Source organism: Sminthopsis crassicaudata, chromosome 1 (assembly GCF_048593235.1).
Source record: "Sminthopsis crassicaudata isolate SCR6 chromosome 1, ASM4859323v1, whole genome shotgun sequence".
In the NCBI taxonomy this organism is placed as follows: Eukaryota; Metazoa; Chordata; class Mammalia; order Dasyuromorphia; family Dasyuridae; genus Sminthopsis; species Sminthopsis crassicaudata.
Window position 1 is genome coordinate 582,700,551 of NC_133617.1, and position 72,089 is coordinate 582,772,639.

General features: G+C 35.7%; 1 protein-coding gene across 1 annotated transcript; it reads left to right on the forward strand.

The window, feature by feature from the left end:
- Window positions 1–23,755: 23,755 nt before the first annotated feature.
- On the forward strand, window positions 23,756–45,590 carry F2RL1 (F2R like trypsin receptor 1). The gene is made up of 4 exons (XM_074282315.1): window positions 23,756–23,784; window positions 26,713–27,008; window positions 27,104–27,321; window positions 42,493–45,590. Exons 3-4 carry the CDS (start codon window positions 27,228–27,230, stop codon window positions 43,605–43,607), a joined length of 1,209 nt encoding a protein of 402 aa, XP_074138416.1. The 5' UTR covers window positions 23,756–23,784; window positions 26,713–27,008; window positions 27,104–27,227; the 3' UTR covers window positions 43,608–45,590.
- Window positions 45,591–72,089: the final 26,499 nt, after the last annotated feature.

Here is a 72,089-nt window from a genome sequence, read left to right on the forward strand (position 1 = left end):
AAGCTTCAAGACAATTGATATGGCTGGATGCTAGTGACATGTCAGCAAGATGTGAGTTGAAAGGTTAAATAGAAAGGAGTATGAGTATTTATCTTCATTCACACTCTGAAATACTGAGCTAGAAGTACTTTCTCTGAGGTGAGACAAAAATGAAAGGAATTCTCTTGCCTTCTTTCCACTAAGACTAAGGGTTCTTTAGAGAAAAAAAAGGGCACTTGATACATTATAAAGTTTAATTTACATTATTAACATTTTCTCCATTGCTTTCTTAAATATAGACAATTGACAAAATAAAATTCATGGTACTTGCTCACATTGAAAACTTAACTGTCAGCCCTGAAGAGCCAGTCACAGCCTTGACTGAGGGCTATGAAACTTTCCCTGGAGCAAAGTTTCCTTAACCTTATCTAGGGTCACAGACCTTGGTGATCTGACCTAGCCTATAGACCCCTCTCACAAAATAATGTTTTAAAGTGATTGACAGTATGCTGAATTTCAATTGTTCAGTTGTTTTTCAGTTGTGTCTGACTCTTGGTGACCCCATTTGGGGTTTTCTTGACAAAGATACTGGAAGGGTTTGCTTGTCATTTCTTTCACCAGCTCAATTTGCAGATAAGGAAACAGAGGCAAGCAGGATTAAGTGACTTGACCAGGGTCACATAGCCAGTAAGCAAGGCCAAGATTTGAACTCAGAAAAATGAGTCTTCCTGATTCACTGTACTACCTAGCTGCCCCAAAATTTCAGTTAGAAGTTAATTTAAAAAAAAAAAAATCAGGAAGTAATTTTTTTCCAACCAGAATTCACAAACTCTCTGCAATCTATCCATGCGATCCAAGTTAAGAATCCATGCTTTAAAGATATTAATGGGGGGAAAAGAGACCTTGGTGACCCCAGTGGTCCAGTATCCACAAATCGGGATAGAATTATAAGGCCAGCTTACAAGATAACTGATGTTCACTGATATTGCGTAGAAATTGTTGACCAAATTCATTCCCTCTTTCCTGCCAAACCTGCCTCTCATCCTGACTTTTCTATAAGAATGGAATTAGAAATGTTGAAGCTAGGAATAAAATAAGATTGTAAATGAATACAAAGGACAAGAAACTTTTTTTAAAAAGTAGCTCTTTAGGGATCTTAAAGATCCTCCCAAAATAAGACAGAAAAATGGATGGATAACGATAATATATGGATGATGATAATGAATAATGGAGGTAATATGAGCTTTGTATACTTCTTCCACTTATAACCCTTTTTCATTTGAAAAAAAATTTATGCTACCCTGGTATATAAATAAAAAATTTATTGATAATAAATCACAATTTTGTGACCCCCACATTCAGTTACAAGATCCCATATGGGATCATGATCCGCAGTTTAAGAAGCTGGGGTTTAAAACACTTCATTCCCCACCCAGTTGCTTACAATTTTCCTAAAGCAAAGATCTGAGCATGTTATTCCATTACTTACTTAACTCAAATGCCTTTTTTAGGAACGAAAAATTAAAAATCATCTCCCTCATAGGCTGGCTCAAGCCTCTCTTTCTATTTTTATATATTCACTGATCTTCTGTCCAACCTTTATAAAGTAGCCAAGGGGTCTTGTTGCTGCTCCTCCTTTCTAACCTCTGACTCTTAGAATTCTTTTTTTAAAAATAGCTTTTTTTATTTTTCTAAATCCCATACAAAGATGATTTCTATCAATCATCTTCACAAAATCTTGTGTTCCAAATTTTCTCCCTCCTTCCCCCAACCACCCTCCTCTAGACAATGAATCCACTATAGGTTAAATATGTGCAATTCTCAATAGTATTTTCATATTTGTCATGCTGTACAAGAAAAAATCAGATCAAGAGGGAAAAACATGAGAAAAAAACAAGCAAAAAACAACACCCACAAAAGGGTGAAAATACTATGTTTTGATCCATATCCAGTCTCCATCTCTCTGGATGTAGATGGCTCTTTCCATCACAAGTCTATTGGAATTGCCTTGAATCATCTCATTGTTTTGAAAAGAGCCAAGTCCATCACAATTGATCATCATATAATCTTGTTGTTCTCCTGGTTCTACTTATTTCACTTAGCATCAGTTTATGTAAGTCTCTCCAGGCCTTTCTGAAATCATCCTGCTGATTGTTTCTTATAGAACAATAATATTCCATAACATTCATATACCAAAATTCATTCAGCCAATCCCCATCTGATTGGTATCCTTTCCAGGTTTTTCTTAAATCAGCCTGCTTTTACAATTCTTTAATGCCTTTAAGACTCAGCTAAAGCACTACTTAAGCCCTTCTTGATCCTCTCAGCTCATAGTGACCTCCTCTTATATTATATGTATTCTGTATATGTATATATATATGTGTGTGTGTGTGTGTGTGTGTGTGTGTGTGTGTGTGTGTATGTATATATATATGAATCAATGTATATGTTTCCCTAGATAGAATGCAAGTTTCTTGAGGTCAGGGGCTGTTTCATTTTTGTCTTTGTATCCCAATTCCTAGCATAGTATCTGGTACATAAATCAACCAATAAGCTTTTATTTAGCACTTTCTATGTGCTAGACATTGTGCTAAGTATTGGAAATGAAAAAAGAAGCAAAAGATGGTTCTTTCTCTCAAAGAGCGTAATGGGGAGACAACAAGCATAAGCATAAGCAAGCTATATATAGGATAAATGAAAAATAATTAATAGAAGGAAAGCACTAAATTTAAGAGGAGTTAGAAAAAGTTTCTTATAAAATGTAGGATTTAAAATAAGACTTAAAGAAGCCAAGAAAGTCATATGCATTGAAATAATCCATAACATTTCACAAAGTTGTTCTGAGAATCAAATGAGTTACCATATGTAAAGCATTTTTCAAGTCTTAAAGCAATTAGAATGCAGTGGATATAGCACCAGACCTGGAATCCGAAGGATCTGAATACAAATCCAGCTTCAAACATTTAAAACTTAACTAGCTGTGTGATCCTGGACAAGTCACTTAACCAACCCCAAGTACCTTGCCAAAAAAAAAAAAAAAATAGGAATGTAAATCCTAGCTATTATTATAATTTTTATTGTTATGGTAAATATAAGTAGACCGAAGTAAATGGGCCTTTTAAAAATATGCTTTGCTGTTTTATTTTAGCACAGTAATTTTAATATATATGTATGTGTGCATATGTATATATATATATATGTAAGATAAGTCTTTCTGACTTCAGGCCTGACACTCTATCCATTGTACCACATGGTTGCCTGATATGTATACATGTATATATGGGTGTGTGTATGTGTGTGTGCATATGTATATATACATATACCCATAATACAAATATATATGTTGAGGTATTCTTTCTAAATATACTAGCCACCTAATTTGATGTCATAATTGAAATAAAAGGCATGTTTTTCATTTAGTCAATCAATAATCATTTATTATATACCTATTATGTGCCTGGCACTGTGATAAGCACTTGAGATAAAAAGGAAGTCAAAAGACTATCTCTTCCTTTAAGCAGTTCTTAATGTAATCAGAGAGACAATAAGTACACAAGTATGTACAATCTATGCTTAGGATAAGTGAGAAATAATTAACAAAGAAAAGACACTAGGATTAAGAAGGGCTGGGAAAGGCTTCCTGTAGAATCTAGGAGGCAGAGAGAAAGAGGGAAAGCATTCCAGGTGTAAGAAACAGCCAGAGAAAATACCTGGACTGAGAGATGGAGTCTTGTTTGTGAAGAAGCAGAGTCCAGATATTACTGGATCAAGGAGAGTGTGATGATGGTGGAGTGGATGATGGGTATAAAATGTAAGAAGGCTAGAAAGATGGGGAGGAGTGCTAGGTCCTGAAGGTCTTTAAATACCAAAAAAAAAAAAAAAAAAAAAAAAAAGGATTTTGTACTGGATTCTGGAGGTGAGATGAAGTCATTGGAGTACTGAGTATGGGTGTGGATCTGAATTTAAGAAATTATTTAGATGAAGAGGCTGATTTTAGAAAAGCCTGGAAAGACTTATATGAACTGATGTTAAGTGAAATGAATAGAACCAAGAGGACATTTTACACAGCAACAACAATATTATGTGATGATAAATTGTGTTGGACTTGGCTCTTTTCAACAATGAGGTGATTCAGGCCAATTCCAATAGACTTGTGATGAAAGAGCCATCCACATCCAGAGAGAAGACTATGGAAACTGAATGTGGATCATATTTTCACCTTTATTGATACTGTTGTTGGTTGGTTGGTTGTTTTTTAGTTCTCTCTTTTTTTCCTTTTTTGATTTGATTTTTTTTCTTATATACCATGATAAATGTGGAAATACCTTTAGAAGAAATTATACTTGCTTAATCTATATTGGATTACTTACTGTTTAGGGGGAGATGGGAAGGGAGGGAAAATTAGGAATATAAGGTTTTGCAAGGATGAATGTTAACAACTACCTTTGCATGTATTTTAAAAGGCTATTATTATTTTAAAAAATTATTTAGCACCTTCTATGTACCAAGCACTGTGCTAAGTATTGGAGATGGAAAAAGAGACTGAAGATAGTTTCTGCTCTCAAAGAGTTTACAAGCAAACAAAGATGTACGAACAAGTTATAGAGAGGATAAATGAGAAATAATAAACAAAAGGAAGACACTAAAATTAAGAGGTGTTGGAAAAGGCTTCCTGTAAAATATGGGGTTTTAATTGGGACTTAAAAGGGAAGGCCGGAAAGGAGGGTGGAACGCAGTGGAAAGGCTTGCAGTGGGTAAATCAACCGGTCTGTTATTATATGAGGATTCCATACATAAGGAAATGAGAGCCTGCAACAAAGTGGTGACAGTGTCCAAGAAGAAAATAGTCAGTGTTCAAGAGATGTTACCAAGATGCAATCAATAAGCCTTGGCAATAGATTGGATATGGAAGGAGTGAGATAAAGAGAAGTCAAAGATGGCATCTATATTTCAAATCTGGGTGACTGGGAGAATGGTGGTACCCTCAACAGTAACAGAGAAGTTTGGAAGGGAAAGAATTTAGTGGTTAAAATAATGACTTCAGTTCTGGACATGTTGAGTTTGAGATGCCTATTGGGCAAGCAGTTTGTGATGTCTCTAAGGCAGTTGGAGAAGTGAGACTAGAGGTTAGCAGAGAGGAAAGGGCAGGATGATAATTAAATTCATGGAAGCTGATGAGCTCACCAAGGGAAGCAATATAGTAGGGGGAAAGAGAAGGGTCCAAGATCTCTGTGGGACATCCATGGTTAATGGATGTGACCTGGATAAATTTCTAGTAAAGAAGCCTGAGAAAGAATGATCAAACAGTTAAGAGGAGAACCAGGAAAAAATTGTGTACTAGAAATGTAGAGAGAAAAGAGTATCAGAGAGAAGGGTGATAAATCTTCCTGACTTCAGGCACAGAAATCCACTTAGCTGCCCATTTGCCAATATGTACCTAAGATTGTGTGATCAACGTGGAGGCAAAGTAAAATTTAAATGGCTTAATCATCAACCCTGCAAAATGCTTTACATTCTAATGAAGTTTGTATTCAGAGCATGTAACATAGATAAAAGTTATTACTGAGTTCTAAGTTGTGTCAACGAGTACATGAGAGAAATCTTTTGTTATCTAGTATTTTTGATTGTGTATGTAGGAAATAAATAATTGCCTCATAACTAATTTACACTGTACACTAAGTACCTTTGGAGAAATGGAGAGCTGGCACTCTATCCACTGTGCCATCCAGCTGCCTGTGTTAGATATGCGCACAAACTCTTTCTTCCTATTAAGGTCTTTGAAGACAAAGACTGTTATTTATTTTGTGTTTATATTCCCATTACCAAGTAAATTGTCTTGTTATTTTTTGGTCAAGGCCTGTGAATTCATTTCTGTTCAGAACTTTTTCCACTTGCAGGAAATTCTCTCATCTAATAGTTATCAGAAATGATTCTGTAGCTTGTGTTCTTGGAGAGTGCCTTGGAATATTGAGAAGCGAAGATGGCATTTGACATGTTCAGATTCATTCAGCCAATAAGTATCAGAGAGTAGCCTTGAATTCAGATCCAATCCTGAAGCTAAAACTTTCTCTATATTTCTCCTGCCTTGAACAAAATAAGGGATTAAAAAATGATTAGGGAGAGGGATTTGCATCCAGAGGCCACTAGTAACTGTTCCATATGTGCCCTTCTTTGTTTTTAACTGCTAGGTCATAAGTCAGATATGGTACAGGATTTAGACCCGAAAGACCATCTTGTATAAAGCCAGTATATAGCAGAGCAGAATTTGAATACAAGTCTTGTCACTTCAAATCTAGTTCTTTTTCCATTCCATCAAAAAATGTTAATGCTAGTTGGTACTGGCTCCTAAGAGTTATTATTGTTTGGTCACTTTTCAGTTGTGTTTGACTCTTCATGATCCCATTTAGAATCTTCTTGGTTGGTCATTTCCTTCTCCAGCTCATTTTACAGATGAGGAAATTTCCAAATTTAAGTGACTTTCCCAGAGTCACACAACTAGTAAGTTCTGAGGCTGGATTTGAACTCAGGAAGATGAGTCTCTGATGGCTTCCAAGAGCCTGGTTGTTAAATTTCTAGTATGAGCATTTGCACTTCAGAAACTGGAAAATGCTTCAGATCAAGGCTTGATTTATTGTTTTATTGATTATCTAGACTTCAGAGAAAATGTTAATTAATAAGAGTAAACTGAAAAGTTTATTGTGTGTTTTTAGAGAGCTGGTTGTTAAACATTTACACATCACACTGTATCATGACAGGAGGATCAACATCTTAGCTAAATTTTGTAAGTCTAAGGTATGACTCGTTGCACTTTAGTACTGTATACCTTGCTAAAGTACTTTTGGCAACTGTACTTGCCAAGAACGACGATGTCTCATTTGGTTTGGCCAAGGAATGGTTCCTCTATTGCCTTTGGTGAACAAGCCTTTCCACATGCTTTCTGCCCAGCTTAGAAGGGAGGAGGGATGCTAGGCTGCACACCATCAGCCTCTGGGCTGAATCTATCTCCTCTGGAAAGGAAGCAGGTCCTTCACATCAGCCCACCCATCCCTTCAGGAAATTACATCCTAATTAGGACAAGCTCAATTACAGAGAAGACAAACATGCAATGATCTAAAAATGCTGCAATCCCTGAGTCATATCCAGTTAGCTGTTATTTTTTACTTGACACAGTGGACAGCATACTGGAGGAGGAGTCAGAAAAACAGGTTTTCTCTGCACAGGAAAGCCTAGCTGTTTGACCTTGGGCAATCCGTGAAACATGGTGGTGAGAGCACTGAACTTGGAGTTCAAGGATGTCAAATCTACCTCAGGTGCTCATTACCTCTGTAGTCTGGCAAAGTGTCTTTGCCTCTCTAGGACTCAGTTTCCTCAGTTGTAAAATGTAAAGGGCTACAAGAATATAGAGGTTGTTCACCTGCTTAATGTCATGACTTCTCTGACAGTCTGTTAAAACCTATGGAACCCTTCTCAGAGTAAGGTTTATAAGTAATTGAAGGAAATGCTAAATTTCAATTAGAAGTTAGCAAAACAAAGATATCATTTTTTTCTATCCAAGTTCACTTATCCCATGAAATATATTCATGAACCCCTTTCCCAAGTTAAAAACCTCTCTATTAAATATTCTCTAAATTCCCTTCCAGCTCAGAATCTATGAAATATAAACTCCCATTTCCTGTTCTGGGAAATCAAAGGTTGAATAAAAATCATCACTGAAGTCCCCTTCAAATTTTAAACTTAGAAGAGAATTTGGGAAATTGAGAAAAGGAAACACTCTGAAGCTGGTTAGATACTATAAATGTGAGAGCCTAGAATCATTTCCTGTGTGGTGCAGAAAAGGAGAAGTTTAGTTCTAAAAAAAAAAAAGGAACCTTGTTCAGTGCTAACATCTGTGGCTATGGTTTTCCCTGTAATTTTATTGGACCCTGTTCTTCCCCACTTCGCCACGCTCACTCACTCCCAGTTCATTCCAGTCAGCTGAGTTTCAGAGTCCACAGGGATGGGTTATAAGGAAAACAGTCTTGTGTATTCTCAGTCTACAGCCTATTCCCAGTGACAGGTGATTCATCAAAGGTAAGAGCATAGTAATGGCTTCCAAAGGTATCAAAAGTCAATAAACTATAAATACCTAAGGCACTATTTTTTACTAACATGATAAATTAAATTAACAAAATTACTAAAAATACTAAATTAAATACTAAAAGGAAGATAGTTCCTGCTTATAAGCAACTTATAATCTAACAAAGGAAGACAATGCATAAAAGGAAATGGAAAAGGAATGGAGAGAAAGAATGTAGTTCAAAGTAGTGTAAGCTGATGGAAAATGGGGAGAACACTGTATGAAGCCCCTTCCTTAATGGAGGCCCTGGAGTTCATGGTTCTGCTGTCCAATCATAGGATCCAATCAGAGCAGTACTATTGATAAAATCATTGTACCACATGATGATGAAATGTAAAATTACTGTACATCACTAAGAGCTGGCTTTCTTCTCTTCAGCCTTTCTCTTCTCTGAATGTTGTCGTCCAGCCATTTTTCAGGCATGATTGACTCTTTGTGGTCCCATTCGAAGTTTTCTTGGCAAAAATACTGGAATGGTTTGCTATTTTCTTTTTCAGCTCATTTTATAATTGAAGCAGTGAGGCAAAAAGGGTTAAATGATTTCTCCACGTTCCCATCACTAATCAGTAGCTGAGGTCAGATTTGAACTCAGGAAGATGAGTCTTCTTGAGTCCAGACTTGGTATTGTATCCACTGCGCTACCTAGCTGGTTTGGGGCAGTTAGAAGTAATCAACTGAGACCAAGAAACTGAGGCAAATCAGGTTAATTGACTTGCCCAAGATCATACAACTAGTAAGTGCTTAAAGCCAGATTTAAACTCAAGTCCTCCTTTCTCAAGGACTGGCACTTTGTGCCACCTACTTATCCCTTATGTCTTTTATGTTTTTACTTTTAATGCAGAAATATTCCTGCATGCAATATGTCAAATAAGTAAGGCTGGACTAATTGTCCACTAAATCCTTCCCAGCTCTCAATCTATGTCCATGTGATTGTTTTGCCTGCAAACAATGAAAAACACTAGATGCTGTAGAAATATAGTGGTATTGTGCACTGGGCAAAAATCATGAATAAAGGAGACAGTATAGAAGGTACAGGTGGAATTTGATACTACCTAGTCCTAGAAATTTGGTGTAGCAGATAATCACAGTCAATCGACTTTGATTCATGACCTGCTTCTGACACAGAATGGATGTGTGATCACCAGCAAGTTATCTAACCAACTTCTCAAAGCTCTAAGCAGTTCCTTAAGAATATAACTCATAGTCCAGTTGTCATCCTGAATTGGTGGAGGGAGTTTCCTTTTGGGGAGTTCTCTCTGCTAACAAATCCATGAGCTAATCCAAAGAAAAACTTCTAGAATACAAATTCTTTGCCTAATAAGTATCCTAATAGGATTCCCAAAAGAAATCATTTCTATTACTTCCACCATTGAATATAATTTTTGATAATTTTGTTAGCTATTTCTGAGGTAGAGTCAACAAAATTCAAATTTACCATGTTATTTGTTAAATGTCTTTATGGATGAGAATTTGTACCAGGCTCTGGGGTTGCCATATTTGTACTGAGTCATGTTTGTCTACAGAAAAGCAAGGAAAGTACATAAGACTAGGAGTTAGGGATCTTGGAATCTGGTCCAAGATCTACACGAATTCAATGCATTTCACTGGGCAAACATTATTATTTCTGACATTTTCCTCCTTTGCCTTTGGAGATTAGAGGAGATGAAGTCAAGGTCCATTGCAGTTCTGATATTCTATTATTCCATGAGTCAGAGATCATTGGTAAAACTTCTGGGAACGTGATTTTCAGTAAGTATTTCTGAAACACATAAATAAATCAAAAGAAAATTCCACCAAAAGTCTAGAGCAAAAGAGGATCTTTTATGAATTGCATATGTAAGTTAAAATCAATTTTATGGGAAAATTTAGAGATAAAGTAGTTATAGCCTATATATATATAGTATATATAGTTATATATAGTTGTAACTAGTTATAACTTTGAAGTCATGATTTAAGCTACATTGTCATGTCTACCCATTTTTCTTAAGTTTGCAGTTGATACATAATAAATATTTAATTGAATGAGTGAGGTGATCAAATCTCTCAGTTCCAATATTAGAAAATTTATGTGGTCAGCTGAGATAGCTTTCTGTTCATTGGACTTAGGTGAAAGTTTGTGAAATATAGATAGATATAGATATCTGTATATATATATATATCATAGAATTATAACTTGAGAATTTAGAAGGGACTTTGTTCCTTGTTTTTGAAGAGGACTACCATGAGAGTGATACCCTGACTTGCATTTAAATTTAAGTGAGGCAATTGTACAAAGTCATCGGCCTTACTTTCTCTTCCAAATCACTGAAGTTGAATGACAAGACAGAAGCCAAAATAACTGACAATGGTCCAGGATGCAGTGGGTGATCATGGGGGCTTTAATGTCCTTCTAACCTCTAAATACTCCATATTACCTACTTCAACCCTCTTCATGGCCCCTGGAACAAATTGCTCTCATTTGCCCATTAGACTCAAGAAAGTCTTCCCATATTTGGAGTAAACATCCCTTTCACTCCCTGATAAGTTTGAGACCTGTCAGCTTCTCTCACTCTTCTTTAGCCCATCTGCTGAGATAGTTTTGCTGGGGTATGGCTGCTGCCCATGCTACAGCTCCTTGGAACCACAGGTAAGAATTGGATGGCAGGTAGACAAGAAAGGTGGATAAGCAGCCCTGAAAAGGGCTTGGAAGTCCTCATACCAGAAGTGCAGCCTTCCTTCTAAGGTCTATAAGGGACTTTAGAGACTGTCTTGTCTTACCCTTTCCATTTCACAGATCAGGAAATGGGATCTCTCTAGAGCTGCAAAAGGTCACAAAGATAGCAAGTGATTGAATTGGGATTAGAACCAAGCTCCTCCTCCTTCTTCAAATCTGATGCTTTTTTTTCAGTGTACCACACCCTTTTCCCATATTTTCATGTCAATAATCTGTCACTTTATCTCTATATGTTTTTTGTGTGATTTCCAAATGCAAACTCAAGGAAGGACACTGAAATTGTTCCCTAATACCTATCCATTCATGTTTAGTCATGGTAAACATCATCTATATTTTTGTAGAAAAGTAATTAAAAGTAACAACATTAAATTAGAAATAATGCTTTCTGACAGGTACCATGAGAATCAAAGACAAAGGAAAAAGTTTCATATTCACCAAAATACTCAAAGCAGCACTTCTAGTAAAGAGAGAAAAGAAAGAAGGAAGGAAGGGAGTGTCTCCTCAGCCAACAAACATTTACTAATTGCTAAGTGTTGGGGATACAAAGAAAAAATAAAAAAGAGTCTTTGATATCAAAGGGCTTATATACTAACGAGAGTATTCATTGATTGTGGAATGCCTAACCAAGTTATGTATATGAATATAATAAAATATAATAGCACTACATAAAATATGAATATAAAACATTTCAGAGAATCTTAGGGGAAATCATATGAACTAATGTAAAGCAGAAGCAGAACCAAGAGAACAATACACACAACAAACACAATAATTTGGTGGGGGGAAACCACTAAGAGACTTAAGAATTTAAATCAATACAATGACCCACTAATTTGAGAGGATTGATGATGACAATCATGGAAAATGAGGCACATGATGTCCAATGTGATTAATATGTCTGTTTTGTTTAATTCTATTTCTTTGTTAAAAAAGAAAGCTCTATGATATAGGAAAGAGTAGGATTATCGATAAATGATATAAATATTTATACAAAACATCAATAAAATAAATAAACAAGCAAAGAAATATATGAAAGAATGAGTGAGTGAGTGAGTGAGTGAATACTAGAGCCTCTCCATTCTTCTAGTCACCTAGACTTATACCTAGGAATCATCATTAATTCTTTACTTCCTTTCACCCTCCATTATCCAATCTATTATACCTTTCCAGCAATTTCTCCCTTCTGACACTGCTCTGATCTGGTGCAAGTCTTCTCACCTCTTGCCTTGACCCATTTCTGTTAAGAATAAGCCCAATCATTTAATAAAATAGTAGGAATAAGTTTCTTAACATTTTGTTTTAAGTCTCCATTTTGTGATTGAGTTATTCTGAATAAATTGGTTTTATTCTATAAGTTGTTTTCCAATAAGATACTCATGTAATATAGTGTTGAAAAACAAATTTGTGTGTCTTAAAAGCTAATTTGTAGATATATGTAGATCCTTTGAAAAGACAGATTGTCAGTGAAAAAAATATTATAATCATCTTTGTGTTATTTTGAAGAAAACTTCTAATTATATTATATGAAAAACAACTTAGGAATATCTATAGCTAAAAACAAAAACCCATGTGAGATCCCCAACCATCAGCCTGCTTCTAAAGTGGAATTAGGATTTCACACTAGCAACTCAAGCAGCCTGCGTTGGGTTGATTTGAGGGAAGTACTAATTGATGGACTTGCTGATGACAATGTAGGAGGGAAAGAGGGAACCCTATCTAATCTGCTAAGAAATAAAACTATTGGAACCTCTAAAATCCCAGGGTGATAGTCTGTTCTTAGAGTTTAGTCAGTATGCTTTGATTGATAAAGTTTGAGTACTGAGAAGTTAAGCTTAATTAGTGATTCTGTCCACTACTTTGCATAACTAATAACAAATAGGCTACATATATGCTTCTACTTTGCATTACACTATTGTAATGCCTTCTGGTTGCTCTCACTGTGTCAAGCTCCACACCCTTATAGTTCGTTCATTCTCCCTAACCTTTCATAGTTCTACATCACTACACACACACACACACACACACACACACACACACACACACAATTTCAGTGGTTCCCTTACATTCATTCCTTCCTTCACTTCATCTCTTTGGATGTCAGCTACCTTATCTGTAAAATTAGGGTTTTGAACTAGATAACCCATAAAGTCCCAAACTAGATATAAATCTGTATTCTTCAACTTAAGTTACAAAAGTCCAATAAATAACAACAGAAAGTTGTTCTAAGTATTTATTCATCTTATTGATGAGACCAAAAATATCTGCAACTTCTTGAGAAGCCTGGAGTTTTTGTAGAAAAATTTAATTATAAAAGGAAATTTTAAGAAATAAAGTTATAAAATATAAATAAAAAGATAAAAGATAAAGTTATACAAGTAGATTATAAACTTGTTACTACAAGGCCCAGGACAATTCATTTAAGCTCTTAATGTCCCATGAAATTCTAAGACTCTACATTTCAGACTGTTGCTGATGTTCATTCATTAAGGGAGTTTCTTATAGCAAGGAAATTACACATGTGGACTAAAAAATGTAAAAATGTCATGTTTCTGAGGTCTACTTATTAGCTGGAGTCTCAATACTCTCATCAAAATGGGATGTCCCAGTTTCAGTGGTAGGGGTATGGTTAAATGAAAGCTATCACTCAGAAAGACAGCTTTGGTATAGTAGAGAGCTGATTTCTGAGCCAGCAAAACCTGGATTCAAGTCCCACCCTTGATACATACTGGCTATTCAATCCTACTCAATCCACTTAATTTCTCAACAAAAAATCCTCTAAGGTTATACAGATAAAAGACTGACCTGCATTGATTAAGGAAGTTCATTCTTTTAGGAATTCCCCAAATCAGTGAAACCACATCTAATGTCCTATCTATCTCTTCTTGTCCTGGAAACTCTCAACATTTAAAGGCTTGCTTCATGTTTACACATTAATAATGGGCAAATCTGAGCCCCATGCTCCTCTCTGAAGACAGAAAAAGTTCAGATAGGTTCTGAAATAGAGATGAGATATCTGTCCCATCCCCTACAGGGATCTTAGAAGGCTCTCTAGTATCTCTTCTGTTTATGACATAGGAGACCTATCTTCCAAAGGTTTTATCAAAAAACATTTTGTTTGTGACAAAGAGCGGTATCTAAGAACATTCACAAATGCCAATCAACAAATAATTCAGAGGACAAACAAAGTGAGTAGGTACTATATTTAGCTTTGTTTTGAATGGTTACTAGACTACTGTTAAAATAAATTAATTCCCTGAACTCCAAAACAATCCAGATAGCAGGAATGTCTCTTTGAGGATGTGACTGAGATTTTTGCCTTAGGTGCTAATGAGCAGCTCATTCATGCTAAGAAAGACAAAGGACCCTGGCTAGCCTGGGTTCCAGGCAGGTGTGAATTATTGACCTAATCTTACCTCAGCTTTCCCCCTCCTTTTTAAAAAGCCCTACTCCAGGTCATAACCCCCAGAAACTTGGACTATTATTTATCCCTAAGGCATTTCTTCCCTTCCATCTCCAGTCTTCTACTAAAAGGCTCTTCTTACTTAAGATTTCAAGACCAGGACCCCCCAACAGAATGCCTCCTCTCCCTCTTATCTACTTTCCAGGCTCTTATCTTTCCAACATCCCAGAGCAATCCTCAAAAGTAATTTGTTTTAGCCAAACTAAGCTTCTTGATTTTTCGTGCATAGCATTCAGGTCAGTGAGCAAGATCTGTAAGATTCACTGGGTCTCAAGCTTCTTGTCCTTTACTGGTGAGAATACATGGTATTTTGTTCTCCAGAGATGAAAGAAATATCAGAAAGGAAAACTGGTAGCCCAAGGGATTTGAAACCAGTTCTTAAGACTCCAAAACCAGTTCTTTTGATTATAGTACATTAGCATATGAAGGGTGGACTTGCCATTCTTCTACCAAGCAGTCCCTCTAGTTTACAAGACTCCTTAAATTTGTGTCATGGACTCCTTGTCAGATTGATTTTAAATGCATAAAACAAAATACATAGGATTACAGAGGAATTCAGTTATTTTGAAATGCTTTTTTTTTCTATAAAGTATTTTATTTTTCCAGATACAGGCAAAGATAGTTTTTCAACATTCGCCTTTGCAAAATCTTGTGCTCCAAAATTTTCTCCCTATTTTCCCCTTCTTCCTCTTCCCTAGACAGCAAGCAATCTAATATAAGTTAAACATGTGCAATTCTTCTAAACATATTTCCATATTCGTCATACTGCCCAAGAAAAAATCTGATCAAAAGGGAAGAAAAAAAAAAAAAAAAAACATGAGAAAGAAAGAAAAAGAAAAAAAAAAAAAAAACAAGCAAGCAAAAAACAACAAAAGGTGAAAATACTATGCTTTGATACATATTCAGTCTCCATAGTTCTCTCTGGATGTAGATGGTTCTCTCCATCACAAATCTATTGGGATTGCCTTGAATCACTTCATTGTTGAAAAGAGCCATCATAGTTGATCACCAAATAATCTTGTTGCTGTGTACAATGTGCTTTTGGTTCTGTTCACTACACTTAGATCAGTTTATATGAGTCTTTCTAAGCTTTTCTGAAATCAGTGTACTCATCATTTCTTATATAACAAAAATATTTCATTACATTCATATACCATAATTTATTCAGCCACTCTCCAACTGATGGGTATCCACTCGATTTCCAGTTCCTTGCCACTACGAAAAGGGCTGCCACGAACATTTTTGCACATGAGCCCTTGCCCTCCTTTAAGATCTCGTTGGGATATAAGCCCATTAGAGACAGTTTGATAACCTTTGGGGCATAATTCCAAAATGCTCTCCAGAATGATTGGATCATTTCATAACTCCACCAATAACAGACCAGTGTCCCAGTTTTCCCACATCCCCTTCAACATTTATCATTATCTTTTCCTGTCATCTTAGCCAATCTGAGAGGTGATAAGTCAGAGTTGTTTTAATTTGCATTTTTCTAATCAATAATGATTTAGAGCATTTAAAAAATATAATTTTCAAATGTTAACAACAACAAAAAAAGTTCTCAGATGCCCCCTGTTAGGAACCCCAGAATCTACTATGTGTTTGGTGTTTCCTGATTGATTTGTGAAAATTTAGATTATTTTTATGAGTCCTTAAAGATATCTTATCAAATTCTCAAAGTCTGTGTGCTTCATCAGATCACCTCCAGGTTTTATTCTATGTCCTCAACCCTTCTTATTATCCATTATATTACAACACATCTACAAATGACTACTCTTGAAGCTACTTTGAATTTGTAATAAGCAAATATAAACACATAGGTGGATCCTTAATTAAATAAGAATTATAAAGACCATGTTAAGGATGTTAAGTCTATAGGGTTGGGTAGGATGTGACCTTTCTGTGAACTTCTATCAAAGATGTATTAAAGTAGATCTCTGGACTACCAAGTGATAGCCTTCTCTGTTAGGGAGCCTGATGACCCACTCTGACAACCCATAATCCCCTCTCTCATCCTCAGAGCCCCAAGCTCCCTTCTTCAATCTGACCAACTCTGAGTGAGTGACCTTTAAAACTGCAGTGCAAAGGAGCTTGGAGAAAATGACCACAAGTCAAAAACCACTATAGGAAGAAGGAAGACATTGTGGCCAGAGAGGGAAAATGAAGAAGTGGGAAGAGTCATTCTACAGATATAAGTGAAAAGAAACCTCCATATTCTCACAAACTTGCAGCAATTTGTTTAAATGAGATTGTAAACTTGAAGAATCTCCTTTTTCTGCTTGGTCAAAAGTAGTTTGTAAAATATATTTGTAGGAAAATTCAGGGGGAAAAAAAGGCAATTTTTTAAAACTAAAGGGTTTTCAAACTATTTTTCAACAGTTTTCAAGGCTGACTTTTGACAAAATTCCCCAGCAGTCTTATATACCCTTTTTTCTTTACTTTTAATATCTTCTCCCTTTTTACTTCACTCTGGACCTAGATCCTCTTTCCCATGCTATGTCTTCTCCTTTGAGACCTTGATCTTGAGCTAGTTGTCCAAGTGTTTATATATGGAACCCCTGGCCAAGACTTTGCTCAGAAATAAAACCCTGGGTTTACACAGACTGAGTTCAGTCTTAAGGATATATCACAAAATTTCCTTTTTTTTTTTTTTTTTTTTTTTCTTATTAATGCCATCTAGGACTGTTCCCAGGTATGTCAGGTTTGGATCATGTCAAGGAAGGAAGAAAGGAAGGAAGGAAGGAAAGAAGAAAGGAAGGAAGGAGGGAAGGAGGGAAGGAGGGAAGGAAGGAAGGAGGGAAGGAAGGAGGGAAGGAAGGAGGGAAGGAAGGAGGGAAGGAAGGAAGAAAGGAGGGAAGGAGGGAAGGAGGGAAGGAAGGAAGGAAGGAAGGAAGGAAGGAAGGAAGGAAGGAAGGAAGGAAGGAAGGAAGGAAGGAAGGAAGGAAGGAAGGAAGGAAGGAAAGAAAAGAGTCTTAAATTCTTGTGTAAGTATTCAGGCTAAGAAATTGAATGTAGGATAGACTTCATTTTATATGATAAAAAACACTAAGAATTAGTACCCAAGTCCACAAATAGATGACAATTCTCCTCCCTTCTCCAGAGCAATTTTAATCAAAGGCCTAATCAGTTCCCCAGACCTGTGGAGATGCCATGGGATGAAGGCCCTTTCCACAAAAGGAAGCTCTTCAGGATCTGTAGTAGTTGAATCCCCTTCCTTGAACCTTCACAGTCCCATTAATTTACTGTGTTGGTGGAGGTCAAGTTCCAAGTGTGTTCCTCCATATTGTTGTCCCCTCCCTTGCTGTTCCTTATCCCTGGCTCCTGTTCCTTCCTGGTTCCTCAGGAACTTGTCTATGTCTCCAACACTGCCAGTCCATTGCAGCTAGCTTATGTCTCCAAATCTCCCAGCCTGGCTCAGGAATTCCTTATTAGCTTATAAGAAACCTACTTACTAGTGCTCCATCTATCAGCTGCCATCCCAAAAACATAGTTCCCTGGAGCAGTCTTCTGGCTGAGTAAGTTTCCATTTAAGGAATTGATTCTCTGTATATCTAACCATCTTCTCTCTATTTGACCTTATTCTCTCTGTGTCTCTACTTCTCCCTTCTAAGGAGCAAGTGAAAGAGTGTAAGGGAGGATGTATGGAATGACCTAGAAGCAATCAAATAAACCCAGTGAGGGGTCACTGGAATAACCCAGAATGAAGATCTCACACCTTATTGAAATGTTAACCTTATTAAGGGAATTTCACACCTTGTTAAGGAGACATCATCCCTAATCAATGATTATTAGAAATGAGAATCCAAAGCAAGATCTGAGTGTATCCACTCCATCTTCCCATTAAAAAGTATTTTGCCTGTAAATTACACCAGGGTAACTGGAGGCAAAATAACTTACTTCCTTTCTTCCTTCCTTCCTCCTCTTCTTCCTTCCTTCCTCCTCTTCTTCCTTCTTTCCTCCCTCCCTTCTTTCCCTCTCTCCTTCCTTCCCTCCTTCCCTCCTTTCTTTCTTCCTCTCTCTTTCCCCCTTCCTTCCTCTCTCTTTCTCTCTTTCCCTCTCTCCCTCTCTGTGTGTTTCTGTCATCTGCCTGTTTTTGTCTGTCTCTACCCCTTCCTCCCTCTTTCCCTCCCTCCCTCTTTCCCTCCTTCTTTCCTTCCTTCCTTCCTTCTTCTTTTCTTCCTTTTGTTGATCCTCATTTTTATTATTTCTGTCATTATCATCACTCTCAATAACCTGTCATGTATACATATCCTTATAGAACTTTTCCTTGTAAAATGAATAAATCAAGTCACACAAAACAGCACATTAGTTATATCTAAACACATATGCCTCATTCCATGCCTATGTTTACCATTTCTTTATTGAAAGCATTCATGTGTCAACATCATTCTCTGATCTCAACATTTTTCAGAATTCTGAGCAGTTTCCTCTTTCCTAAACACCTTGTCTAGTACTTTACATTCCTTCACAATGTCCAAGGCAATGTCTAGCATAGTATAGTGGATGAAAGTAATATTAAAGTACATTTTGTTTTATCCTAACAACCCTACAAAACCTAGAGATTATTATTATCCCTATTTTACACCTAGGGAAACTGAGGTCAGAAGAAGTTAAGTGTCTGCCACAGCTTATAAATGTCTGAGCCAATATTTAGACTCAGGTCTTCCTGATTCCAGGTTTAGCACTGTGCTACCTAGCTGCCTAGGTGGATAGATTGTCACACTTGAAGTAAAGAAGATTTGAGTTCAAATCTTGTCTCTGAATCTTGTTGCATGACCATGGCCAGTCATTTGATCTCTCTGAGCCTCAGTTTCCTAATCTGTACATTGTGAAGAATTGCTGGGATACTTCTTTAGAGAGACATTCCAATACTGGAATATGGGTAGAGAATCAGTTTTGGATCTAGAAAAAAGATTCAATTCTGTCCAGTTTTTTACCCTCATTGATAAAGGGAATGTTCTTCCTAGGAGTTCCCTAAATAATTGAAATCATAGGTCTAGACTTTGTAGGCTCTCCCTTGTTAGGTTAGAACAAAATATATATATAAAGTAAACTTTAAGATTCTATATAAATGTCAGCTTTTATTAATAAAATTCTTCCAAGGATACCCTTATCAAGTTATATATTTGTCCCTACTTCAAATCAACAGTCTTTGGTGGGGATCAATACCTCCCATAGGTGAGCAGTAATAATTCTTATACTTTTTCCAAAAATATAATCCTGTTCTGCTCCTTTAAGTTTGTTTCTGCCTTAGTGCTTGAAGGGATATATTTAAATTAAGTCCCTACAAATATAGAAAGTTGAGATCTAAAACAAAAATTCAAAAACATTTCTGATAGGTTCTCAACAATGTTGATTTTAGGGATAGTGTCTTGAGATATTTATCCTGATTCATTCCTTCTAAAGCTGGCAGCCTTCACCTCGGAGCAATTTTTTAAAAAATATTCCAGACAAATGACCAAAATATAACTTATGACTTAGAACCACAATTTTGGTTTTATCCAGTTCAATGTTGGGGATTTTGCATGTGAAACTTTGTTGGAATCTTTTTGTCCCAATCTGGATTGTTCCCTTGGAGTATCAGAATTTACTTATATCTAGGCCTCCACCAAAGAGATAGGCTCCCGTGCAAGCTAACATAACTTTGAATATATGGTTGATTATTTTTCATTTGTTAGAAAATGCAACGAACACAACTAAATCCCAACAGGACTTTTTTCATTCCTCTAAAGAGATGGCTCCTCCCTGAAGAGCAAAGTCATTACTGAACAAGAAAATTAGGGACCAAAACAATGCATAGATTTAATTATTATATTTAAAATAATAACATCACATCTTAGACCAAGGAAGAGACATCAGAGAATATTTAGAAAAATTTCCACAGGTATGTGAAATGAGACTCTAAGAGGACAAACAAGTTACAAAAAAATCATAACCTAATCAGTAATGACATGAGATAATTTTAGATAAATTTATCAAGATTCCTCCTACCCCACTTGGTGCTCCAACCTTCTTTCCACCAGCAAAAGTAGTTCTTTCTATTTAGAATTGTTGTTAAGAGTCCTTAAATATATTATTCTCCTGGTTTTGCTTACTTAGTTTTGGAACAGTTTGTATTCTTTCTACTTTTCCTTTACAAAAGAAAACAGAACAGAGCAAACAAAATCCCTTTTCTGATTTACTACTTTCTGCCTCCAGAGGGACCTTCTCACCCCAGTTCCTGATGTTCCCTGCATGGGTGGTTGTGTAGAGGGTAAGGAGACACAATAACATATCCACTAACTATTCTTTCCCACTCTGCTGGACCAGGGCCACTCCTCTGGTGGCCAGATCTTTCCTTGGCTGCCATCCCTTGGCACAGTCCTGATTATCCCAATCTCTGTTTTCTTAACTTAGAGTTAGACAAATCATTTAGTGTATCTAATGCATCAGTGTCAGAAAGTTCTGTAAAGTCTACTATAATTTGTAATTTGTCTGTGCTCAACAATTGCTCAACAAACTGTGTAAGTAAAGAGTAACCATAAAAATAGAATAATTTACTTGAAATCTCCAAAGCTACTGTGTATATATATACATATATACATATATACATATATATATGTATATATATATATATATACATATATATATATACATATATATATATATATATGTATATATATATGCCTGCTTACAGAATCAGGAAAGTGGGTGGGTTGGCAGCTTAAAGTTATCCTGATCGAAAATGTTTGGACAGTATGACACATATATTTGGTAAAGTTTCAGTAAATGTTTTCCTTTGAAGAGTAGGAAAGGCTCCCCTGTAATAACAACAAAAAATAAATAAACAACAAAAAGTAGAAAGATTTATAGTACAGTAGTAAAAGGGCTGACCTCGGAATCAGAAGACATGGGTTCTAATTCCAGTTCTGCTTTTTACTAAATTGTCTGATATCTAGGTTCCCTTCCAACTCTAAATTTATAATCTTATAACACTTTTAAGTAATAATTTGTTCCTTCTTGGTACCAAGATATAATGTCAGGAGATTGGAATGCTGGGCTTATAGAAAAATAGACTTTTGTTCTCCTTTCCCAATTTCTATCCTCCTGGTCTGAAATCCTTACCATAATATGTATATATATATATACATATATATGTATATATATACATATATATATACACATATATACATATATATATGTATATATATACATATATATATACACATATATACATATATATGTGTATATATATATATATATATATATATACACAAAATGATTGCAAAAATATAAATAGAAAAATACCACTTGGGAATTGTAGAGATATCCATAGATTGGGGAATGGTTAACAAGATGTGGTATATAAATGTAATGGAACACTATTGTGCTATAAGAAATGAGGAGCAGGTGAATTTTGGGAAAACCTGATGCAGAGCAAAGTGTGCAGAACCAGGAGAACATTGTACAAAGCAATAGCAACATTATGTGATAATTAACTATGATAGACTTCGTTAGCTCTTCTCAGCAATACAGTGATCCAATATAATTCTGAAAGATTCACAATAAAAAATGCAATCCAAATCCAGAGAAAGAACTTCAGTGACCAAATGCAGATAGAAGCAAACTATTTTCACTTTTTAAAATTTGATTTGTTGGGTTTTTTTCTTTTCATGGTTTGTACCTTTTGTTCTGATTCTTCTTTCACAACATGACTAATATGGAAATATGTTTAACATGATTGTACATATATAACATATTGAATTGTTTGCTGTCTTGGAGAGAAAAGAGAGAATAATTTAATTTAAATTTAAATTTAAAAGAAAGAAAGTTTTTATGTGAAAGTGAAGATAATGGCATTAATGGCCTTGTGGCTAATACAAGTCACTTTGCTTTTCTTTTACTTTTCAGACACTGAGTTCACATATAAAAAAAGATTTCTGTTTTCAACATATATGCTTTGTTTATTGATTATATCAAAGATATGAATTTGTGACTCAATAAGGCTTCTTGGGAAAGAAGGAAGCTTGCAATGACTTTAGCCCTGTAGTTTATTAGCCTACTGAGATCTTTCCTCTTCCCCCCTTTCAAAATGAATGGCATTCCCTGGTTGAATACTTTACTGAAGGATGCCAAGAATCTTTCTCCTGACCCCCTAGGGTGATTTGAATACTTCTACCCTATTGCCCCAGAGAAATTCTTTGCTGCTTAAGAGATATAATAAGGGAGGAATGGGGGGGAGGGAAGGGGACTTTAGCTGCTGCTGACCAAACCAGGAATGTTCCTTTCCAAGAGGAAAGCTCATTCTAGGCTTTTTTTTTTTTAATTGATATCTTTTATTTTTATATCATTTTTATTTCCCTCCCAGAGAGCTATCCCTTACATTTGATTATTATAATTATGCAGAGTTCAATTTCAGTTTGGAGTTCATGTTTATTGATTGATTGGTATTGTTACTGAGCTTTGCTCCTTGCTATCTATAAGCTTCTGAGCTTTATCTTCAGTGTCTCTTGCTAATTATCCCATCTCCAGTCTATTGGGGTGGAGTCTCTCAAATAAGAGCAGAATAAGATCTCTTTAGTCATAATGAGACACCATAAGCCAAGAACAGTGTCCCTAAATCAAGATTGTCTTTTTTTCCTTTTTGTCTCTATATCTGACACTACAATAATAGTCTTCTCCCAAACTTGCTGAGAAAATTCCCAAGCTCCCTTTTGGCTTACAATGAAAATGAATTTTGTCTAGAACAAAAGGTAAGGAAAAGAAATTAAGTCATTCATAATTATTTTTTATCCATTTGTCCCACATTATTTCCTTTATTTTATATCAGCAACAACTTTCCTCCTCTATGATCCTTACCTCAAACTATAGCTTTGATTCTCTATTTTAATTAACAGTCTCCCTAGGAACAAATTCTCTGGTGGTAGGCCTGGAAGCTAATTTCAGTCTTCAAGGAATCACAAATTCATTAGGATCCTTCTTTATTCATATTGTTCATAAATAATTCTAAAAGGAAGAAGGAAAAATAGAGCACAAAACCATCATTTGGGATAAATTTGATGATAATTCCTGTATTGGAAATCATTGGATCAACACACAGAATGAGATACATGCCATAGCAATGTCACAAGTCATCAAAACTCTTCCTGGGTTATTAGGTTGGGGATAGGAAGATTGAGAGTAGAGCTAGACTTGTTGCATGTGGGAAGGAACCTCAAAATAGTTATAGGTGAATTAAAGCTGGAGACTTTTCTGGCATCCTTATGGAGAGTATGACCTTAGGAAGGAAGTTGCTGGATGTCCTGAAAATTCTGGGTGCTTTTCCTCTTGCTAGTATTGTTGTTCTTCATTTTTTACTCTCAAAGAGGACCAATGACATCACCCAGTGATGTCTTGACTTGCACATCAATTGGATGTAAGCATTGCTGAGCAGTCTTCAGAGTCACTCCCCCTCAGTCATCAAAGTCCTATAGCAAGATAAAAGTCAAGATGACTTGATCGGAAGATGCAGTAGATGACTTAAGTGGAGGAAAAGAGGAGGTAAGCATTTTCTCTGCTTTTGACTTACTTTTTTTTTTTTTTTGCCACATTTTAATTTTTTTCTATTTATTTTGGGAGGTTAGGACAGATCCTTGAAAACACCTAGGCAGGGGTAAATCTAAAGGAAGTTTGTGGGAGTTGGAGATGAAGTCCAAGATCTATTCAGAAATTGGAGGTCTGGACCTTCACATGAGAGTGGTAATTTATGCATCCTGAAAATAACTGTAGAATCTGGATAAAAAGTTGTAGAAAAAACAGAGGATTAAATATGGGGCAGAGGGAGGGTATAACTACAGCACTGAATATGCTTATAGATATTGTGGAAGCTTTCTGGGTTTCTACAGAGATACCCAGAATTGAGATTATAGATCAATGTCCCCAAAGGCACCCTGGTAGTATTTGCAGGAATTCCAAATTTTCAACTGAGAAGAGAGAGTTTAGGAGATTAAGAAAGGAGTTCTCTGATATTTGATTAGCTTTTATAGTGATAAAGCTTTCATGGATACTTTGATTTTATAAATCTTTGGTAACTATGTAGATCAATTGTAGATTAATTCATTGATGAGCTATGGTGGGTCTTGGGTGCCCTTTGTTTTAGTCCTATAAAAGGGAATCATGTGCAGACAGATACTTTCCCCTTTTCTTTTAGATATGATCTGAGAGAGCAGAGACAAGATATACAAATGCAGCCGATTTCACAGTAGATCTGGGTCCCAATCTTGTGGTAAAAATATTTTAAATATGCAGTTTTCCCGTGAGGCAACCTTAATGTCTGCCTTGGGGCAGAGATTCATTGAAACTGTATGTGTACACACCAATGGGATTTAAAAGGAGGATTCTTAGACCCATTCATAGGGAAGCATTTGCAGGACCACTTTGCTCAGGAAATGGTAGATATGTAGAGAGGATCCATATGTGAGGTCCTAAGACTCAGATTATTTATAGGAAAAATAGGGTATTCCCTGAGTAATGCCATCGTGAGGAGAGTGGTAAGAGGATAAAGTAAAAGTGAGGGACTTATTCAAGGGATGGGAAAGTTAAGACTGACCTTTGTTTTGTTTTGTTTTCTCTGAAAGTCACAAAGGAGAATGCCTTTCTAATAATCTCAAGAAGTTTTTCGTCTAGAGAAATTCTAAGCCCTTCGAGTACTTCTATGAAATTAGAGGTCTATCTGTATCCATGAATTGAGTATGGGGAGTAATTAATATTTGGGAGGTTACATATTTGGGAACCCTAAATTAATAGATAGAGATATAGTATTTAGGATGACTTTCTCTAAGACCAATTCTAAAGTATGGGTTACAAAAATATAAAAGTTTAGGCCTTTGTACAAAATTATAGAATCTCTAAACTGGAAGGGAATAAGCCTTTCTATAGCATCTATTATGTGAAATACAACCACTGATTATCCCCATTTTACAGCTGAGGAAATTGGCAAAATAGAGATTAAATGACTTGCCAAAGGTTGTATATCAAGTAAAACATCTGAGGCTTCCTGAGGGTATGTATGAACCCAGGGCTATATCTACTTCCCCACCAGCTGCCTCAAAGATCTTATCACCTAACAGCAGGAATAAATCTCAATCTCTAAATCGTAATTTCATCTGTACAGTACCTACCTCACAGATTTATTGTAAGAATCAAATGAAATAATATTGTAAAGTGCTTTGCCAACCATAAAGTGCTATGTAAATGTCAGGTATTACTTTTTTACTTATTTACTTATTGCTTTCTAAGATTTCTATTTAAACTTCACAGATGAAATTTTTCCATTCAGCATCAAACTACTCTAATTACTCCTCTGTCTCAACTCATCTTCTAGGCTCTTACTATACTTGTGCTCAGCACTGCAGCAGAATTGCCCAGGTCCTGTTTTGTGAAGGTCCAGTATTTTAAAAAATGTCAACAAAAGTTTTATAAGAAAATTTTTAGGGAGGCAGCTAGGTGGAGCAGGGGATAGAGCAGGAGGACCTGAGTTCAAATCTAGACTCAGACACCTAACCCTTCCTGGTTGTACCACTAGTAAATCACTTAATCCCATTGCCTCAGGAAAAAATAAAATTTTAGGCAGTGATATTTCTCACTAAAATATTACACAAATATTTTTGTATTAAAAACACTGAATCTTTTGATATTAATATATTTCATAACTCAAAGCATCCCATGGCCAAATTATTCTAGGAAAGGCTGTCACATATGAAGAAAAGCATTTATTGTATCTTGTGGCGGCCCAAACAAGACAAAGGAGATGAAGAAGTGGGGGAGAAACATTTGGTCTGGGATTCAAGCTCAAATGGGACCTTAAATTTAGCAGATAAATATAGCAAATTCATCTTCAAGAAAAGAAAATTTCAATGTCCATCCCAAGTTTAGTCAGCTGACTATCCAAAGCTAGATTGTATTCGACAATTAATGATTTTCTAAAGCAAGAAAGTTATAAGAGAAAATATTAAATTAAAGGTAGTCAAATTATATCTCACTTTGGGGGTCTTTTAATTTTTTTAAATAAATCGTAGCTACAAGAAGTCAGGAAGTCTCAGCACCCAACATTTAATTTGCAATGAAAGAGGTGCACCCCACTCAGTTTTGGTCAGGAGAGAAAAGAACAGAGGCCAGAGTTCTCACATTATTTTTAAAAATTATTTTATTTGTAAAAACAAACACATTTAGCTTTTACATCATATTTATTTATACATATACATGCATTTTTATACACGTCTTAATACATATCTTTGTCTCTCTATATATTTCATCCCTCCCCACTCACCACGCAGTAAATGTTCCAACAAAGACCTAAAAGGAAAGCAGCGTTGCACACCTTTTCCCCACCTCCTCCGCAATTTCCTTTTTTTCTGGAACAGGCTTTTTCTCTTCTTTTCCGAGGGCAGGCTTGGTTTTAGGGTTCGGTTTCATTGTTTTTTTCTTGAGGACCCCAGATCCTCAGAGAATGCTCAAACACCTAAATGCTCCCGGCACTGACACGACCGCCCGATTTCCTTCATCCCAGACTACGGCTTACATTCCAGTCCCGTGACCTCACCGGCTTCTGCCCGGAGCCTCAACCTCTTCTCTGCCTGTAGAACTCTTCCTCCACTCTCAGAGCTAGAGGGCGTGCCCCCACTCCCACTCCTACCTCCCCGACAGGTGGGCGTCTACGGGGGCGGGACTTCGGCTCCAAGGTTCCAGGTAGGCGGGGCCGAGCCCCGGGCGCTGACGTCCCCCAGGTGAGCCTCAAGTTTCAGTGAAACTTATATCTGCTCCTTGTTGGAAGGGTGGATTTGGCCTTGGCCCGAAATTTGTACTGGATTCTGTCTTCCAGGGTCTGAGGAGTGGCTGGTCTAAAGAAAAACAGCAGGGCTGGGTCAGCTCTGAAGCTCTCCGGCTCCGGTGGTGTAGCAGCGGCTGCCCCAGCCCGGGACCCGTTGCTGGGCTGCCGCGGGAAGATGCGCGCCTGGGGCCCGGCGTGGCTGCTGGGGTGCGCGGCCCTACTGGCCACTGCAGTCGCCTCTTCCTCCTCCTCTGGTGGCTTGCCTCCAGGTAAGATTTACGGAAGGGGCGAGTCTTTCCCGGGCAAGAGCAAAACGAGTCTTCTTTCTGGGCCACCGAAGAAGGGATTGGGTTCGGACGGCGTGGTTTTCGGACCCCGCGGTGCCCTTAGACTGTGTGGGCTGGGAAGGGAGCTGGGCGAATCTGGAAAGTCTTAAATACTAAGCGAGTTGCCCTCCTCTGAGGTGATGGGAATTTACTCTCTGCTGGCTTTGGGGAGATAAGAAAAGGGAAGGGAATTAGCTTTTCTATGGCATCTATTGTGATTCAAGCCCTGAGCTAAAGCCCTTTTCCTAAGGGAGGTAAGTCTTCCCTAGCCGTCGGATGTAGGCGGTTGGAAGCACGGTGGTAAGTGATGAGAAATGCTTCTGCTGATCCTGGGAGAAAGAAAGATTCAAAACGGAAAGCTGTCCTGGTGATCATTTCATGTTACACTCCCTACCTTACTACTGAGCGTCAGAAATTAGATTGTTTGCATAAGATCGAACAATTGGTAAGAGGCTGAGGTGGATATTTGAACTCGGATCTTTTGGTTCCAAATCCTTTGCTTTATCTGCTCCATCTAAGTGACTCAGGTGCGGCTCTTGCTGATCGGATTCTGCCTTCCGCAGACTTTTGGGCCCCTTAAATTTCTGCTGGGTGGAGTGACTGCCCGCTGTGCTGGGCTTTGGGACTATTGCATTTTGCAAACATTAAGTAATTACAACCTTTTGACAAACCCTTGTGACTTCCTTGGCGGGTCCCACGGGATGAGGTGCTATAGTTTGGAGATTATTACCTGGCCCTGGAGCATTGATTCAGAAGCTGCTGCCGAGATTGATTCCCCTGGGTGTGTCTATTTCTCATCCATGTAAAGTTACACTACTCAGACTCTGGGAACTCCGTGTGTACTCTCTCATGTGAGTCCTTTGAATGCCCTAATTTTTCCATTCTAAAACCTTTTGTCGCAAAACTCTCTCCAGCTCCTACACATCTCCGACAGGGAGACCCCAAATGGATGCCTTTATCAGGCATCTTTGAAGAGTCCTAAACTTTGGTACCTGAACAGGTGTCCTGCCAATCTTAAAAAGCAGATCCTGGCTACTTATTCAGTCATCTCGAGGTTCAGAAGTTAGCTTCAGTCTGTAGGGACAGCTTGAATGTCTAGCAGATTTTAGACCTTTGGTCTCCTATGTCCTCTGGCTATCACACAACTCAGCTGTGCCTTTTTTAATGATAGACACCCAGATGCCAGATGCCGTGATCATGTGGCAATGCATTCTCCTGCTTTCTGTGTAAGCAAAACAGAAGAGGACAATACAGTACAGTACAGGATGGAGTAGCTCTTTGTTAACAGCTTTCTTGGTGTTCTTGTTGAACCTGTGTACATTTTCTACATGAAGAAAAACATGACATGCCCATTATGGAATGATTGATTCAGGAAAAATGGAGTGGGACATAGCTGGTTTGAAAGTGAGACAATGCACTTTAAATGGGGGTCCAATTTTTAAGAAAATGCAAATAAGTACAAAAGAATATATAAGTGGCCAGGGTTTATTTTTATTTTTTTTTTGTATGCTGTCTCTTAAAAAAGAAATTAATTATGTGCTCTTTAATATTTCCAAGGCTTCATGGAGATTCCAAATCCCTTTATTAAAAAAGAAAATTGAAGTTACACTTTTTTACTTATTGTAAAAATCTTTCTTCACAGATTCAACTTTTCTTATTTCTATACAAAGGAACTAAGAAGAGAGAAAGATGAGAGAGAGGGAGGGAGGGAGAAAGAAAGAGAGAGAGAAGGAAAGAAAGTATGAGTTGTGGAATGAGATTGAAAGAACTTGTGTAAACTGTTTATTTCCAGCTAAGAAAATGTCTGGTAATGAGATAATAAATGTATACATGTGTTATAGGTCTGTTTTCTCAGGATAAACAGAATGAATACCATTCTTTGACATAAAAGTAATAGCATTTAGCTTATCTGGTTTTAGGCCTCTGGAAATTGTGATTTCCCAATTTGCCAATCTCTTCTAAAGATGAAATAAGTTCATAATCCTACAATTTATAAAGATATTTAAGAATTAATTTTGTACTGTGGAAAACACATGGTTCACCAAGCTTTTTTTTATAAATTCCCTGTACTGTGCTAGACACTAGAAATAGAAAGACACACAGATCAACTGCATCAGTAACTCAGGGTGTTGTCAGGTAGGGGGTTGGTCAGAGAGTAGAATAAAGGCTTCATGAAAAGCAACAAGTTACTGTTTAACTAAGGCTACTTAATATATCCCAGTTCTTTTCCCACATAATTAGGCAGTCATATCTCCAAAGGTGGTTTAAGTGGTATTTTGGTATTTATATTAAATGAGGTTCACTGTTTCAGTGGAAAAGATCATCATCTCAATCTACCAGTTCCTTTCTCTGACACTGGAATTGCCTGCTTCTGGACAAATGAGTACTTATAGTAGGACTAAATGGGCAGGTAGGCCAGGAGTCAGCAAGATCTGAGTTCAAAAATGGCCTCAGATACTAACCAGCTTTTAGCAAGTCACTTAATCCAAGGGTTTCCCTCAGTTTCTTCATCTGTAGAATGAGAATATTTTGGTAAATGGTAAACTAGCTATGAATGCCTGCCTTATCTACCCTTCTATCTTGTATATCCATTTTTCTATTGTGTCCTGTAATGTATGTTCCTTAATTTTGCTACAAGCATTGTGTACAACTCACTTAAAGCTACTTTTTTCTTTAAGGTATTTTTCACAATATATATAGAATCACTCCATTTAGTCAAAATTTAGTAAGCTTTTACTACAGGTAAGGCTCTATATGAGGAATGGAATAATTCACGTTTTATGATACTTTTAGATTTACAAAATACTTTCTTTAGAAAGATCCAGAGAAATTGACAGTGAAGATAACGTTATTTCTATTTTCCTCAATGAGGAAATTATAACAGAGAGGCTCAAGGGCAAATTAAAGATCTTTTTAGAATTTTACAGAATCTCCGGAACTTCAATCCAGAGATAATGTGGCTTGCCCAAGCTAGTTAGCTGCAGAGGTGGGGCTGATCTTCCTGTCTCTGGATGAATGGCCTCTCTGCTTCCACAATGTATATTGGAAATTCCCTACCTCACTAGCTACTAATAATGAAACTCCTTTCTCTGACTTTCTTTAAGATTAGTCAAATCCTTTCCACCCTCCTTTCATTCTTCCTCTCTGAGACTGCCTTCTATTCACTTTAGTTATCCTTCACAGTCCTAATTATTTACATGTTTTCTCTTCCACTAGTATGTGAGTTCCTTGAAAGCAGAGACTGTTTTTTTGCCTTTTATTGTGACCTCTTACCCCCTTCTTTGTCAGCACTTAGTGAACTAATGCCTATTGACTGATGAACATGGTCTTCTTCTCTGGACAGATCCTTTTTTTTTTTTTTTTTTTTTTTTTTTTTTAGTGAACTGCTTATTTTATATTTATCAATTATTATTTTTAAAAAACATGCTTTTGGCTGTACACATATATAACCTATATCAAATTGCTTGCCTTCTCCATGAGGGGGGAGAGGAAGGAGGTAGGAAAAGAATTTGAAACTCAAACATTTTAAAAGTGAATATTAAAAATTGTTTTACATGCAATCAGGGGAAAATATGAAATTAAAAATAACGTGCTTAATAATTATCGACAAAGGCCAAACTTAAAAGTGCAAAATAAAGGGGAAGATCACTCATAAAGCCTAAAATATATCATACATTCTAACAAAAGAGAATCAAACAAATGAATAAACTACAACAACAAAGAATACTTTTCTGAATTTCCTTCTCTATTTCTTTTCCTTTTGCTTTTTTTTATCGTTGTAGTCAATACATAACTGTTCTGTTGCTACTTATCTCGATTAGCATAATTTTCATGTTTTCCTATTTCCTATTTCTCATAGTGTTTTTTCAGTGCCATAGCATTTTATTGCATTATAATATTATAATTTATTTAAACACCCCCTAATTATTGAATAATAAGTAGAATCCAAACTTTTGATCTTATAAATAAAACAATTATTGATTTCTCAGGGTCTTTTTGAAAAAAAATATAAACCCCAAAATGCCATTTAAATGTGAATTACTCAAAAAGAGTGACTCTTTTTTTTCTTTTTAATAAGAATCTTTGTATCCTTAGTGCTTAACACGGGGCCTGGTCTATCATCTATGTAATAGATGCTTATTGATAATGGAGAGTGATAGAAAAAAATGTTCAGCTGAAACCCCTCTCATTTATCAGCAATGTGATCAAGGCTCTGAAAGTCTCTCATTTATTAGCAATGTGACCAAGACTTTCAGAGCCTCAGGTACCTCATCTGTAAAATGATAATACTTGCACTATCTACTTTACATGATGTTTTATTGTCTTTTAACACAATTTAAAATTATAAAATTTATTTTTATTTAATTATAAAATAAACAATAAAATAAACAAAATCAATTTTTTCTTCCTTCCATCTCTCCTCCCTCCCAACAACTGAAAAGGAAAGGAAAAAAAAAACCTTTATAACAAATACATGTACTCAAGCAAAACAAATTCCCATTATTATGCCCACCAGATGGGATAATATTTGTAAGTGCTTAGCTTAGTTTCCAGTACCTAGTTGGGCCTTACTAAGTAATTGTTTGTCCCTCATATTCTTGTCCAGAAACATCTATGGCTCATTCTGCCCGTAGTCAGAAAATGGATTGCTTGCTTCATCCTCCATCCTCTGGAGTGACAGTTGGCCATTGCATTGAACTGAGTTCTTAAGTTTTTTTCAAATTGTTTGTTTTTCAGTGTTGTTGTTGCAGTTTTGCAGAACTGTAGAAGTCGTTCTGTTGTTCCTACAAGTCTCCTTAGGTTCTTTAAAACAATCCCTTTTTCATTTCTTATGGCACAATAGTTTTCGATTACATTCTTATATCTCAAGCCATTTTCCAATTATGTGCCCACTTTGTATCTTTGCTTGCTACTATGGATCTTTTTCTCTTTCTTTGTTCTCTTTGAGGACAGGGTTAGTAGTGAGATTGCTAGGTCATAGTTGAGTGACTTTTGGGGCAAAATTCCAAGCTGTTTTTTAGAATGGTTGGACCAATTTCATAGTTCTATCAATAGTGCATTTTCCCACAGATCCTCCAATGTTTTGTCATTTTCTGTTTATTGTCAGTCTTAGAGGTCTCACAGAATTGTTATATGGGAAATAATAGTATCTGGTGCTATTATTATGAGGATCAAATGAAAAAATATTTGCAAAAGTGCTTAGCAGAATGCATGGTGTAGGTACTGTATCAAAGCTTAGTCCCTTCTCCTTTTTAGGATAAAGGATTAGTAGTGGAATTTTCTGGATTTAGCGATACGGCTAGTCTTGTAACTGATATATGTATGTATATAAACATATTTGACATGCATATACATGTGCGTGTATCTCTAGACATATACATGTGCACATATATACTGAATTCTTTTACCTTTTTATGTTTTTACAAATTTAGTGGGCATAGAAAAGAGCATTTATAACAACTCATAAGAAGGGTGTATGTAGAGGAAAAGAGAGACTATTTCTCATTATAATAAGATTACAAAAAAAATAAAAGAAATAAAGTTATTAATTATTTTCCCCATAATTTGAAACCACTTCAAGTCATAATTATATACTTTTATGAAGGATCCTTCACTTTTGGTAGGTTGTAGGAATCCAGGGAAATTCTGTACAAGTTCAAGTTTGTACAATACTTTTGGGTTTATGATTACATGAGTAAAATACTGAGTAAGCCAACTATCTCTGAGAAGATATAGTAAAAAAGGCTTTAGATGACCTTTGACCTTGATAAGAAGAGCTCTCTATATCCATGCAGATAATTTGCCCCTCCTTGAAGGCAGTAATTATTTTTTGCCTCTTTATGCTGAGCTTAGCACAGTGCCTGGTGCACATTAGGCACTTAACAAATGTTTATTTAATGATTATCAATATCTTTTAAATGCAAGTTCTGTGGAGCCTTTATATTCAGGAATTGAGAAAACATTTATAGTAGGTATATAAGTTGATACTTTGGATTGAGGCTATAAAAGATATATGTCTCTTTTACTTCTGTTCTAGCTGTACTTCCTTTTGTTTTTTTTAAATAATTTTATAGAGCATCAGCCCTGAAGTCAGGAGGACCTCAGTTCAAATGTTGCCTCAGACATTTAACACTTCCCAACTGTGTGACGTTGGGCAAGTCACTTAATCCCAATTGCCTCAGCAAAAATAATAATAATTTTATTATGAATTTAATGTTTCAATAAAACCAAATAAATGAATAAAGTTCACCTATAAAATCATAAGTTTTAAACAATTTTGTTTTCTAAAAGAATTTTACCCACATAGACACATGCACATATAAACTTTAAGAAAGTAGCATCATTTTTACTCATCTCTTCTCTTTAATCTATTCTTCTGTCTAATCAGAATTTGATGCTGCTATTTTCAAAAAAAATACATGGTCATAGATTGTGTGGTGTTCTGAGACTACTTTCTGTATTCCTCATCACTTGATAATGTCTTGCCATAATACTTTGTTGTCATTTATATTTGTGAATTTTTACAGTATAATATTCAAATGGATCTGAGACATCCTTAATATGGTTTTTCCCTTTGGTGAGGCTTATTGAAACTCATCCTGGCAAGCTCATTCAGTGTGATTTTTGTCTCCCACAAGTTCCACAGAAGGGACCCACATAGCATATTCCTTCCCCAAAGATTAACAACTTGGTGACAGATTTTTTGGCTCTGACAATTCCTGAAACAAAGAACAATTTAAAAAAAAATTTGCTTCAAACCTATATAATCCCCTGCTACTTCTTCAGGAAAAGAGGCAGAATAGAAAAGACAGGGTAGATATAGTAATAGAGAGGATTCTAAAAATCAAATAACAAGCTATTAAGTGCCTATTATGTTTCAGACACAATGCTAGTGTTAGAAAAAGAAAATAAAACAATCTCTACCTTCAAGAAGCTTGTATTCTATTGGGTCATAGAAAACATGTGTGCATAAAATGTATACAAATGGTGTGGAGGAGTATTAGTAGCCAGAATGATCAGGACAGGACTCATATAGATAGTAGCATTTCTTCTGAGCTTTAAAGGAACCCAGGAGTCTATGGAGTGCATTCTAGCAATAGGTGACAGACAGCTTGTACAATGAATGAAAGATGAGAATGCCAAATTGTGGAAAACAGCAAATAAGTCAATTTGTCTGAAATAGAGAGGATATGAAGAGTTGTATTGTACAGTGAGCCTGGAGTAGTAGGCTGGAGGATGATTGTGACCAGCTATAAAAGAAAAACAGAATTTTGTATTTTATGGAGATTTTTGAGGAGGGACATAACCTAAGACTTTTGCTTTAGAAGTATAGAAAATATTTAGATTATTTTTTTCTTTATTAAAGCTTTTTATTTTTCAAAACCTGTACATAGATTATTCTTCAACATTAACCCTTACAAAACCTTGTATTTCAATTTCTCCCTCTTACCCCACATCCTCCCCTAGATGGCAAGTAATCCACTATATGTTAAACATGGTAGAAATATATATTAAATTCAATATATACATACATATTTATACAATTATCTTGCTGCACAAGAAAAATAAAATCAAACCAGAAAAATAAAATGCAAGCAAACAACAAAAAGAGTGAAAATGCTATGTTGTGAACCACACTCAGTTCCCACAATCCTCTTTCTGGATGTAGATAGCTTTCTTCATCACAAGATCAATGGAACTGACCTGAATCATCTCATTGTTGGAGAGAGTCACGTCCATCAGAATTGATCATAATATAGTCTTGTTGTTGCCATGTATAATGATCTCCTGGCTCTGCTCATTTCACTCAGCATCAGTTCATATGTCTCTCCAGGCCTTTCTGAAATCATCCTGATGATCATTTCTTACAGAACAATAATATGGAAAATTATTTAGAAATATAATTTTGGCAACTATATAGAAGATAGCTTGGAGAGGGAAGAGGCTAGAGGCCTTGGGACTAGTTAGAAGGCATTTATAATAGTGAATGGTGAATGGATAATGATCAGTTTTACTAGATGTAAGTGAACCTCCACAAGACATACTAATTGATTGGAAATGGGTGGGGGTGAGGGACAACAAAAAAACCAAGCATGACTCCTAGATTGTGGTCATGTGGGACTGAAAAAGATAGTCCACACAACAGAAATGAGTAGCAACAGTAATGATTATTAGTAGTGTCTATACCAGGAAACTGAGTGTTTCCAAAGATAAATTAAGCACACATTCGCACTGTACCAAACTACCTGCAGGAGTTCATAAGAGAACTACACTCCAGAAGTTGTGGCTACCACAAAGGAAAAATTAGACTTCCAGCTACCAGGAGCTGTGGATTACCCCTATGAATACATAACCTCTAGGCTTAAGTCCACTTTCCCCTGATTTTGTATTTATTTGTGAAAGACTATATTGTCTTATATTCTAGACTTTTTAGAGGATGTTCATATACCAATTATTCATATTTTGCCATCTCAATAAATTAGCCCTTTCTCATTCATTACTAAAGCGGGCTATTTGATAAACAATGAGCATTGGGAGCATACATAGATGAGGACTCATGAAGGATAGTATTAGAAACCAACCCTGATTCCTGGGATCTACCCTGAGATTCTTAAGAAGAGTAGTCACCCATTTTTAGGCATCCAGCTTGCCAGAGTGAGCCCAAGTTGAGAAATAGCTCCAGAGAAAATAGTACAGTTGAATCATGAAAACCAAGAAAAGGGGAAGTACCAGGAGAGAGCATGTTCAACATTGTCAGATGCCTCAGAGGTCAAGAAGGATGAGAGCTGAGGGAAAAGTTCACTGATTTGTCAATTAAGCTATGACAGAGGAGAGAGTAGTTTGGTTTGAAAGAAGTCAGAATACAAATTGCACAGTTAAGAAGTGAGTGAGAGTTAAGGAAGTAGAAACAAAGAGTGGTTAGCCTATTTATAAACATTAACCTAGCCTTTGTATTGATGTACTCTAATGTTCTCAACTCTTCCTTAATCGTTGAACAAACTACTTCCAATTTTTTTGGTTTGTGATTCATTTTTGTTTTTGCTATTACAAAAAAATTTTTTTTTTATTTTTGTATAGATTGGATTTAAGAGAGGGAGCCCCTTTTAATAAAATCTTTAGATGAACTCAAAATCCTGAGATCACTGGATTCACAGACAGGATCAGTCTGATAGCTTTTATCCTATACTGCCCAATTGCTTCCCACATCCCCAATCCATTTTCCCCAAAAACCAAACTTCTTAGGGTTTTCTTTTTAGCCAAGTTGTTTACAATCTTCTAAGACCTAGTACACAAGGAGCAGAAACTGGACTTTAAAAGACCTTTCCCTTGCTTTGGTCAGCTCTAGTTGTCTCCAAGTTCCATTCCTAAAGTCTTTGATAAGGTCGACAGCATAATTATCTTCAATGCACTTGCTATCCCTGTTCTCATAACTTTCCTCCTATTCAAAATGCTTTTACTTTAAATGTCAAACCCAGCCTCCATAGAGCTAAAGAAAACATAACTGTTATTTCCTTGCGTTTTTTCCTGCTTAGAGATTTTGACTAATAGTCTTCATCCAATTAAAAAGAAGTATCTCTAACTACCATCCTATTAGGATATGTGTTTTCTTTTTAAAATAATTTTTAAAAATGCCTTCAAAATAGATTTTGTTGATGCTGTCTTTACATCTCAGTCATTTCCAGGCCTTATTCCTATATTAAGCCATGAGAGAGAGAACAATTCAGCAAAAATATCAGGTATAGATACCTTATCTGACAGTGTATATAATATTCTATTTCCCATCTTTTTTTATATGAAGGAAGGGGTGTGATTCTAGTTATCTCTTCTGTAGGACCTTTATTTCTTTTTCCATTACTTAAAGTTTTAATTTTTTGCTATTATCATTAACATCGGATTCATTGTTATATGTTTAACCTATATTGGATTACTTGCTGGGGGAAGGGGAGAAGGGAAAGGAGTGAAAGAAAGAGAAAAATTTGTTTTGCAAGGTTTTGCAAGGATGAATTGGAAACTGTCTGCATGTATTTTGAAAAAAAAAAGCTATGATTATAACATTGTATTTATTGTGCTTGACATTTGTTCATAACAAACTTTCTTTTCAAAATGCATTTTTGTGAATCTAATGCTTTTTATTGCTTAACCTTTATTTTTTATTTTATTTAATTTTTTTATTTGCTGAGGCAGTTGGGGTTAAGTGACTTGCCTAGGGTCACACAGCTAGGAAGTGTTAAGTGTCTGAGATCAAATTTGAACTCAGGTCCTCCTAACTTCAGGGCTGGTGCTCTATTTACTCCACCACTTTTCTGTTCCTATTTCTTTTTTTAAGTAGTAGTTTTAAAATTACATATAAAGAGAATTTTTAACATTCATTTTTTCCAAGATGGAGCCAGCTTTTATTGGTAATGTTTTTTTTCTTTTTTTTTTTTAATGGTAATTTTCCCAAATGCATGCAAAGATCATTTTCAACATTCACCTTTGCAAAAGCAAGCAATCCAATATAGGTTAAACATGTGCATTTTTCTAAATATTTTCATATTCATTTTACTGAAAAAGTTAAAAAAAATGAGAAAGGAAAAAAATCAAGCAAACAACAACAAATGTGGAAAACTGATTTGATTTGATCCACATTCAGTCTCCACAGTTTTCTCTCTGGATGCAGATAGCACTTTCTATCACAAGTCTATTGGGAATTGCTTTGAATCACCTCATTGTTGAAAAGAGTCAATCCTATCACAGTTGATTTATCACATAATCTTGTTATTGTGTACTGTATTCTCTTGGTTCTACTCACTTCACTTAGCACCAGTTCATGTAAGTCTTTCCAGGCTTTTCTGAAATCGGTTTGCTCATCACTTTTTATAGAAGAATAATATTCCATTACATTCATGTACCATAGCTTGATACATTCAGCCATTCCCCAATTGATGGAATGAATCCATCCACTCAGTTTTCAGTTCCTTGCCACTACAAAAAGGGCTGCTACAAACATTTTTGCACAAGTGGGTCTTTTTCTCTTTTTTGTGTTCTCTTTAGGATAAAGGCACAGTAAAGGCATTGCTGGATCAAAGGAGTATGAGCAGTTTGATAGCCCTTTGGACATAGTTCCAAATTATTCTCCAGAATGGTTGGATCATTTCACAACTCTACCAACAATGCATTAGTGTCCCAGTTTTCCCACATCCCCTCCAACATTTATCATTATCTTTTTCCTGTCATCTTAGCCAATCTGAGAGGGGTAAAATAGTACTTCAGAATTGTCTTAATTTGCATTTCTATAATCAATAGTGATTTAAAGCATTTATTCATATGACTAGAAATGGATTTAATTTTTTCCCTGAAAATTGTCTATTCACATCCTTTGACCATTTATGAAGTGAAGAATGGCTTGTTTTCTTATAAAATTGAGTCAGTTCTCTACATATTTTCGAAGTGAGGCCTTTATTATAAACACTGACTGTAAAAAATTGTTTCCCAGATTTTTTATTGCCTTGTAATCTTGACTGCATTGATTTTGTTAGTGTTTGTGCAAAACCTTTTTAATTTAACATTAACATTTATTTTTTACAAAATTTGAATTCCAAATATTCTTTTTCCTTCCCCTGTTCCTTCCCTGATACAATAAGCAATTTGATATAGGTTATATATATGTTATATCTATAAAGATATATATATGTATATATAATACACACAAATATACACATACAATCATATAAAACCTTTCCACATTAATCATGTTGTAAAAGAAGTCTAATACTTTTTTTTTTTAAATCAAATATGGATCTTCAATTGAGCAGATTATCCGAGTGCTGAAAACTTATTATAGCATTCAGAAAAGGCTGTATAATATATATTTTTTCCCAAAAAGATATAAATTTTTTGAGAGCAGGGACTATTACATCTTTATCTTGTACCCTTTAGATCCTTCAAGTGCTTAAATATTTTTGATAATATTTATATTTTAAGATGAGATAAATAGGTTTGTATTTTCCCTTTGGGAAATCATGGACCACTTATGTGATATGAATATATCTTTGAGAAACTCTAGAATGCATGTTCATTTCATTGTGATTCAACAAAATTAATCCCCACTGGGCTGGGTTCTAAAGAAAATTTAAACTGTTATTATCAAAGTAGGGTCATGTGCCTTTCCTCATGGAGTTCACTATCTTATAAGTTGATGTGAGAAGTATGTACAAAAAAGATGTTTTACAACTTTAAAATAGACTATTAAAAAAAAAAACTTTAAAAATTAAAAAAAAATTTATTAAGACCTTTTTATTTGTCTATCATTGGAATTTCCAGATATAGTCCTCTCCATCCCAAATGAGCCTTTTTTTGCAATAGAGAAAAAAAAAATTAAACAAAATCATCTAACATTGATCTTTGTGAACCCACTTTCCCACCTCTTCTCTGGGATCAATATTGTTCAATACAAGTACACAGCATTAGGCATTGTTTAATCATTTTCTTTATTTACATTATTTTACTGTTTATTGTTTTCTTGGTTCGGTTTACTTCACTCTACACACAGATTATCTTGTTACTCTGAATCCCTCATGTTTTTCATTTTTCTGGGACAATTATATTCTATGACATTTATATGCCCCAATTTGTAAGCTATTCAGTAATTGATAGGCACCCACTTTTCAGTTCTTTGCTTAAGCTATCTCCTTTTCACAGACTTGCAGATTTTTGTTTGTGTGTTATCTTCCATGATCCTTGAAGCTGTTAATGTATGTCTAAAAGATACACCTCCCTGAGTCTGAGTACCATGCAGGGCAGAAGTCCAGATTTGGAGTGCTAGACTATCTCTGATTTTTCTATTATCTACACTGAAATTTTGTTCTGTTAATGTAAATTACTGATAATTAAATTAGCAGATAATTTTAAAGCAACACTTATGTGCTAAAATTTCGCTGAATACTTGTGAAGATCAGAAAACAAGTATAACCTAGAAACTGCTCCAACTGTGCTTTTAGCCTTTGTACAGGATATTCTTGCTACTTAAGTAGTAGAAAAGCATTGACTGAACAGTCTTGAGTTCTATTTCTATCTCATGACAAATTGGAAGAAATCATTGAAACATAGATTTCTATGAATTGGTGCAGAGCAATATAGCAGAACTGAGAAAACAATATACCTAATGAAAGAAGAACTGGGCAAATTCTTATATCTTTCAACCTCCAAACTTTCTTCAGATAGAAAATTAGGGGTAGCTTAGCTTGATAATCTCTAAAATCCCTTGGTTCATTTCTAATATTGCAGAATTCTGTAAGATTGTAGTTAGTCCAATCTTGCACAGAAAGTAAGAGGGTTATTATTGTTACTGTGTCTCTTCATTACATTTCAGTACTTCATTCTTCATGCATTGATACTTTTAAATATGATAGTTTAAAAAAAAAAGAAATTGTACTTTGTACTGAGTAGATGAGCTAAAAAGGGGGAAAGATGATACCATTTGAATTATTGGATAAACTTGTGAAAGGACTGAGGGTGGGTTGGGTGAGCATAATGGATGGAACAATGCAGTCATTGTGGATTTCTACTTCAGTCTTTTTTATTGGTCTATAAACCATTTTATTACTTTTTAAAGCCTGTGAATTTCAACTGAGGCTACTTTCTCCTCCTTATTTCAGGCTTCCGCTTCTTGCCTTCTTTGTTTCTTCCTCCCACTCCTCTCCTATTGCAAACTCTAGCCATGAAGAATATCAGTGCTTGCTTACATTGATAGAAAACAGAGCAGATTGTTAGGGAGTTTAAATATTTTATTGGTTTGGAAAATAGTACTCCAGCCCTGGGATTCTTTACCATTTTTGTATATCAACCCCTTTGGCAACCTGGCAAAACTTATGAAAACCTTCTGAGAATAATGTTTTTTAAATGCATAAAACAGAATATATTGTATCACAAAGGAAGCCAATTATGTTGAAGTACAGTTGTATATAGATATATTTTTTTAAACCAGGTTTATGGACCATAATTTATGACCTATCTCTTTAGGACATGTGATAGCTTTCTTGTACTTTATCATTAACATAATATTTTATGCTGAAATTTTCTCATTTTTTTTTTCTCATCATGAAGGACTAAATATATTTGACTTTAAGAGAAGATAAATGTTTTTTCTGTTGTCATATTCCTCTTTTGAGGGAACTATAACAGTGGAAAGGCAATCATAGATGTTTAGATAGTAAGAATTAGGAGATATCTTGGAGAAATCTGCACAAAACCCTTAATTTTGCAGATGAGGTCCTTGTCCTTTGTTGAGAAGTATCTTGGTAAAAAAGAATGAGCATTATATTCTTAAATCAAGAGACTTTGGTTGGAACTAGTCTTGTGATCAGGGGCAAGACTTTTAACTTTAATGAGGCTTAATTGTCTCATCTATAAAATGGGGACAAAAGAGCTTGTACCATCCACCTAACATTGAGGTTTAGGGGGGAAAAAAAGGTAGTTTGTAATCTCCATAGTGCTATATGAAGTAAGTTGTTATTGCTATCTGTCTTTGCATTGAGGGGCGGGACAGAAAAGGGACTTTCCCAAGAGTCCAAGGAGCTATTTCATTTCTCAGGATTTCTGTAAAGAAATAATGTGACAAGCAGGATTAGTCCCTGAATTGGGCTTTGCACTGACAATTCTGAATTGACAGATTATCACTGTGAAATTAAAATTTTTTAAACTAATGCTAGATTTTCTTTGTGCTAAATGATATGATTTTTAAAAAGAAATAGCTAAAACCCAGTCCATATTAATTGACCTAGTGTTTGAACATTAAAAGTTACTAGTTAGAAACATGTTGGTCAGAAAATAACCATTTTTAAGTGCTTTCTATGTGTCAGTCACTGTACTAAGCTATGGAGAGACCAAAAAAAAAAAAAAAAATAGAATAATGGTAACACTGAGCATTGGTGAGTATCATAGAGACAAGTGAATCAACATGATGTTGTGAAACATTATGAAATTCTCAAAAGTCAGCATTGTATTTTTTTTTTTTTACCTTAACCTTGCTGCCATGTGATTTCAAGTGCCTTTAATTGAACCAATAAACTAAAACTTTAAAATTAGTAGTTTTGTCTTAAACTGACCCCCTTCTGTCTTCTCTTTCTCTTTCAGGATCTAACAGAAGCAAAGGGAGAAGTTTTATTGGTCATAAGAACCCCTCACCAAATATCTCATCCAGTGGGAAGGGAGAAGTTTTGCCGGAGCCAGGATTTTCTGTGGATGCATTTTCTACTGAGATTCTCACTGGAGGACTGACCACTGTCTTCCTTCCAATTGTCTATACAATTGTATTTATCATTGGCTTGCCAAGCAATGGCATGGCTCTATGGGTTTTCCTTTTTCGAACACAGAAGAAACACCCTGCTGTCATCTACATGGCCAATTTAGCCTTGGCAGATCTCTTATCTGTAATCTGGTTTCCCTTGAAGATTGCTTATCATTTAAATGGCAACAACTGGATTTATGGGGAACCTTTGTGCAAGGTGTTGATTGGTTTTTTCTATGGCAACATGTACTGTTCCATTCTTTTCATGACTTGCCTCAGTGTGCAGAGATACTGGGTTATCATGAATCCCATTGTGCGCTCCAGGAAGTTGTCTAACATTGCCATCGGGGTTTCCATTGGAATATGGCTGCTGATTCTGCTGGTAACCATTCCCCTGTATGTCGTGAAACAAACTGTCTATATTCCAGACCTTAACATCACAACCTGCCATGATGTTTTGCCTGCTAATGTGCTGGCAGGAGATATGTTCAATTATTTTCTCTCTCTGGCCATTGGAGTCTTCCTGTTCCCAGCTTGTCTCACGGCCTCTGTCTACATCCTAATGATCCGGACACTCAATTCTTCTGCTATGGATGACTCTGGAAGGAAGAGGAGAAGAGCCATCAAACTAATCATCACAGTACTGGCTATGTACCTGATTTGTTTCACACCCAGTAATACTTTACTTGTGGTGCATTATTTCCTGATTAGAACCAGAAGCCAGAGCCAGATCTATGCTCTGTACATGGTAGCTCTCTGTCTCTCTACTCTTAATAGCTGTATCGATCCATTTGTCTATTACTTTGTTTCTCAAGATTTTAGGGATCATGTCAAGAACACTCTTCTTTGTCGGAGTGTTCGGACTGTGAATAGAATGCAAGTGTCCCTCACTTCCAAGAAATTATCTCGGAAATCCAGCTCCTACTCCTCTAGTTCAACCAGTGTTAAGGCTTCTTACTGATACACCTTTCATATCATCAAATAGAAATATCATTGTAGGACATGAAGTGTACTATACATTTCAGAAGTGTCTTCCCATCACATTCTATGATCAGCAGAGATCATACTGCAGCTCAGATGGAGTTCCACACCCAGTGTTTCTAAGTGTTCCCACATAAAGAAAGGGTTTTCAGTTTAAATAGAGACTTCATGATATAGTAGACACAGCTGGAGTCAAAGGACCTGCTTTTGAATCTCAGTCCTATCACTGAAAATGTATGATTTTTAAGTAAGTCATTTAACCTCTTCTGGCTCTTTGTTTCCTCATTTATAAAATGAGACAATTGGACTAAATGGTTGCTATGGTCTTTTCCAGCTCCAAAACAGTGGTTCTATATTTTTCCTTTGTATGCTTCCTTTGCTCAGCCTTTTAATATCAATTGTTGATTTTGAGGGAGGAAAAAAAAAAGGCTAAAAAATGTATTTGTAGATGGCATCAAATCAAGAGAAACTAAATGCTGGAAGTAACTGATTATCTATTTGTTACCTAACAATGTATTTCTTTGCTTTCTTAATGTTGATTTTGGAATTTTAGAGCTGGAAGCTAAGTCAATTGACTTTCCCTAAAATGTTATCTTAGAATAATAGAGTTAGAAAAAAATCTTAGGGATCACCTAATCCAACTCCTTTGTTTCAGAGAAATCAAAAATGAGGTCCCAGAGAAAGGAATTGATTTCACAAGGTCACTCAACTAGTCAAAGGATTAGGACTACTACTCAGATTTCCTGGTTCCTAAGCCAGGGTGTCTTTTTTGTTACCTTGATGGATGATGACATCCTTCTTCCTTCACTTTCTCCTTGTGTAACTCCAGGCGAGATTTCATTTTCCTAAGCCCCAAATTTCCCACTCCATTTTTTTTTTATAGTTTTAGTTTACACTTTCATGTTATGAACATGAATATGATATACTATATAGTATATGAACATATAGTATATTCCCCTTTCTAATTCTATGCTCTATTTCCAGGGATCCACTGATAAATGTTGAACAAATGACTCATTGAAACCATGCACAGTTTTATCAGTATTATTGACATTTTCTCAATCAGTTTCTGGTCTGGACAATCAATAAAATAATAAATCAAGCCATAATTTATAATGTTTTCCAATTTCGAGATACAAATGGCTCACAGTGAAAATTTAAGCATCAGCTCTTGTGAGCTGATACAAACTGGCTGAAGTACATCCCTCTATAATTCCATGTGTTTTTATTGGTCTTTGATTTTTAAGCATTATTATTCATAAAGAAAAATACAGTAATGATCTTAATCTGTAAATAGCCATTAACATAATTTTTGCTTAACTTTAAAAGCATATTTCAGGGGCAGCTAGGTGGTGCAGTGGATAGAGCACCAGCTTTGAATTCAGGAGGGACCTGAGTTCAAATCTGGTCTTAGACACTTAACACTTCCTAGCTATGTGACCCTGGGCAAGTCACTTAACCTCAGCCTCAGAAAAAAAAAAAAAAACAAACAAACAAACATATTTCAGGTATACATGCCAAGAACTTTTTTTCCCTGTAAATAAGAACCACAGTTGCCACTTAAGAATTTTTAAAATTCATGTTCAAGTATTTATTATCAAATCTTTCATTATTGTAAAAAATTAAATTATAATAACCTGATGAGGTTATTCTTCATAGAAAGAGAATGAACAACAGCAAGCATTTATTAAGCACCTCCTATGTTGTAGGTGCTTGATGACTAAAAGGAAGTAGACCTTGTTGGGAAGGACCTTACACTCTGCTGGGTGAGGTGCCACATTGTACAGTTATGTGTTTCACTATTTGAGATGTTATTGATTGTATATACTTGTATAGTTCCTTCTATTATAAATATGCCTAGAAATTGACTTTTTTATAGGACCGTTCCATTTGATGACTATTTTTCATAATTGCTCATTTTACACTATAATCTCTTGTAAATAAAACAGCTTGTTTTATATAACTTGTTTTTGTGTTGAATTTGGGGGTGGGGGAGTACAATGAAACCCAGATATCATTTTTCCTTTGTCAGTTAGAAGAAATACTATGTACTCCAAGGCACTTAATATCTTTGAAGGCAGGAAAGAATGACATCTCCTAGTAGTAACCTCAGCGTGAAAAAGGACACAAAACATTGGATAGCAGGTCCTTCTGTCTGTAAGGAGCCTTGTTGTTAAATAGAACCAGGCTCAACAGTAGCACTTAGCAGCTCTTTGGCCATATCTGGCAAAGAAGACTTCATTTTTCACTTCTAATCCAACATGGCTCTGCTAAGGGGGAGTTACAATCAACCGAGCTCTTATTCCACAACCTTGTACTCCCTTTGAAGCAAGGGGATCTGGCATTCTTCTACTTCATTCCCAATACCTGTCAGTGCCCTAAGGGTCTAAAGTTCCGAACTCTTTGATACACTGGTTCAGCTGGAATTCTGTCTTTCAGTTATGCTGCAATATATAACCAGTAATGTTTTGCACCCTATGAAGGATGAGAATGGCTAGAAAAGAAGATGAGCTGGTTATGTAGCAAGAGTGCAAAACAGACTGGTTTTTTTTTTTGTTTTTTTTTTTTTGGATAAGAGAGGAAGGAAAGGAAAGGAATGCACATTAAGCATTTACTAAATGCCAGACCCCAAGCTAAGCACTTAAAAAAACACCTCATTTGATCCTGGGAAGTTGGTGCTATTATTAGCCACAGTTTATAGTTGAGGAAGCTGAGGCAGACAGAGGTTAAGTGATTTGCCCAGGTTCGTACAGCTAAGAAAAATGTAAGGCTGAATTTGAATTAAAATTTCCCTAAAGATTCCCTTTTGTTGGGCAAAAACTATGTAAAATTATTGGAAAACATGTATAAGAAGCAGAGATGAGAAGACATGGCAATCTGCTTTCCTAGAAACAGAGCCCACCACACCAATTAAATCACAAACCCACCAATGTGTCGTGTGATGGGATAAATGGACTGTGAGTGATTTATCTCCAAGAAGTAGTCTCATAAGATCATTGATCTAAAATGGAAAGAGATCTCCAGATCATCTGTGGCTCTCCATTTTATAGATGAGCAAACAGATCTAGAGACTTGATAAAGAATTGCATAGGTAGTAAGAAGCAGAAATTCAATTCAGATTTCATGATTCATGATTCAATTTTTCCCCCTCCTTTTTATTGCATCAAGCATCCAAAGATTGCTACCCCTAGCCTAAAGGAATGCAGTATCAGGTTGTTGTTTTTTTGTTTGTTTTTGGCTTGTTTTTTTTATAGTTTTAGTGTTCACTTTCAATAAAATCTTCATTTGCTTATAGACTATTTTAGACTTGCCTGTGCTTATCATAATCCTTTCATTGCATGTGGTGGGCACATGTAATTATATGAACGGATGAATAGTTAACTGGTATTGATTGGAGTGCAGTGCTGTAATAAAGTCATGCTCATTAAGAAATTGCAGGGAATGAGATAGGCCTTTGCTCCTGGAACTCTGACCTGAATAATTAATGACTCCCCTGCCCCCAACAACCTTAGTACCTTTCTTAATTGAAAGGGGATAGGTTTTCATGTCCTTCTGTTTTCATAAACTCTAAAAGTTAAAAGTCTTGTTGAAGCAGGTCTATATTAGACCTGCTTCAACAAGACTTTAATTTTTGCCTCCGTTATCGTTTGAAACAAGAGTTTTAATTTCCTGTTTGTCTTCATAACTTTCTAAACATCTGGATTTCTAGAGACTAGTTAGTATCTATATTCTCGTGTTTACGTAATTAGTCTTAACAGTCTTAACCCTTTTGTGACACTTTGAAGAAATTAAGGATCCTAAATTCTGGGCATCACTTATCTTTTCTTTTTATTTCATTAAATATTTTCTAGTTATGTGTAAAAAATTTTAACAACCATTTTCCCTTCCTCCTCTTCCCTGAGAAGGCAAGCACTTGATTCCAATTACATCAGAGGTCATGGCAAACATATTTCTATATTAGCCATGTTGCAAAAGAAAAAAAAAAAAAAAAAACAAAATAAAATAAAACTAAAAGAAGTTTTTTTTTTTTTTTTTTTTTTTTTTTTTTTTTTAAATAAGCATGCTTCAATCTGCACTCAGAGTGAGTTTTCTCTCTCTGGAAGTAGATAGCATTTTATCATGACTTCTTTGGAATTGTCTGATCTTCTGATCTAAAGAGATGCTATAAATATTTTTATACAAATAGTATCTTTCCCTTTTTCTTTGATCTCTTTGGGTTACAGACCTAGTATTCTTATTTTGGATAAAAGGGTATGCAGTTTTATAACTCTTGGGCTATAATTCCAAATTTTTCTCCAGAATAGTTAGACTAGTAGACAAGTCTACTAATAGTGCATTTGTGTTCCAATTTTTTTCAGGTCTTAATAGTATTTTATTTTTCTGAATACATGTACAGATAGTTTTCAACATTCACTTTTGCAAATCCTTGTGTTACAAAATTTTCTCACCCTTTCTCTCCCCTCTCCCTAAGACAGCAAGCAATGTGCAAATCTTCTAAACTTATTTCCATATTTATTATGCTGTGGAAAATTAAATGAAAAGTGGAAAAAACAAACAATTAACAACAACAAAAACATGAAAATACTATGTCTTTGGTCCATATTCAGTATCTATAGTACTCTCTCTGGATGCAGATGGCACTTTTTATCACAAGTCTATTGGAATTGACTTGAATCACCTCATTGTGAAAAAGAATCAAGTCCATCACAATTGATCATCACAATTTTGCTGTTAGTGTATACAATGATTTTGTGGTTCTCCTACTTCATTTAGCATCAGTTCATCTAAATCTTTCCAGGCTTTTCTGAAATCAATTAGCTCATCATTTCTCAAAGAACAATAATATTCCATTCCATTCGTACACCATAACTTATTCAGCCATTCCCCAACTGATGGGCATCGACTCATTTCCTTGCTAGTGCTCCAATTTGTCTAGGTCTCTTCCAGCATTTCTTTTTGCTGACACATTAGCCAGTCTAATAAGTGTGAGGTGGTATCTCAAGAGTTGCTTTAATTTGCATTTCTCTATTCAGTGGTGATTTAGAGATTTTTTATGTGACTATTGATAGTTTTTGATTTCTTTTTGATTTCATGTAATCAAAATTATCTACTTTTTTTCTCATAATTTTTATCTCTTGCACAGTCAGAAACTTTCCTTATCCATACATCTGACAAATACATTTTTCATGCTCCCCTTATTTATCATATTACCCTTTATGTCTAAATCATCCATTTGACCTTATCTTGCAATTTGGTTTGAAGTGTTGGCCAAGCCTAGTTTCTGCCAAACTGCTTTCCAATTTTCCCAGCAGTTTTTGTCAGATGTTGACTTTTTACCCTCAAAGTTTGAATCTAAACACTACTCACTGTGATCATTTACTATTGTATGTTGTGAACCATCTATCTACTGCTGTATTAATACCAGATTGTTTTGATGATTGCCACTTTGTAATATAGTTTGAAATCTGGAACTACAAGGGTGTCTTCATTAACATTTTTTTCCCATATATTACCTCTGTATTCTTAACTTTTTGTGTTCCCAAGTGAACTTCATTATTATTTTTTTAGCTCTATAAAATAATTCTTTGGTAATTTGGAATTGCTCTTTCTAACTCTTGCTGCAGTAGCATTTGTAGTGTTGTCAGTAGAATATAGAAATGCTAATGATTTACGTGGGTTTACTTTATATCCTTCAATTTTACTGAAGTTGCTGATTTTCTAATTATTTCTGGTGAAATTTTTCACATTTTCTTTTTCTTTTTCATTCTTTCAATGTTGTTTTATTGTTTCTTGATGACTTATAGAATCATTAACTTTTACTTGCTCAATTCTAAATTTTAAGCAATTATTTTCTTTAGTGAGCTTTTGTACCTCTTTCCCCTTTGGCCAAGTTTGCTTTTTACTTACTTATTTTCCTCAGTGAGCTTTTGTATCTCTTTTCATCTTTAATCAAGTTAGCTTTTTAAGGTCTTATCTTCATCAATGAATTTTGTACCTTTTTTTCAATTTGGCCAATTTTATTTTTAAGGTGTTTTTTTCTTCACTATTTTTGATGCTTCATTTATCAAGCTGTCTTTTCACAATTTTCTTCCTTTGCTTTAATTTTTTTCCTCTGCTATTCTAATTTTGAAAATCATTTTTAGCTCTTCTAAGAATTCTTGCTGAGTTTGTGTTTAATTCACATTTTTCTAGTGGGTTTGTGGGGGGAGAGTATGAGGAAATTTGGATTAAGTGACTTACCCAGGGTCACACAACTAGTAAATTTTTAAATGTCTGAGGCCAGATTTGAACTCAAACTTCCTGACTTCAGGGCAGGTACTCTACCCACTGCACCATTTAGCTGCCCCTAACTCACATTTTTTTCTTTGAGGCTTTGCTTATAGTTATTTTGACTTTATTGTCTTCTTTTGAGTCCATGATTTGATATCCCCTGTCACCATAGCAACTTTTTATGGTCAGTTGTTATTGTTTGCTCATTTTCCCACCCTATTTCTTGATTTGGAACTCTATGTTAAAGATGGGCCTTGTTCCCAGCATGAAGGGGAGGGGCTTTATCTCAAGCTTCAGACTTTTTCATCCTTCTATTTTCAGAGCTAATTTGGGGGTTTGGGAAGTTTTTGGTGTTTCCTAGGAGATGTAATCTGAGAAGAATTGTGGTCACTGCTGCCTTTCTCTGCCCTCTGAAGGACCCTTGATCCCTTGGGGGGGATCTGCCTCTCTGGGATCTCTGTTCCCTTGGGGCCAGAAGTGATGACCCCTCAGTGCTTCCACTACTTTTTGATCAAAAACAGTCCTCTCTGCCTTTGAACTATGACTCAGAACTGAGTACAGGTAATGGAGTTGCCAAACAACACCTGATCTGTGTCTAGCACAGGGGACTAGTCAGGTCTCCTTATACTCTCTGCTGATGCTTCTGTTACCACCACTTAGTCCCATACTGTTGTTTCATCCATGTGGGTTCTATCACATTTCTCTCTGACCTCCTATATTGCATTGGGCTGGAAGAATCTCTTACCCTGACCTTTTGTTGGTAACTCCAGAATTTGATTTGAGACATTATTTTGGAGTTGTGTGGAAGGGAATGTTGAAAGATTTTGGCTAAGTGCTTCTCTACTCTGCTCTTGGCTCCATCCCCAGAAGTTGTTATTTACCTATTACTATTAATTCCTTTGATTCACTAGCCTTAAATTGTGCTCCTGTGTAGGATTTTTAAACAATTTCCTAAAAGGAGATACTCCTGATGCCATACTAGTTCTATAGAATAGGCTGACTCCTTCCTATAGGTTAAATTGTCCAAGCATTTGATTATCCAATTCGTCTGAATTTATAGGATATAGAGCTAAAGTGGGTTTAGAGATTGGTCCAATCTTTTTATTGTAGTGAATAGAAAACTTAGGTTCACAGAGATTAAATGATAGTCCAAAGTTTTGCAGCTAAAAATAGCAGAGCTAGAATTGGAACTCACGTTCTCTGATTTCAGAGATAGAGGCCTTTGAACTATGAAAGCCAATATGGTGACTCCATTTATTGTGTACATGAAAATATTTGAATATTCTTTTTTGAGGGATGTGGTAAATAGATCTTTAATTCCATCATGCATCTTAAATCATCTTGTATCATTCTAGCTATCTATGTCTATTCTTTTCTACCAAGTATCAGGAAAACTATGTAAGAGTCAAAGAACCCAAGTTCTAATCCAGACTAAATCATTTTTATTTGCTACTAGTGTGACTTTAGGCAAATTGTTTTTAACTCCCTGGGCCCCAGTTTGCATTCTTGTGGCTATGTCTAATCAATATACTTTTTGTTAACTATTAGAATTATTTGTATCTCATTCTTTGAATTTTAATTTTCCTCCCTTCCTCTGTTTCTCCACTGAGTCAATGGGGTTAAATGACTTGCCTAGGATCACACAGCTAGTAAATATCTGAGGCTAAATTTGAACTCTGGTCCCCCTGACTCCAGGGCAAGTGCTCTATTCACCCTCCCACCTAGCTACCCTATTTTTTTTTATTCTGAAAACTAAATTGTCATCAGTCTGAGTAAAAAATGACCAACAATAGCATCATTTCTAGTAGTAGACAGAGGTTGTGCTTATTTGTTTGTTTTTTTTTTAATATCCTTATGCCTCATTGCTTGATTTTCCTTAGACCCTCTCTTCAGTTTTCCTCATCTAGAAAAGAGGGATAATAATGGCACCTGTCTCACAGGATTATTGTCAGTCAACAAGCACTTATTGAAAAGCTGGCTCTGTTCCAAGCAATGTGCTAGTTGCTGGAGATAGAAAGATGAAAATCTTGATTTCTCTGCTTAAAGAGTTCACAATCTAATGGCTAGAATTTATAGAAGAAAGCAAAGTAATAAGAAGACTGAAAGATAAGAGGGGCTCGGATTGTGGAGGGCTTATAAAAATTAAACATAGGATTTTATATTTGATCCTGGAGATCATTGGGAACCAGTGGAGCTTACAGAGTAGGAGGATGAAATGATCAGATCTGTGCTTTAGGAAGATTACTTTGGCAACTGAGTTGCAATAGTCATCATAATTACACAGCTGTTGTTTCATTTTATTGTTCTTTCCATTTACATTGTTGTCATCGTTCTATTTATTGTTTTCCTGATTCTGCTTACTTCACTGTGACGTCAGTTACTTTGTCTTCTGTGTTCCCTGAATTCTTCATTTTCGTCATTTCTTAGGGTGCAACAGTATTCCTTGCATTAATGCGTCACAATTTTAGTTATTTCCTCCAACTGATGAGCACAGGAGACAAGTTTTGAAGAGCACTTATCATTAGGATCCATGTTTTCCCCTTATTCATTCAAATCAATTCAGGAAATATTTCTTATTTACTTATTAGGTACAAGATACCTTGGCACTGTTAGATAAAATTAGCCTCAAGGTTATAATGCCCTGATTCAACATCTCACCTCTGATACATACTGGCCCAATTGTCTGTGTGACCCTGGCTAGGGCAATTAATATTGTGAAGCTCCAAGAAACACCCTCTCATTCTTTATTTCTGCTTCCCTGCCTTCTTTCTCTCACTGTCTCCTTAACACTTTGTCCCTGCTCTGACTCTGATTCTCTCTGTCTTTCTCTGTCTCTCTCTGTCTCTCTGTCTCTCTCTCTTTGCCTTTATCTTTTTCAGGAAAGCAGTGTAGTTGACACTGCATGTAAGTACTGCCTTGCTTCATTTCTACCTTCCCACGATTGATCTTATCCTTAAGCAGTCTATGGCCCCACCAGTCCCAAAGAACTTATTATTTTGGTGCCAGCCTTCAGTAGCCCAGAACTTCTGAGCTCAAGAGATTCACCAGTCTCAGCTTTTCCAGCTGTGAGAACTACATGTTACTTACATGTGTGGTTTGCACAATTGTCTAAGATTATGAATTAGAGAATTCTTGCAGATCTGCTTTGGCAAAAGGAATAATTCCCTGCATCGATGCCATTACAAATCCAGGCCAAAAAAACTGTACAGAGCGCAACTCACTACTGAATTTTTGCCTCCCAGTTTCTTCCCCAGTCTCTTTGCAGTAGCACTGCAATAGAGTTTCTATGCAGCTTTGGAATGAATTCAGTCCTATTTCGGTTGACCTCCAATTCTGAGAAACAATAGATTATGGCTGCCTTAATTTTTTTTTTTCATTTTGGTTCAGCCCCTGCTTTGTTATAGAATAAATTTTTACAGTTCTAGAGGGCTTCTCATTGTTCTTTTGTGGAAATCATGGAAGAGCAGACCCAGCTTTTACCCAGAATCAAGGCCCTAGGCCCCTGGAGTCTGGCCATCTTGGGCAAAGAGTAATATGAATTCTAAGCATGCCCTGTTTTTGCTTGTTGGAATTTTACTGAAGGAGTGTCTTGGCATATAGCCTTACTATGTATCCTGAAGGCATTGGTTTGCCTTCATTTTCTCAGTCTTTGGACAGGATTTAATTATCTCTCCAGTTAAAGCTAGGATAGATTTAATTACTTAACAAATGAACTAGGACCTTTAGCCAAGAGAGAAGTGTCTTATGTATTCTGAGGCTCAGCACACAAGCCATGTCTAGTCACAAGCTGTGCCGTCTGCTGTGAGGGAGAGCATGGCTGCATGTGGGTGCTGATTAACAGAGGTGAGTTTAGTGTCTAGAAAAAAAGCTAAATTTAAAAAAAGATTTCTATTATATTTCATTATATATCCATAAATAAATATATATGTGAAAATCTTGCAGAATATTTTTTTCACAAGAGACACTCAAAAAACTTTTGTCACTGAGAAGTCATATAGATCAATTCATATATATATATATATTTGTTTTCTTCCCCCAGGCATCCTGCTTCCGAGTAGGGAAAGGAAATTGTGATCCATTTCACTACTAGTAAAATGTTACAAAGGAAGTTAAAAAACAAATAAAACCAGAAGTAAAAATACAAAAAAAATTGAATAAAATTCATTAGTTTTTGACAAATATCTACTTCAGTGACTTATCCAAACCACTTAAGAAAAGGACTTCAAAAATACAAGGTGAGACACTATCTCATTCCTCCAAAGAAAAAAGGAAATGATGGTGGTGAGTATTGCAGAAATGTGAAGGGGTACTGGTATAAAACTTAACCAGCCTTCTCTGAAACTTTTTTTCCTAAATCCTGATATCCAATATATAAGAACCCCTTCTTCCATAAGTCATGTTTTCAAATATGAATTTGTGAGATGAAAACCTTTCTCAGCATCCTAGCTGTCACAGCAGCCCCCCATCCCTTTCATGAAGGCTTCATATTCATCATCCTTGGTTGTACTGAACAGGAGCAGAAGGCCAAGTTTAGGGACTGTATTTGGCAAGAGATATAATAGAATCCTCATCTGTTTTTCTTTGGGGAACAGCAAACTGTTCGTCAATTTTCATCAACACTGATGAAAGGGGCTGCTAAGTGGCGCAGTGGATAGAGCACCAGTCCTGAAATCAGGAGGACCTGAGTTCAAATATGATCTCAGATACTTAACACTTCCTAGCTGTGTGACTCTGGGCAAGTCACTTAACCTCAATTGCGTCAGCAAAACAAAAACAAAAACCCCACAACACTGATGAAAGTTATGGCTTTCTTTTCAATAGTGGCTGCAATGGTACCATTTACTTTGGTATCTCTGGTTCAAATTGGATGGGGCATTTAAACTCCCTAGATTTGGCAAGGAATTTGGTGGGAAAAGCCTAGGTAGATTAGGTCCAAGTGGAATTATCACTAGGGTGAAGTGGAACCATGACTGGAGACACTGGGGAAAATAACCTCAGTGGTGGTCCTTGTGGAGGAGGACCAGGACAAAGACTAGAAAGTGAGACTGGTGGTGGACCAGAATGCCTGACTAATGGAGTACCAGGAAGCAAAAGCTGGAGTAAAGGCCTAGAAGTCCTGGCATTCCAACTGGTATTAAGAATGGAAGAGTTCCTGGAGGAGGAGGGCCAGTGGGTGAGCCAGATGGTTGTAATAGTGGAACAGGTGATAGTTAAAGAGGAAGTGGTTCTGGCGTGGGAAGTGCCTGTATTTGAACAAGAGGAACTAACTGTGAAGGTGGAGGCTGTTACTGGGAAGCAGGGGATGATGATGTCCCAGTCAGAAAGAGCTTCTTTGCACTGCTGCTATATTGCATCTTCTGACTCAGAGTCAGCAGAACCTTCCTTATTATCATCTTCTGAAATTTTCTCCACTTTTTTTGCCAGGAATTTCCTGACCTGCCATTCTAAGCATTACAGCTTAAAGAAGTTCATATTTTCCTTTGTCATTCATGATTTTCCAGAAACATTAACAAATCATACCAAGACCTGACTTGGCTCTCACTTTTCCATTATCACAATGCATGGGCTCCTCTCTTTCACAGTCCACTTCCAACTTGCCATTATATCACTGCTGTCATCATGCTTATCTTCATGTTTTCGGGATAACCTTCATTTTCAGTGGTTCTGAAAGCGTCATCATCATGATTTCGATGAAGAAGATTGGGATTAAGTAAAATATCCTCCTTCCTTTGTAGGGCAAAACCCACTTTACAGCTATACCTTTGCAGACCTTGAGATAGGGTGGCCCAGGGCCAGGAGACAAATAAGGAAAGAGAAGAGGAAGTATGGAAATTGTTCTGGGAGAAGTCCGCGGGCAGAGGTAGGGTTTTTTTTTTGTTTGTTTGTTTGTTTGTTTTTTTGTTTTGTTTTGTTTCGTTTTGTTTTGTTTTTAGTTTTTGAGAATAGAGACTGTGTATGCACCAAATAATGGGATGTCTTGGATCAAGACATTAGAAGGAACTCGAGACATATCTGGCCATGGGATGCCTTCCATTTAACCTACTGAGCATTCTTTACAGCATCAAAGAATTGGCTAATCTGGGCTCTCTTCTGCTCATATTCCACCTCTGACTTTTGAAGTTCTTTGTAGATATCCCGATTTTCCTTTTCAAATAATCAGAGGATGTGCTCAAAAGTTTCATGAAGCTTTTTTGACTCTTGTATTTTAGCACTTCTCATTTAGCTGCTGTACTAAACTGAACTGCATTTCATTCAACATTTCCATGTCCCAGATAATCTGTTAAGAATCCTTCGTTTTTAGTACTGTAGCTCAGACCATCATTTGTTCTTTCTGATTCTTTTAAAATTCTCTCTTCTTTAGCTTAATTGGCAGGTTGTGAGCATACCACTCTTAATGGATGATATAAATCCCCACCCCATTTTTACAGATTATGTGGTTTCATCAGTTAAGAAGGTGAGAAAGCTTTTTTTGTTTTTTTGTTTTTTTCATTCAAAGCAATACCACAAAATTACTATTAGTAGGAGTCCGGGGGGATTCTCTAGCTTTTTCAACAGACTGTATAACATCTATTTTTTGACTATCCACTGGAGCCAGCAAAAGCTACAGGTTTATGGGGTGTAGATTCCTTTGTGCCTGAAATATGTATGGAGGGGAACCTTCACTTTATCTCTTCTGTGGGCCTTAAGCTACTACCATCTTGAAACTCTGCCACACCACCTCTATTCTTATTTTTTTTCATTAAAAATTTCCCAATGCCATTTAAACTTTTTAAACCTTCTTTTTTTAAAAATTTTGAGTTCCAAATTTTCTCCCTCATCCCTTGTCAAGAAATATATCAAATATGTAGGTGAAATCCTACAAAACATATTTCCATATTAGCCATATTGTAAAAAAAAAAAAAACAAGAAAATTAAAGTGGAAAAATATGCTTCAATATGCACTCAGAGTTCATCAGTTGTCTCTTTGGAGATAGATACACTTTTCATCATAAGCTCTTTGGAACTGACTTCCATCATTGTCTTGATCAGAGTAGCTAAGTCTTTCACAGTTGATCTTCATGACAATATTGCTGTTGCCATGAGCAATATTCTCCAGGTTCTAATCACTTCACTTTTCATCAATTCATGTAAAGTTTTCCCAGGTTTTTCTTTAAACCAACCTGCTTGTCATTTCTTATCCATCATGTAGCACAACTTGTTCAGACATTTTTGATGTGCATATCCTCAATTTCCAATGGAAAGAAGTTCGATTGAAGAAGAGAAAAGTTTTTTTTGTGAATTTTGTTTAAAAATAAATCAGTCCATGTATTGATAATCTTGATGATATAAAAAGCTCTGCTTGTCACGTAAAGACCCCTTCCTGCTTTTCAGACTTTTGTTCCCTTCTACACACACTACAATCCAGTGATTCACAGTGGCGTTCTGTTTCTTGCAAAAAGCATTCCATCTCCGGCTTCTGTGACTTTGTACTATCCTCTCTACCTAGATGCTCTCCCTCCTCATCACTGCATCTTAGCTTTCCTGATTTCCTTCAAGGCTGACCTACTTGTACAGAGAAGGCATATTCTTTGCCCCAGCTATATTATTACTATTAGTCATATAACCCAAAGAGCAAAGAAAGGGAAAAAACTCACACATGTAGACTATATTTATAGCAGCTCTTTTCTGTGGTAGACAACTTTGAAAGACATAAGAATTCCAATCAACATAATGAGCAATCATGATTCAAGAGGACTATTGATGAAGCATGCTATTCACTTCCTGAGAGATAATGAATTCAGGGTGGAGAATGAGATAAAATATTTTTTGAACATGACCATTCTGGGAATTGTTTTGCTTAATTATGCATATATTTTATTAAGCTTTTCTTTTCCTATTTTTCCCCAAGGATAAGGGTTTGGTGGGAGACAAAAGAAACTTTTTATTTTTTAAAATATAAAATTTTAATTTAAAAAAGATATCTGATGTGCTGTTTAGGTGATAGTAGACAAGGGTTCATCTTCCCATTTATCTTATTCAGTTAATAAGCATTTATTTTTACAAGTATTTATGATCTTTCCCCTTCCACTGTTCTTCCAATTGAACAATTAAAAAAATTAAATGTTCTTAACAACTATATATTTGATATCTATGAAAACAAATTCCCACACTGACCAAGTCAAAAAAAAATGTGTGTTTTATTCTGCATTTTAAACTTATTACTTCTCTCCTTGGAAGTGTGTAAAGTGTTTCATTTTTAACCCTTGAGTCCTGGTTTACCATTGTATTGCTCAGAGTTCTAAAGGCTTTCAAAGTTATTTTTTCCCTTTCTAAAATATAGTTGTCATTTTATAAATTAGCTTCCCACTTTGCTCTTCACACTTCACTTAACATAATTTTATAGAGATCTCCCCAATTTTCTATAAAACTGTCCATTCAGCTATTTCTTATATCACAGTAATGTTCCATTACATTCATATCCCATAATTTGTTCCTAGTTCTTTGCTACAGCCAAAAGAGAAAACATCTCAGGTTTCTAAAGAACTTTACACCCATCAATTCTTTTTTCCTGATTTCCTGGAAGGGTGAGGTAAGCAGACAACTGTATTGTTATCTGGGCTTCACAGTAGGAAGATTTTAAATAGTTTACTCTTTCAAAGAAAGTGGGGAGGGCAAGAGGCCTGCTGAGGAAGGGAAGGGGGTGGTGATTGAGGAAAGATGCTAAAACTATAGTCTCTGCAGCTGATGTGCATCTGAATGAGAATTTAATGTGCCCCATTTGTTGCTAGCAGGGATGAAAGCATTTTATTTCGGCCCCCCCAGAATCTGGTTCTGTCTAATGGAATCTGGCTTTGGTCTTTCTAAATGGGAGTATTCATGAAGGAGGCTTACTTGTTCCACCCATTCACTGCAAGTCCAGCAACTAAGCTTCAAACTATTTCTGAAATTTATTAATCTATACCCCTATCTATATTCTCCTTCTATTTACTATTAGATATTTGGAGCATCAGCTTTTTATGCCATTAAAATAATAATTTTTTTTTTTAAAAAGAGAACCAGAAGAAGTGAGAGAAAAAATGGTGTAAAACTGAGAGGACAAGAATTTAATTCAATTCAACAAACTTCTATTGTGTATTTATTCCAGGCCCTTTTGTTCAGAGACAAAAAATCAACCAGTTCTTGGTCCTCAACAAGCTTACATTCTATTGTGATAAGATATTTGTATAATAATATACATACATATACATATATATATATATACATATGTACATATATAATGTATATGTGAATAGAGATAAAACATATACAAACTAAGGAAAAATGACTTCAAGAGAGGCAAGAGACAGAGAGGGAGGAGAAAAGGAGAAAAGAGGAGAAGACAGAGAGACATAGACTGAAAGGCTGAGACTAAAAGAGAGAAAGTTAGACTAAGAGAAAGAGAAAGAGATTTAGAGATAGGGGGAGAGAGAAGGAGAGATAGAACTATTTATCTGAGAAACCAGGAAAGGTTTTCTGAAGTTTCTCATATCTGAATTTTAATTTTATTTTATTTTATTTTTATTAACTGTTTGTTTCTAGTTAATACATACACACACACACACACACACACACACACACACACACACACACACACATATATATATAAACTTTTAAAATACACATTTCTTCATGAGTCATGTTGGGAGAGAAAAATCAGAATAAATGGGAACAACCCTGAGAGAAAAAAAACAGAAAAAAGAAATGAACATAGCATATGTTGATTTACATTCAGTCTTCATAATTCTCTTTCTGGATGCAGATGATGTTTTCTATCCACAGTTTATTGGGATTGCCACGGATTCTGAACCACAGAGAAGAACCAAATCTTTTATAGTTGATCATTGCCCAATCTTGCTGTTATTTTCTACAATGTATTCCTGGTTCTGCTTGTTTCTCTCAGCATGAGTTGATGCAAAACCTTCCATGCCTTTCTAAAATCAGCTTGTTCATCATTTTTTATAGAACAATAATAATCAATTATCTCCATATATCACAACTTATTCAGCCATTCCCCAGTTGATGGGCATCTACTTACTGAGTTTTGCTTTGAAGGGAGCTAGAGATTCACTGAAGCAAAGATTAAGATAGAGTAAATTCTATACAAGAAGGACCATTTGAACAAAGGCATAGAGGGGGCGGATGGACAGTTGTGCAAAGATAATAAATCACAAATCAGCTAGACTGGAACAGAGAAAATAAATGAGAAGAAATATGAAGTAGAACTGGAGAAGCAGATGAGAGCCAGTCTTAATATAATTTGAGTAAGGTGCAGAATTTCAGGGTATAGTACAAAGCAGGAGGGAGCACAACAACACAGAAAATGGGTAGGGGAGGGAGTTAGTAAAGAATAAAGCAAACTAGCTTTAATGACTGAAGGCAGAGAGTCAGAGAGGATGAAAATAGGTCCTACTGGCGCCCCAATGGAAAGAGGGTGCCTCAAATCATTAAGTTTTATAAGGATTTTTTATAAGAAGTTTTTATGGAAATCTAGAAGAATCATGCATGGTGGACTGGGGAGGAGAAGGAAGTGGGGAGCAAGGTCTGGCTTTGGGGACTGGGACTGATCCATGCTGGGTAGTGAGGCAAACATGAAGCCTTCACCCCCACAGTGTCTCTATGGTTTTTCCTCTCATCCTGGAGTTCTTGATAACAGCTCTCCTTGCCAGGAGTTGTTATCCCTTGAACCCAGATATGGTTCTATTCTCTGCCAGAGCTAACCCTTCTTAAAATGAATCCCTTCATTAGTTTGATGCCTCTCTAGATGTCTGTGTCTGACTGGAGAGTATTTCTGTTTCTTTGTCTGTGACTGTGGAACTTTCTTAACTCTTGACCCGCTGGATGAAATCTCCAATTCAAGTGCTAAGAGTGGAGAACAAAGGAGACAAAATATCCCATGGAAAAGCTTATCTACAGTCTACATGATGCACACATATATTGCATGTAATATGCGCATGTGCAGCACATATACATTATATGTGATGCATGTAAGTGTACATAATACACAGGTATTATGTAATATATTATAGGGAAGTCCATGTTTGCATATGCATATGCATTTTATGTCATATATAAACACAATATGCATTCTGTACTATGTATTCATCTGCTTGTCCATAGGTATTATTTATAACGTGTTTATGCACATGCATTTACTATATACATATATAATTGAATATAATTGAAGGTATGATGAAGTGTCGGAGGGGACGGGCAGCAGAGACAAAGAAATAAGATAAGAAGGTAGATGAGCTAAGACAAAGATTTCAAAGCTATCAGTGTTCTAACTACTGCTTATGTTGGGGGAGGGCATTGGCAGGGAAAGGCTAATTATTAATTGTTCTTTTGCACCTGGGAAACTTGCTGTTTAGGTGAGTGATTGCCAAAAGGAAAGACTTTGGCAGCCTATAAAAGAAGGAACTCTAGAATCTATAGCAACAGGGAAGGACCTGGGAGGCATCCAAAAATAATAGCCACTCTCAATTTCAGCAGGTGTGGGGGAGGGAATGCTTCTGCAGAGCTGCAGAGATAGTACTATGCTCAATCTGTGTGCTTCTGCTATAGGCAAACTACAAGTTGGACACTTAGGTGGCACAGTGGATCAAGCACAGAACCTGGTCAGCAAGATCTGAGTTCAAATTCAGCCTCAAACATTACATATATGACTTAGGGCAAATCACCTTGGTCACCATAAAATGGAAGTGAGAAGAGCACTTAGCTTGCAGAGTTGTTGTGAGGAAAACATAAGATGGTATTTGGAAAACAGCTTGTAAACTTTAAAGTGCTATATAAAGGCTTATTATTATTACAAGTCTGTTGATTTCATAAGGCATTAGAGAAGGCATTTGTTTAGTTGGGGGGGGGCGGGTGTAAAATGGGAGAGGTAGGAGAGGAAAACCAAGGTGACATTCCGGTTTTTTTTTATTTTTATTTGCAAGAGCAATTTCCTGAGAATTTAAGTGGATCAGTTTGTATTTAGTTAGTAAAGCATTTATTGAGTGTTTATTATGTGCCAGGCACCATGCTAAACTGGGAATACAAATTCAAGAAGAAAGAAAGAAATCCCCTGCCCCCAGGGAAGTCACATTCTTTTTTTTTTTTTTCTCAACAATATTTTATTTTTCCAAATACATGTAAAGATTCAATATTCATTTTTGTAAGACTTCTGTTCCAAATTTTTTTCTTTTTACCTTCCCCTCCCCAAGACAGCAATCAACCTAATATACATTAAACATGTACAATCCTTTTAAACATATTTACATATTTATCATGTTGTACAAGAAAAATCAGATCAAAAGGGAAAAAAAACATGAGAAAGAAAAAAACAAACAAATAAAAAGGTGAAAATATTATGCTTTGATCCACATTCAGTTTCTTTATTTTTTCCCCCTGAATGGGGATGACATTTTCCATTACAAGTTTAATAGAATTGTCTTGGGTCACTGCATTGCTGAGAAGAACAAAGCCCAGCTTTTTAAAAAAATGCTTCTATCAATATTTCTGTGGATGTGTGTCTGTGTGTCTGTGTTTGTATTTATGTATATATGCATCCCTAACCCTCTCCCTCTCCACACACACCCACACACACACACACCCACACACACACACACACACACACACACACACACACACTTTTTCCTTTGTGTTTGATTTCTTTGAGTTACAGGTCTAGTATTGCTAGTATGAAGGTCAAAGGGTTTGCTGACCTTTGGAGTTTAGTTCCATATTGTTTTCCAAAATGACTGAACCTGTTCAAACACATCAACAGTGAATTAATATACCTGTTTCCTGTCAACTTCTCCAATATTTCTTATACTTTTTGCTGATTTTTGATAAATTAATAGATGTGAGATACAACCTTAGAGTTCCTTTAATTTTCATTTCTCTAATTACTTGTAATTAGGAGAAATTTTTTTCATGTCTCTTGATAAATAGGTTTTCTTTTTATTTTAATTGTCAAGTTGTAAATTATTTATCATTTATTTAATCATTTCTTTTAAATTTGAATCAGATTCTAACATATCTGAAAAATAAAACCTTTATCAGAGAAAGTTGTTACAAAGATTTGCCCCAAATTAATTATTTTCCTTCTCATTTTAATTTCATTGATTTTTTTTTACATACAAAAGCTTTTTAATTTTTGTAAGGAAAATTATTCATTTTATTTTCTGCAATTCCTTGTTTGATCATAAATTCCTCCTTTATTCAGAGAACAGGAAGATAATGTTTTACTTACTCTTCTAATTTATGGTAAGATTATTTTATGTCTAATCCATATATTGTTTTGGAGCTTATCTTGATATCTGGTATAAACAGTTGGATTAAATCTAATTTATGATATACTGCTCTTTAATTTTCCTAGTTTTTGAGTCTTTACTCCAAGATTTGAATTTATAGAACATTAGGCTACTAGTTTTGTTTGCTTTTTCATATATTTTGTGTACATAATCTTTTGTACACATCAACCTTTCTATTTTTTAACCGTTACCAATTGTTTTTTTTGATAATTACTGTTTTGTAATACAGTTTGAGACCCAGTTCTGTTAGGTCTCTTTCTTTTCCATGTTATTTTCATTATTTTCATTGAGAGTCTTAACTTTTGTTGCTCTAAATGAATTTTATTATTTTCCTAGCTCTGTAAATTAATCCTTCACTAGTTTGTTTGGCATTTCACTGAATAAGTAAATTAATTTATGTAGCAATATCATTTTTACTATATTGGCTCAGCCTAACCATGAGCAATACATATTTCTCTATTTATGTCTGTCCTTATTTCTGTAAAGAGTGTTTTGGTTTTATGTTCATAAAATTCCAGTGTTTATCTTAATAGGCAGACTCCCAAGAATTTTACATATTCTGTAGTATTTCAAATAGAATTTCCTTTCTTATTTCTTTTTACTGGATTCCAGTAGGAGTTTATAGGAATGTTAGTGAATTATGTGGATTTACTTTATATCCTACAACTTAGCCAAATTATTTGTTGTTCAATTAACTTTTAGTTCATTTTCTAGGAATAATCAAATCATTATATTTTCTACAAAAAAAATAATTTTCCATTTTTATGCTTGTTACTTGATTTTTTAATTATTACTATAGCTAGCTTTTCTAGTATTACATCAAATAATAGCAATGATGAAGATAAAAAACTTTGATTTATCCTTGGTCTTACTGGAAAACCTCTATTTTTCCCACTTTCCTTATATTTCTGGCTCTTGGTTTTGTATAGAGATTATTTACTGTACTACGGAAAGGTTCATTTATTCTTATATTTTCTGATGTTTTTATGTATTATATCAATAGTATGGTTTCTGAATTTTTTAGTATAATCATGGGTTTTTGTCATTAATATAATATTTTATGTTCATGTTTTTTTCCTAATATTGAAATGATCTTGTATTCTAGTATAAATACAATCTGTTGATAATACATAAACTTCTTAAATATTGTTGTAGTTTCTTTGTTAATATTGTACTTAATATTTTTGTGTCTTTACATATAGATTTATAGAGTTTTTCTTTCTTTCTTTTTAACTTCCCTGGCTTAGGTATTAAGACTATTTTTTTTAATATATTTTCATCATAGAAGGAATTTAATAGAATCCCTTGGTTCCAATTTATATAAACAGTTCCTATAATATTGGAATAAATTGTTCTTTGAATATTTGATAACATTTGATTTTAAGTCCTCTTGATAATTTTCTTTTGATATTTCATTTATGATTTGTTCGATTTCTTTTTCTTGAGATTAGGTCATTAAAATCCTTCCTTTCATATTTGATTGACCTGAGCCTTTTATAATTTTGTAAATAGATATTGGTTTTATTTAACATCTAATTTCTAACAATTTCTTTTATTTCTTCTTAATTTGTTGAACAAGTGATAATTTCATCAAAGAAGATGACAACAAGAAAACAATATGCAAAAATTTAAGAAATTCAGTCAAATACTCCTCTAGGGAAATTTCTATTTCTAAATTCATCAAGAAAAGAGAAAAAGAACAGTTCCATCAATTGGGAACATGACAAAAACTAGAAAACCATTATTATGTGGTAAGCATTGATTTGGAAACAAAGCAAATGGATTTCGATCCTTTCTCAAATATTTCCTAATTTTGATAATCATTTAATCTCTTAATTTCCTTATTTGGGATATAAGGAACCTCTACAGTCCTTTTCTAGCTATAAACCTATTATTCCATGAGCCTATAATCCTTCTCTAGTCAATAAGCCAATTTAGTAAAGGGAGGTTCTAAAATCGCTTCTCCTTAAATGTTGTATAAACATACCTGTTGGCATGACGAATTCTTTTGTGTAATAAGTCCAGGTGTTGTTCTTTGAATTCTTTTAGTCCATTGATAACTTCAAATAGAAACAGACTAGGGAAGTATGTAATTGAAACTAAAAACTAAATCTGAAATTTAGGAAAATCTGGAAACAATGAAGCACTAATGAATTGGGAATTAATGAACTTGGGTGAATCTATAAGGAGAGCCAAAGTCAAAAAAAAAGCAACTTAACAGATACCTTGTGAAATGATACAGAAGGACCTTAACAATCTGGTAGAAAAAATTGTCCTTTCTGTGGAGTCAAAAACCCTGAGTTCAAATCTCAAATTTGATGCTATCCACCACTGTCACACTGAACAAGACACTTAACTTCCACGGGTCCCAACTTCCTCATCTGAAAACTGAGGGTCAGATATGGGGAGTGGGACTAGATCTTTATCCCTATGAGAAGTCAGAATTCAAAGTGTGTCTTTCAGTAAAAATTGCCCAGTTATGTTATTGTTATAATTGCTCATTATATTAATTTTTATAAAATTGTCTTTCACCATACAATGGTTCATGACTACCATCTTTAACATTTCATGCAAGGCTTTGGGAAAAATATTACTGGAGATATGGAATAGTTAGATGCATCTTTCTTTCCCTTTAATGGAAAAGAGTTCCCTCTACTGTTAATACTGAGAATGACAAAGATTATGGAATTCAGAACTGGAACTGGCTTTGAAAGTCACTTAATCCAGCGTCTTAATTCTCCTAATACAGGTTTTAGGTAGCAAAGCTTAGATTTAAACCCAGGTCTTTGAGTGCAAATCCAGCAGAATTTTCACTATACTTTGCTATCCTTCTAGAAAAATCCTTTAAAACTCCCCAGACAAAAGATTGTCTAACCTGTGCTCAAGAAGTTACAATGATGGATGGGGAACTCCCCAGCTCACAAGTTGACTCATTCACCTTCAGTACAGTTCCAATGATTAGAAAGTTATAGCTTATAATGATTTAAACTCCTTTATTTCTGACAATTTCTAAATAGAGAATGATTTTATTTTCTTAAAAAAAAAAAAGATTTAATTTCTACTTGGTGTTTTGTATTGTGATTGTTTGGAATTTGAGCCTGACTCCATCTGTTTCATGGTTTAGGTTCAGAATTGAAATGAAATAAGATACCAGTAGGGCATCTAATAGTTAACAAAAGATAAACAGAGCATTTATTAAACATTTATTATATATGCTTAGGGCAGAGTGCTAGCCATGGAGTCAGGATGACCTGAGTTCAAATTTGGCCTCACTTATTAAATGTGTGACCCCAGGTAAGTCCCTTGGCCCTCTTTGCCTCAGTTTCCTCATCTGTAAAATGAACCAAAGATGTGAGTGGCAAGTCACTCCAGAATCTTTGTAAAACAATAGCAACAACAAACAAATCCAAATGGGGTCTCAGAGAGTCAGACATTAACTGAAAACACTGAACAAAAATCAGAATGAGGAAGATGGAATTATAACTATGTTGAATCAACAAGTTAGAAATTTTTAGCAGCCACTTCTAACTAAAATATATAGTTTTAATTTTAAGCATATCAAAAGGCTAGGTGGCTCAACTGATCAATTGGTGAAAGACCTCTGTTCAAATCTGATCTCAGATACTTGTTAGATGTGTGACATTAGGCAAATCACTTAAACCTTCATTTGCCTTAATTCACTGGAGAAGGAAATGGTAAAGTTTATTATCTTTGCAAAAACAAAACAAAACAAAACTCATGGACAACATGGTCCAAAAGAGTGGTATATGACTCAACAACAGCAGTACGGGAATCAGTGAGTACCAGTTGACAAGAGCCATATGCTAAATTTTCACTTGGAAATTTACATTTTAGAAATCAGCAAATGCTATAAATCTGGACTTGATTTTTTTTGTTGGTAGCCTAGATTCTTAAAAAATTATGCAGAAATTGTTAATAATGCAGATTAAAATTAAAAATATGTTATGAGTAATTTTTTTTTTCCAGGAGTGCCAGTTGTTAAACATTTACCAGCACATGTCTGGACAAAATATACTCTTAGGAGAGTGGGCCCCGAAACTCCTCCTATTACTCAGCTCGAAAGGCAGAATTATTTGAACAGTTGGAAAGAACTATATGATACCAACATTCGAATAGAGGCTCAAGAAACAAGCATTCTTTTGAATGTCTTCAAATCTGACCCAGTTGTAATTCAGATAGTAAAACTGACCAATTGTAACTCTAGCTAAATCTGACCAATTGAGTAACATAATTATGAAAAACAGAGGATCTGTAGGTGGATTTTGTGCTGAGAGTTTTAAGAGGGCAAAGAGAAAGGAAGGTAATAGAAATATATTAGTGTGGGAAGGTGTAATGGGAAATACTCAGGAGAAATACACATAGGCAAGGATTCTTACAACAAGGTGTTCATTCATGGAATTGATAAGACAATAGTTATCTAGTTTAGCATGGTGATTAATAGTTCTCTAGTTCAGTACATGTACTTAGTACTTAATACTACAAGATTCACACCTATGATGATGTAATTATAATTATAATATAATCATATATAAAAGCTGGGTATATAAGCTGGGACAGACTCAGCCAGAGACTTCATTCCATCTCCCATTACCATGGTGGACTAGGACAGATTTGGGGAAGACAGAGGAATGGAGACTGGAGCACAAGCTCTTAGACTGAGATAGATTTCAAGACAGAGAACGTAGTAATGGTCCTCCTGCTTCCTCCACAGAAACCAAGACATATTCTGGAGGACCTTCAGAAAGCTGACCCAGTGTGTTCTTACTTTGGACATCTCTCCATTATGTTGCTCCGTTCTCCAATTGGTGGGTTTATCGTTTATCTCCAGTCTTCCTTTATTCTCTTCCCAACTCTGCTTCCAAATTTCTGAGCTTCAGAACCAGGTAGTTTCTCACTATTCCACCCTTTTCAGCTCATACTGAAATCTCCAATACTTAGCAAGCAAAGTGCTTGAACCATAGTAAATGCTTAATAAATGTTTGCTAATTGATATCCATTATCTTATTGGAGATAATAGATTCTCCCATTACGTGTGAAATGTGCCCAGAAGAGGACCTCCAACATGTTGGGTGGAGGCTCTGGGAAATTTACAGAAGAATGTGAACAAGAATTATACAGCATAAGAAGGTGGGAACGTGTATGTAAAGTTGGAAAGTATCCAGTGTATTGTCAGGGAGTTAAGAATGATTTGTACATTTAAAAAAAAAAATTATGGTAAATGTGAGGAGTATGAAAAGCTAGGTTTCCACAGACATTGTCAAAACAGGATAAAGGGAGGGGTAAAATACCTTGTTAAGATATCTCCAACTAAATCAATGAGTCAAGGAACTAGCTGAACAATAAAAGTTCTGACAAAGCGGTTCAGGCTTAAACTGGCCCAAACCATTAAGAATCAAAGACAAGGCACAAACCTTTTGGTACATAGAATGCTCAAATAAGGAAATTGTAAATCCAACCAATTGTAACTCTGATCGTAAATCTGACCCAGTTGTAATTCAGATAGTAAAACTGACCAATTGTAACTCTAGCTAAATCTGACCAATAATTAATTCTGACTATCAATTTGACCAATCCAAACCTTGAAGACAGGAGTAAGGAATTGAACTAACAGTATAAATTTTCCTCCTGTTTCAGGACTCAGGATGTGTTTCACCACTGAGCACATCCACTTCTCATGAGAATCACTAAATAAAGGATTCTTCTCTCATTCTAAAAGAGCATTGGTTATAACACTACTCCTGGAGTAGCTCGAAACTGGGGAAGCAGTACCCAGCAGCATATTGTCTCGGGATTATTCCCCAACCCTGCTGAGTTCCTTGGAGTCTTTTGATAACAGTAAAAAGCATTTTTAGCTCAAATAGGGAGGACCCACAGGCTGTAGTTTGTTGACTCTTGAAGTAGAACACTGAACCGAATCTTCTAAAATGAAATGTAATAGGGATAAATAGAAAGTCTTAGCTTGAGTACCAAACAACAACAACAATTTTACATTTACAAAATGAAAGAGGCATGGCTACACAGCAGTTTATCTGAGAAAGATCTGCTGGCTCCCGGAAATTCCAAATGAGACAATAGGATGAATGGATGAAAATAAATAAATAAATAAAGCTATTGTGCCTTGGGCTTCATAATCTGGTCAAGTAGATTCTGGATGACTGTGCTCAGCCTTTTGATTCAGATTTAATTCATGTTAGTCCCTATCTTAAGTCTAACATTTTAATCAACTGAACTATTGTTTCATCTATAAGGCTTTCCTTTCCTGCTGTCCCCCATATTGAAATCTTCCCCCTTTTGGAATTCCAAGCTTCCTTCAAGACTCAGCTCATGCACCAGCTCTTATATATAAGGTTTTTTCCTCATTTTCCCACCTAAAGTTGTTTTTATTTATTTATTTATCTGTGAATATGTTTAATTTTCATCTCCATCTCAGTAAAATAGAAAGGGAGGGATTGTTTAATTTTTATGATTATATTACCCATGTTTTGCAAGGTGTCTAATAAGTAAACATTTCAAATTTAATTGAAATGTATAAAAGGTCTTCATGGGAACCTTTAGGACCCTGGTCTTTGCAATAGAGTTTTAATGCTTGGCAATTCAACTCAAGAAAGGACTGCCTTGGGGCACAGTGGATAGAGCACCAGCCCTGAAGTCAGGAGGACCTGAGTTCAAATTTGACCTTAGACATTTAACACTTTCTAGCTGTGTGACTCCTGGGCATTTAACCCCAATTGACTCAGCAAAAACAAAACAAACAAAAAAAGAAAGGATCCCTTCTGTGGAAAATGAGCCAAATGTGCAAAAATGTTTATAAAAATGGAAATTGAGTGGATTCCCAGCTTTGGGGTATGGCTGAATTAATTATAGTATATGATGTAAAAAAAAAGGGTAAGGGAAACCTCAGTGTCTGGTATGTCATCTCACCAGGTGGTCTTCAAAATCTTCCTAAAAACATTCAAGTAGAAGTGATTCAATTTCCTGGCATGGTGCTGGTAGACTGTCCAGGTTTCCCAAGCACAATAGCATAGGATCTCATTGACTAGACTAGTTTTGATTGCAGCTTCACCATACTCCCTTTTACTCCAGTTACTCCAGGAGAGAAAAATGCATATCCAGTTTCTCCATGAGTAAGCTGCCCTTCACTTGCCAGCCTTATTTTAATCAATGGATGCATACTTGCTGAGTCTTTCAAGTCTACCAGATTTCTTCTTGATCATAAGTTGGACCAATGGTGGGTGGAATCATCTTTACAAAAGTTTTTATACATTTTTTTGTGTTTTGACTTCAGGGCAGGATCTCTACCTATGATGACAAGCAGGCCAAGGTTAAGTTGGGTAAATCAGATAATTTTAGGGCATCTTTTCTAAGCCTTTTCCTCATGTCAGGGGAGTCTTTTACAAATGCTACTCAGACACCCAGGGATCTGCCAAATGCCATTGTTGCTTCAATTCAGTGAAAAAACAACCCTATGGCTTAGGTGACCTATGTGCATACATGTACCTATGTAGAGGTCCCAGTGTCCCCAAACCTGCCCCTTTGTTACTTGCCAATTGCCACAGGACTTTAAGGTAAGTAAAAATGGTAAAATGGTATGGGTAACGTCTTTGATTTATGTATAAATTGGATTTAAGTGAGGCAGACTTGTAAGAAGTCTTCAGTCTCAATCTTCCAGAGTTACGAAAGTCCAAAAACAAGACCAAAATCAAGACAATCGGCTTGAGATTTGTGCTCTGGGATGCAGTGGATGACCAGAACTAAGCTGTAAGCATGACTTCAGTTTCCTTCCATGGCTTTTGGAACCAATTCTTCTCATCTATCCATTACTGGGGGGGTGTCTTCAAATGCTTAGGGTGGACACCCCCTTAATTCACCAATGGGTTTGAGGCCTGTCACTTGCCTTCATCCTGGTTTAGCCCATCTGCTGAAACCATTGTGCATGGTACAGCTTTTTGGAGCCACAAGTGAATGTTGTGTGACTGGTTGGACATCAATGGCCTCCTAAAAAGGGCTCAGCAAGTGTTCATATAAGAGGGGCTGGCCTTCCTTGAATACCTGTATACCCCTCAAAAAAAACATAGAAAGGAGGGCCTTGTTTCAGGAACAACAAGGTGTGACTGTCAACAAATTGAAGACTATGTGGAAGGAGGGAAGAAATAAGAAGATTGAAAGGGTAGGAAGGGATTAGGTTGTTAAGGGCTTAAAAAAAAAATTTTATGTTTCCTCCTGGAGATTTAAAAAAAAAAAAAAAAAAAAGGATCATTGCAAATAATTGAATAGAGAGTGAAATGTTCACATCCATGACAATATTTAACATAGAAAAGCTGTTTCATTCATTCATTCATTCACTGAGTCATCAATAGGCAATATGGAGTAACATACCACTTTTGTGCTATGTTTTTGTTATTCAAAAAGTTAGAATTCTAACTGTAGTTACTCTACTATCTGTTTGACCTCGACAGTTTGACCTTATCTTCTCTGAAATTGAATTCTCCATCTATAAAATGGGGATGAAACGCAAACAAGAGTGTGAAATGAGTGCAAAAGGGTGAAATGTTGGCAATGGCATGAAATATGGAGAAAGGAATCAAACCATTCTCCAAGTGATAAATGGTCAAAGGATATGAACAGACAATTCTCAGATAATGAAATTGAAACTATTTCCACTCATATGAAAGAGTGTTCCAAATCACTACTGATCAGAGAAATGAAAATTAAGACAACTCTGAGATACCACTACATATCTGTCAGATTGGCTAAGATGACAGGAACAAAGAATGATGAATGTTGGAGGGGATGTGGGAAAACTGGGACACTAATACATTGTTGGTGGAGTTGTGAAAGAATCCAGCCATTCTGGAGAG

Excerpts from the sequence above, each read along its gene's own strand:
- F2RL1 (XM_074282315.1), top strand. The coding sequence starts at position 27,228 with ATGCGCGCCTGGGGCCCGGCGTGGCTGCTGGGGTGCGCGGCCCTACTG. Across the intron at positions 27,322-42,492 it reads CTCTGGTGGCTTGCCTCCAG|GATCTAACAGAAGCAAAGGG; the intron begins GTAAGATTTACG and ends TTTCTCTTTCAG.